Below are 72,089 nucleotides of genomic sequence, written 5' to 3'. Positions count from 1 at the left end.
CAGGTCGCCCCATTGGGCATATCTTCCTCTTCCGAGACCTCCTCTGGTCATTCAGAGGAGCCCCCTCAGAAGAGAAAATGTAAGAGGAAACATGTTGACTCCCCCGAGTCAGTCACGTCTGATACTGACTTGGAGGATTCGGAAGGATCCCCAAGGTCCCCCTCTGAGGATGTCTCTTTTTCAGACATCCTTGAGATCCTTAGGCAGAGGGGGAACTGGACTGCCCTTAACCCTTCCGAAGACGAGTCGGTGTACCTGGACGCATTTGGTTATCGCCCTTCCACCTCCTGGGTGTCTCCACCTTTCTACCCGCTCATGTCATTGGTGGCTCGGAAGGCGTGGACAGCCCCGGCCACAGTGGAACCAACTCCCCGCAGGCCCACTAAATTCATTACAGCCCCATCTGACAAGCAATTTCTGACAAAAGGTGTCCCTGTTGATGCCATGGTGGTGGCAGCAGCCACTAAGAAGGAATTAGCTGACCCTTTGTTGCCTGTCCATCCACCTAATAAAAAATCTAGGACAATGGACAGATACGGGAAGCAGATGATGTTCTTCGTCTTCCATTGCTGCAGTCCTTACTATTGGGTATAGTCCGCATCCAGTCGGCCCGAATACCAGAGTATAAGGCTGACGTCGGTCAGGGCGCATTAGACTGACGTCAGTACGTCAGGGTACTAATGCGCATGACCGGCGTCATATCCTCAGTCTTTTTTGCCGCGAGATCCGATGCAGAAGCAGTTTTGCGAGTGCAGGTTGGCGTTCTGAAATATTTCCGAAACCGGAGTTTCAGACCGAATCAGAGTTGGCTAAGTACCCCGTTGGGGAACATTTTGGTTTTTTCTTGCCTCAGTATTTAACCGGATGTCTGAAAAAGTGAATAACTGTATTTCTTGTGGGAAACAAATTCCTCATAGGGATTACCATACATTGTGTATACCTTGTTTAGGGCCTGAGCACGACGTTGTTGGTTGCCGCTCTTGTGCTACGTTTAACAAACGCACTATTAAGAGGAGGTTAGACTGTGCCAGATTAGTGTTTGGGAAGCGTTGCAATTATAAAATGCCGTCGGATGCTCCGACGCCCGCTTCATCCAAGAAGCGCAAGGACAAAACAGTGAAGCCTAGGGTTGATGAACCGGCAGTCCCGGACGTCGGTTCTTTAGATGGCTCAGTGAAGCCAGAGGTTTTGCCGGGAGTTTCTATAGAGTCTCAGGCAGAACCTTTACTGTTACAGGATGTACCCTCTCAGGAGGCAGGCCAGGCTGAGGGGGCTTCTCAGGTAACTATTCTCCAAAGTAGTTAGAGCCTCTCCTTCTGTTGCCAAAACTTCTTTTAGAGGTAGGCCAACTTCAGCTTCAGTAGGGGCTTCTCCTAGCCTTTCGGGTTCTGTACCTAAGAAACATATGCTTAAAATGGCAGAAGATTTGATTACTATGATTAGAGGTTCTATGGGCCCTCCTGATAAGAGGCCTAGAGTGGAACCAGAGTTTGACAGTTTTGAACAGGGTTCAGGGGCTTCTGAATCTTCTGCGGAAGATTTGCAGGAGTATCCTCATTATTCTGATTCTGATGTGGATGATGCCACTCCTTCGGCTTCTCCTCCTGAGGATTTTTCATTTTCAGAGACTCTGCATTCCATGAGGGAGCACTTTAAATGGGAAGGCCAGGATTACTCTGATTCCAGGAAGAGGCTTAGGGACTTCTTGTTTTTACCCCAGCATAGGCCCTTAGCTATACCTCCTGTGTTGAATGTGGTGGAAGATGTTTTTGCAGAGGCTTCCCTGAACCCTGATTCTTTGCCTCCTGCTCCTGTTAAACCTGATAGGTACTATAGGGTGCCCGAAGCTCATAAGTATTTGTTTAAGAGTCCTAGGGCGGACCCAGAAACTGTTTCTCAAGGGCCTAAAGGTGTTAAGGCCTCTGTGGTTAAAAATCCTGTTCCCACTGACAAAGCGGCAAGGGCGTTAGATAGGTGGGGTAAGAAAGTGTATACTTCTTCAACTCTAGCCATGAGAGCGTTGAATTGTCAGTTTCACATGCTGAAATATCAAAATTATCTCCTTTCACAATTGAAATCTAAGGTGGATGCTTTGGCGGAAGGTATTGATTGTAAAGACTTGCTGGATTTAGTTTATGTGTCTGAACAAGTGGGCAAGCATTCTTTGCAATGTGGTTTTGATGCTGTGCAGGCCTCCTCGAGGGTGGCTGCCACTAGTTCTGTTCTTCGCAGGCATGCCTGGTTGAGGGATCAAAATTTGGCTGAGCATGTTAAGACAAGGATTTTGGATGCTCCTTTACAGTCTGATGTGTTGTTTGGTTCACCTGTGGAAGCAGTTTTAAAGAAAATGGAGGACAAAGCTAAGTCTATGCAAACTGTTAAAGATTTTTTGCAGGTACAGCCACCGAAGTTTAGTAGAAATTGGCCTGCTAAGGGGTGGACATATCCTGCTTATGATTCCCAGTCTAGGGGTAGGTCTAGACGTGGTAGGGGCAGGGCTCAAGGTTCTTTTAGGCCTAGAACAGGGAGTTCACCTGCTCAGACTTCTGGTGAGGGCAGGGGTCAGTCCTTTCGTAAACAGACCCAATGACCCGCCTTTTCAACTGCCAGTAGATTCTCGTCTGGCAGCTCCTTTGGAGGAACAACTGTCTCTTTTCATAGAAAATTGGGATTTAATTACTCAAGACAGTTGAGTGTTGGACATCATTCAACCAGTCCCTGCATCAGAAAGGGGCCTAGGATTTTATTCTCGCATGTTCCTAGTACCAGAGAAGGGGAACACGTGGAGACTGCTTTTGGATTTATCTCTCCTCAACACTTATCTGGACATTCCCAAGTTCAAGATGTTGACGTTACAACAGCTTTTACCCCTGCTGGGCAAAGATCACTGGATGGTAACTTTAGATCTCAAGGAAGCTTACCTTCATGTGCATATCAGGCTAAGTTACAGGAAGTATCTGCGGTTTCAAGCTGGAGATTCTCATTATCAGTTCTCTGCATTGCCCTTTGGCTTATCTACTGCGCCCAGAGTATTCACAAAGGTTCTGGCTCCAGTGATAGCTTACTTCAGGCTACAAGGACTTCAAATCTATCCTTATTTAGACGACTGCCTGATTTTGGCTCAAGAAATGGAAGACCTTCTACAGCATCTGGAATATCTTATAGCAGTGCTAAGATGCCTAGGGTATTCTGTGAACGAAATAAAGTCCAGTCTAGTACCCTCTCAAGACATGTGCTTTCTGGGTGTGAGACTGAATACAGCAGCCCAGATGGCCTTTTTAACCCCGGACAAACAAAAGAGTCTGTCACTTTACTTCCATCAACTATCTCATCAGTCCGTGCTGACTGCAGAGACAGTCCTTCAAGCATTAGGGTTCATGGCATCTTGTATTCTGGTGCTTCCCAATGCCAAACTGCATATGAGGAAGTTACAATGGTATCTCAAAATGTATGGACACAGCACTGCCAGGATTTAGACACTGTCATTCAAATAATACCTTGCCTTCAAAGAGAATTTTTGTGGTGGGCTCAGGAATGTCACCTAAACAAGGGACTCTCTGTGACCCGGCCAGAGGCGAGTCAGATTTTACCGACAGATGCCTCAGACATTGCTTGGGGAGCTCATCTAAATGGAAAGTGGATACAAGACAAGTGGCCTGCCAGACTACAGCATCTACATATCAACATGAAGGAGATGTTAGCAGTCCGGTTCGCATTGCTGGCTTTCAAGGAATTACTTCTTCCAGGGCAGGTGTTGATTCTAACAGACAACACAACTGTCATGTGGTACTTCAACAAACAAGGGGGAGCACATTCTTATCCTCTATGCAGGCATGCAATGATTTTATGGGAGACTGCGCTACGCTTGCACCTAACTCTTCAGGCAAGGTTTCTGCCAGGAGCACAGAACTCCTTAGCAGATGTGTTAAGCAGACAAATCATGGATCCCCACAAGTGGAAACTGGATCTTCATGTATTTCAGAAATTGACAGTGTCATGGGGAACTCCAGACATAGATCTGTTCGCTTCTCCACTAAACCACCAGCTGCCACAGTTTTGCACAAAGGGGTTTCATCACACAGCTTGGAAAGTGGATGCTCTGTCTTTCAGTTGGACAAACCTTCATCTGTATGCCTTTCCACCTCTGCCTCTTCTTCCGAAGGTACTGTTAAAGGTCAGACAGGACAGGCCAAGGATGATTTTGATAGCTCCAGATTGGCCTCGGCAACACTGGTACCCTCTACTACGGAGTCTGGTAAAGAAGCCTCCATGGCCTTAACCTTTGATTCCTCATCTGTTATCCCAGCAGGACGGTCATCTGCTCAATGTCAAGCTTCACTCTCTTCATCTGACAGCCTGGCATATTCTGTGTTGAAACACAGCAGGTCTCAACTTCCTCAACAAGTTTTAAATGTGATTAGGGAAGCTAGAAGACCTAGTACAAGGAAAGTGTACGCAGCAAAATGGAAGAGATTTTTATTTTGGAGTAAAGCAAAGAATTTGGAGATTTCTGAGCCTAATTTGAGTATGGCTCTTCAATATCTTACTGAGTTACTGGACAAGGGTCTGTCCTTCTCTTCCATCAAGATTCATGCTGCAGCAATCTCAGCTCACTATGATTGTGACCCACCATTGTTTTCGCATCCTTTGTTCAAGCAGTTTCTTAGAGGGGCTAAGAATATAAGGCCCCACGTAGAGCTCCTCCTCCTGCTTGGGATCTCAATTTTGTGTTGGAAAAACTTACTCTACAACCTTTTGAGCCTGCGGCTACTGCTGAATTGAAATATTTGTCATGGAAGACTGCTTTTTTGTTGGCTATTACTTCTGCAAGAAGGGTGTCTGAGTTGCAGGCCCTTATGGCAGTCGAGCCCTTTTTGATTTTCCATAAGGATAGGGTATCATTACGTACTAATCCTTCCTTTATGCCTAAAGTGGTTTCTAGTGTGGCTTTAAACCAAACTATTCATTTGCCTACCTTTTATGCAGACCCCCAAAATAAAGGGGAAAAGATTTTGCATACTTTAGATGTACACAGGCTATTGCGTTATTACTTAAGCAGGACTAAGGATTTTAGGCAGTCTCAGCAGTTGTTTGTTTCTTTTGCTTTGAGTTCAGGGCAAGCCTGTGTCGAAACAAACTATTTCTAGGTGGATTGGCTTTTGCATTGCATTTTGTTATTCCCATCATGGCAAGGAGGTTCCAGCTGGGATTAGGCCTCATTCCACTAGGGCTACTGCCACTTCAACAGCATTCCTACGGGGGGTGGCAACTAAGGATATTTTGGAAGCAGCTACTTGGAGTTCAGTGCATACTTTCTCTAAGCATTATCACCTTCCTATCTATTCTAAGTCTAGGGCTGGTTTTGCCACAGCTGTTTTGCAAGGCATGTTGTCAGCTCCTGCTTCTTTATGATTTGCCAGCCTCCCTTACCTCTGCTTTGGGATTCTACCCAATAGTAAGGACTGCAGCAATGGAAGACGAAGAACATAGTACAGTTTTGTACCTACCATAAATGTAGATGTTCGAGGATTCCATTGCTGCAGTCCAATTTACCCTCCCTCCTTCCCCTCTGTGTTTAGGGGTGGTTGTGTAGGTGATTTACCTGCTTATATTTTTGTATATATTGGTCATGTTTTGGTGCAGGTATTTTGGGCCTTGTCTTTTTAGGGTCTTCTGACATCTGGGGCAAGAAAAGACTGAGGATATGACGCCGGTCATGCGCATTAGTACCCTGACGTACTGACGTCAGTCTAATGCGCCCTGACCGACGTCAGCCTTATACTCTGGTATTCGGGCCGACTGGATGCGGACTATACCCAATAGTAAGGACTGCAGCAATGGAATCCTCGAACATCTACATTTATGGTAGGTACAAAACTGTACTTTTTCTTCAGCGACCTTTTCCATGTGGTCACTGAATTATCTGTGCCATTTCACCCGCCTTCAAAGGGATCTTCTCAAGGAACTGGGCGATACCCTTCAGGATCCATCAGCTGCAGGGTCTCAGGATAAGATTAACTCCCAGCTGGCGACCCTTAACTCTATAGTCAACTCCTCCATGCGGCTCATTTCTTATGCAGCTGATGGGGCGAGTAGGGCTGCAGGTACAGGCGTGGCTTTGAGAAGACATGCCTGGATGCGGTTATGTAACTTTGCTGACCCCTTTAAGGCATCCTTCACCAATACCCCCTTTGACGGTTTGGCTTTGTTTGGACCACAGGTGAAGGATACCCTTACCAGGTGTGAGTAGGAAGGCAAGACTCTCTCTGCCGTGGTAGTCCGTTTTTCTACTCCCTCTAGACCATACCCCAAAGATCAGAAGAGTGGAAAAATGTGGTTTCGGAAACCCCAGGGAGTTGTGCCTGACACACGTGGCGAGTTTCCCTCCAGGGGCAGAGGAGGAAACAATAATAGATGCCACCTGAGGGGCAGAGGGGGTCCACAAAATGAGGGTAGCAGAGAATCTTTCTCTGACAAACCCTTTCAGCACCCCTGAGGGGCTGCCCGACTGTCCACCTTCGGAGGCAGTCGGGGGAAGATTGTCACTGTACCCAGAAGCCTGGCAACTCCTCACACAAGACAAATGGGTACGGTCTATCATATCAGAGGGTTACAAAATCCCCTTTGTCCACACCCCCGTACAAACAAACAAGTCCCTTCCAGATGTTCCACCCAGTCTAAGGGAACAAGCAGTACTAGAAATTTCAAAACTGCTAGAAAAAAGGGCCATCCAGCCAGTCCCAGCAGACCAGCAAGGATCCGGGATTTACTCCAAGTTCTTTTTGGTACCAAAAAAGACAAGGGACTGGAGACCCATTTTGGATCTCAGCAGGTTAAACAAATCTGTTCAAAGAACGAAGTTCCGGATGGTCACGCTTCAGTCCGTTCTACCCTTTTTGAGTCAGGCCAATTGGATGTGCTCCATAGACCTTCAGGATGTGTACTACCATATCAAAATGGACAGACGCTCCAGAAGGTTTCTCCGCTTCCAGCTGGGAGCCAGTCACTATCAATTCAGAGCCCTGCCCTTTGGTCTCACCACAGCCCCCAGGGTGTTCACCAAATGCATGGCAGTGGTTATGGCTCACCTGAGACGGTGAGGATTCCAGGTGTTTCCATATCTAGACGACTGGCTCCTAACTGCTTTCACCAGGCATCAGCTACTGCGAGCCAGGGATTATACCATCCAAACTTGCTCCGAGCTAGGTATCTCTATAAACTTCGAAAAGTCTGCATTGTTGCCTTGTCAATCTATAACCTTTATAGGCGCAAGATTAAATACAAGAGAGCTGTTGGCAAAACTTCCCTTAGAAAAAGTATCAGACATTCGCCGACATGTCCAGACCTTACTACAGTGCAAGAGAATTCAGGCCAGATTTGTACTGAAAACCTTGGGTCTCATGGCAGCAGCAATCACATTACTTCCCCTGGCTCGTTTTCATATGCGGATTCTTCAATGGATGCTTTTTACCCAATGGTCGTTTCAACAGCTTCCGATGTCTCACAACATAATAATCACCCAATCATGCAAAGACCACCTTTCTTGGTGGATGGTCTCCTCTCAAGTACTTCAAGGCAGACCGTTTGTTCTTCCTCCTCCTGTTGCCACGGTGACAATGGATGTCTCCCTCATCGGGTGGGGGGGGGGGCATTTTCAGGGCAGGACTGTCCAGGGCACTTGGCAACCTCTAGAGTACCACCTGCACATAAATGTCTTGGAGATGAGAGCGGTACTTTTAGCTTTGCAAGCTTTTCAGGACTCTCTACCCACCGGGGCTATTGCAATTCAGACAGACAATATGTCTGTAGTGTGGTACATCAACAAGCAGGGCGGAACCAGGTCCTATCCCTTATGTCGAGAAGCACTCAGACTCTGGCAGTGGGCGATCTCCTCTCAACGGTTTCTGATAGCAACGTACATCCCCGGGAAGTCCAACGTCATAGCAGACAGGCTGAGCAGAGCTATTCTCATGCCTCACGAGTGGTCTCTCAGTCAGTTAGTAGCGGACAAAATTTTCCGCAGATGGGGTCAACCTTGCTGCGACCTTTTTGCAACCCCTCTAAACAGCAAGTACGATGACTTCTTCACTCTCTTCCCCCTCCCCGGCCACTCCCCCAGAGACGCTGTAGTTCACGATTGGCCCCAGGGTCTTCTGTATGCATTCCCACCTTTTCCCTTAATTCCCAAACTGATTCAGAAAGTGACCGCATTGGGATCCAGGATGATCCTCATTGTCCCTTACTGGCCTCGACAAATTTGGTACCCATTCCTGCATCGTCACCTACTGGAGCAGCCCTGGAGTCTAGACCCAGTGCCAGACCTGTTGGTCCATCAGTCGGGCAGGCTGCACCAATCCCTTCAGTCTCTCAACCTCACAGCTTGGTTGCTCCACTTCCAACCTTAGCCAGGCTTCCACATATTTCTCAGCCAGTGCGTGAAATCATCCTTTCTTCGCACAAATGTACTACCAGGAAGACTTATGCTAGTAAGTGGAAACGTTTCTCTTTCTGGGTGGAGGTTAGAAATATAGACCCTTTTACAGCCCCTGTCTATCACGTTCTAGATTTTTTCGCAGAACTTTTTCGAGCAGGTTCCTCATCTGCCACCATTAGAGTCCAGTTGGCTGCTATCGTTAATTTCCACATCGGCCTGTCAGAAACCAGCATCATGTCCCACAAACTTTGTAAAGCCTTTAGGGACTATTTTACTTAGGCCCCCGATTAAAGATCCCCCGCCTTTGTGGGATTTAAACCTAATATTAACTTCCTTGATTCTCCCTCCTTTTGAACCTGCGGTCTCCTGTTCCTTAAAATTACTCTCCTGGAAGACTCTCTTCTTAGTAGCCATCACCTCAGCTAGAAGAGTGTCGGAACTTCAAGCCCTCTGTATTCGTCCTCCTTATCTTGTATTTCACAAGGATAGAGTTTCACTCAGGACTAATCCTTCCTTTTTACCCAAAATACCTTCCGAGACAAACCTGAATCAGGCTATTGATCTTCCTGTCTTTTTTCCTAACTTTTCGAACAGAGCTGAACAAAAGTTGCACCAATTGGACGTTCACAGGCAATTACGTTTTTATTTGGATAGGACTAAACAAACAAGAAAATCGGACCAACTCTTCCTGTCCTATGCTGAGGGCAAGCAGGGCCTGCCATTTTCTAAAGTAACCTTATACAGGTGGTTGGCCTCTATTATTACTTGATTTATCAACTGAGACATAAAGAACTCCCTACAAAACCAAAAGCTCATTCCACCAGAGCATTAGCTACATCAGTAGCTTTTCAGGCAAGACTACCAATGGAATCTATTTGTGCTGCAGCCACATGGGCCACTACTCATACTTTCATTTCACATTACAAGTTGGATATGGCCTCCAGGAGTCAAGCTTATTTTGGTTCCACTGTGCTCAAGAGTCTGTTCCGATGAGCCACCCAGGGCTAAGGTGCTAGGGACACTGTCCCATCCAGCAAGAATGAAGGCGAGATAGACAGCTTAACATTAAGAAGTTATGTACCTACCATAACGTTCCATGTTAGTTGTCTTCTTCTCGCCTTCTTTCTTGCGTCCCACCCTCCGTCCCCCTAGCCTGGACAGACCGAGAAGAATCCCTTTTGAGGCCTTCTTCCTCTGGTTGACTCTTTTCTAGGTTATGTCCTCCTCTAGGTTATATCCTCCTCTGTTTTTAGCACTGTAGGTAAACCTTATAGTTTGGACAGGTGTCTCCAAAAATTAGTTTTTTCCATGGTGTTAGCTCTGCCAAACGAGATCTGGTTATCTGATGCCTAGCATTGTGGGATATGGGGAGGCCTCTAGCCTGTAAATAGCTCTCGAGCTTTAGTAGAAGGCTGAGTCGGAGCCGAGGATCGGCTCCAAACCCAACCAGCAAGAAAGAAGGCGAGAAGAAGACAACTAACATGGAACGTTATGGTAGGTACATAACTTCTTATTCCTCTCCCTGTTCTTTTTTCCTGACCTTGGAATTTTTACTGTAATTATAACTAGGGAAAAAGTGGTTTAAATTTTACCAAATGTTCTGTTACAGCTATTATACTGGCAGTGTGACAGGTTGGAAACGCATCTAGTTGTTCTGTATTGAAGCTACCAGCATTCATCAGACAAAACTTTCACAAGGTTGCTATTCTGGGGAAGGTGGCCAGGCTTGGGGTGAGTACTGTTGCTTAGTAGTAACAGGAGTAAAATTGTTATAGGTTTATTTACTGAATTTAGACATCTTAATTTGTGCTTTTTGGTGGTTGATGGGAGTGATTTGGGGGAAGTGGTATTGTAGTATTCAAGCATTTGAGGAGTTGTTGTGTCTTTTGGCTTGTCCCAGTTAGGGGTCGCCACAGCGGAACTCCGGTCTGCTAATAATTGGTAGTTGATTTTTATGTGCCGAGTTACCAACCCTGACGCACAACCTTCAACGAAGGTATGCCCATTCACGCATGTCTCCATGCAGAAGACGCTCTAGCTAGGAATCGAACCGGACAGCGTCTTACTGTGAGGCAACAACGCTACCGCAGCACCACCACCGCGGGTTGAGTCGTGAGCGAGTGATCTAATTAATTTTAGAAAGATCTGGGTAAGGTATGTAGGGGAAGCAGGAAATAATCGAATACTGGAGATGATAAGTTTATTTTTACAGAGAGGGAGTGCTGTCACTGGGTTGTTGGCCTGTTGAGTAATACAGGGAAGCATAAGAAAAAAATGTGCTGCGAAGGATTGTTTTTGTATTTGGAAGAATGGTATATGGTATGTTTTTGTTTGCAGGTAACTATTAATTTTTTAGATTTGAGTATGGAAGGGAGGAATTGTGCAGTGAGTATAAAGGAAAGACCTGGGGGTGGAAAAGGGTGTAGGGCAGAACTAAGGCAGAGAGGACCAGGTTAGACTTTACTCAGTCTCTCCAAGTGCCCAGAAAATACTCACTTACTGCAGCTTGTGAGCAGTTAAATAGCAAAGCTGCAAAAAGTAATTAGTGCACAGCATGATATCAGCCAATGTACTGAACTGAGATGTTATGTAGTCCAATCTCGCCTTCATTCTTACCCGTGGTTCAGAGCCGAACCTCTGCTCCGACTCGGCCATGCTCTAGCTCGAAGTCTTCAATTGGCTCGTGGCTAAGAGGTTTCCCATCGTGCAACAGGTCTATTCCCAGATCTCATTTGCCACTCGTTACACTCAGACATGGTCTCGCTTTTGGCCGTGGCTAAGTATACTGTTTATAAAATTTTTATAAACTGTTGATTTGTTGTTACTCAAAAATAGCTATTTTCATAGCTCTGTGTGTGTGGTAGTGGTGTTTTACTGCCTTTGTTTTGTTTCTCTTGCTATTTTTTGGGGCCTTGTCTTTGGCCGTTTTGGTATCCCGTTTGTTTCTTTTCCCACGGGCTAGGCTCGTTTAAGTTAGAGGACCTAGTTCTCCCTATTGTTATTGTGTGGTCTTTGGTTTGGTGCTCGATTCTGTTACCATTAGTGTTGTTGTGTCTGGCTAGTGGTGCTATCCTGCCTTTGTTTCCCCAGGCTAGGCCTGTTTAAGTTAGAAGACCTAGTCCTCCCTGTTGTCTATCCTGCCGGTTTCTAGGCTGTTTTAGTCAGAGGCTCTGTTTCTCATGCGGGGTTAGTTGGATCTAGTGTGTGTACATATTACTTTGTTCCTTTCAGCATGTCCAACGATTCTAAGGAACACAGGCTTTCGGGCTTTAAAAAGTGTGGTGAATGCAACAATAAAATATCTTTAACTGATGGACACTCTGTGTGCGTGTACTGCTTGGGGGCTATTCATCTCCAAGAGTCCTGCTTGTTTTGTCATTCTTTCAGTCCCCGTGTGCTACAGGAGAGGAAGAACAAGCTCATTTTGAAAGGACAGCTTAAACACTCCTTCAAGGAAGACTTGGCTAAGTCTTCCGGTGCATTATCCTCTCCAGCTAAAAAGGACAAAAAGACTTCTAAGAAGTGCTTTCCGGCTCCGTCTGTTTCTTCGGAGCTCCCAGAGAAAGTTGCTAGAACAGCTCCTCCTTCTTCAGTTCCATTGCCCTTGGTGCCAACAAAGGGTAGTCTCTTGACTAAGTCTGTATCTGCTCTCAGCCTTTCGGAGCCGGTCACGGATATGTTGGTTCGGAGCCGGTCTCCAGTTATTCGACTGGTTTCTCCTTCATGCAAGTCCCCTTCTGTAGGGAGATCCAGATCTCCTACATTATCCTCCAGGTCTTCCAGGACCCTTTCCGATGAGGAAGTTGATAGGGTGGTGAAGAAACTGCTTCAGTCATCAGTGTTGGCCAAATTGATTTTGGCTCTGACCCAGTCGACTCCGGAGCCTATGGCCTCTTCATCCTTTGTTGTTCCTCCTCCAAGCATTTCTCGGCCTTCAGAGCCAGAGTTGTCGGTTCCGTTAGGTGCCGTTAGGTCGATTCCAGTAGTTTTTCCTGGCCTCTTGGTTCCGATTTCCACTCCGACCCCATCGGCTCCGTCCATGGGGTTGAGGGTCCATGGTTCCCTGGTCGGACCTGAGGGGAGGAATAGGATCAATCTTCATCTGTTCCGAGCCTTCCTGTCGGTGCTTCAGCTCGAGTGAGCTTGGACCCAACATCTGCTTCGGACCTCATCTCCTCGGCACCGAGGGCTACTACTGTTTCCTCAACAGTTAGTCGGCCTTTGGAGCCAGGGGATCAGCCTTCGAGGGTATGAGGAGCATGCTGGCCAGGTCATCAGCTGCATCATACGGCACCGATACTCTGCCCCCTCCAGCTCCAGTGTCAGTTTCGGATCACGCTCTGTCCATGGGCAGTGGAGACCCTAAGCTCAGGATACCTCCATGAGTGGTCCCCAACTTTCTGACATCTCCCCAGAGTTTTTGCCTGAGGAGCCCACCAGAAAGAGATTGTGTAAGAGGAAACACCTTGACTCCCTGAATGAGTCTGTCACATTGGACACCGACCTCGTGGAGTCAGAGGGGTCCCCCAAGTCGTCTTCTGAAGATATCTCTTTTTTCAGGTATCCTGGAGATCTTGAAGCAGAGAGGCGACTGGCCCTCCAAATCCCCTTCTGATGAGGAGTCGGTGTTTCTGAAGGCTTTTGGGTCTCAACCATCCGCCTCTAGGGTCTCTACCCCTTTTGATGAGCTACTAGATTTTGTCTGTCGAAAGGTGTGGGAAACTCCTGACACTGTGGAATTGGTCCCTAGGAGACGCAATAAGTTTTTGTCCGGCCCTCTGACAAGGAATATCTAACTAAAGGCATTCCAGTAGATGCCATGGTGGTGGCAGCGGCCACCAAGAAGGAACTTGCTGAAACTTCGTCTACTGTCCATCCGCCTAACAAGGAGTCCCGGGCTATGGACAGGTATGGGAAGCATGTGTTTGCCTCAACAGCCTTTTCTCTGCGGTCGCTGAACAACTTGACATATTTTACAAGGCTCCAGAGAGATCTCCTAAAAGAGCTAGGAGATTCTATACAGGGTAACATTTCTGATGCCGTGCCACACAAGGTCAATGCACAGATGTCTACCCTAAATTTCCTTACCAACTCCTTCATGAGGCTGATCTCATACGCAGCCTATGGAGCGAATAGGGCAGCAGGTTCCGGAGTCTCTCTTAGGAGACATTCCTGGATGCGCCTGTGCAAATTCGTGGATGCCTTCAAGTCTACCTTCACCAGTGCCCCCTTTGATGGTTCATCATTGTTTGGAACCAAGGTGAAGGACACCCTCACTAGGTGCGAACAGGAAGGAAAAACCCTGTCTGTCATGGGAGTCCGTTTTTCCATGCCTTTTAGACCTTACCCCAAGGGCCAGAAGGGTGGGAAAATGTGGTTCAGAAAGTTGCAGAGATTTTTTCAGGGTGCAAAAAGTGATTCCTCCTCCAGAGGCAGGGGAGGGGGTGGAAATTCAGTTAGACTCTGCTCTAGAGGCAGAGGATGCCCGCATAACCAGGGGGACAGTGATTCCTTTCGTGGTTCTCCCTACCAACGCTCCTGAAGTAAGGCCAGACTTTGCCTCTCTGGAGCCGGTCGGGGGTCGCATTTCTTTATACCCAGAAGCCTCGCAAGACGTCACCCAAGACGAGTGGATATTAAAGATAATTTCCAGAAGTTATCATATTCCCTTCTCTTCTCCTCCCCTGCCAACCAAGAGAAACCCAGACATTCCACTCAGTCACAGGGATTCTGCAACTTTAGAAATAAAAAAGTTGCTTTTAAAGGGAGCCATCCAGCCTGTCCCCACAGACCAAGTAGCATTAGGGACTTACTCCAGATTCTTTTTGGTGCCGAAAAGAACAGGGGACCTGAGACCCATCTTGGATCTCAGCCGATTGAACCTTCATGTACAAAAGTCCAAGTTCTGCATGGTCACCTTACAGTCAATATTCCCTCTGTTAGGGAAAGATATGTGGATGTGCTCCATCAACCTCAAAGATGCTTACTACCATATCAAGATGGACAGGGCCTCAAGAAGTCATCTACGCTTCCGGCTGGGAGCCAGTCATTTTCAGTTTCAGTGGTAACGGCTCACTTGAGACGTCAGGGATTCCAAGAGTTTCTGTACCTGAATGACTGGCTCCTTTCTGCCACCACCAGGCATCTACTGTTATAGATCAGGGATGCTACCATTACACTGTGCCAAAGGTTAGGAATTACTCTAAATTGGAAAAAATCTGCCTTGTTGCCTTCGCAGAGTGTCATTTTTATCGGCGCCAAGTTAGATACGGTGCTCATGAGGGCCTTCTTCCCAGAACAGAGAATTCAGGCTTTACAACAGCAGGTCTACGCCTTACTACCATTGAGGAAGATCTAAGCAAAAGTGGTTCTCAAGTTATTAGGGACCATGGCTGCCACGATCATGCCTAGTTCCCCTTGCCAGACTACACATGAGGGTTCTTCAGTGGCTGCTTTTCGCCCAATGGTCACTACAGCATCTTCCACTCTCCCATTCTATTCTGATTATGGACACGTGCAAGCGGGATCTATGCTGGTGGCTTCAGGCCAGCAATCTCAACGTGGGCAAGCCTTTTGTCCCATCTTCTCCAGTTGCCACTGTGACCACGGATGCCTCCCAGATCAGGTTGGGGGGCATTATCTTGGCAGGACTGTCCAAGGCATGTGGCAGGATCACTTGACCCATTTACATATCAGTGTCCTTGAGATGAGAGCAGTGCTATTAGTGTTGCAAGCACTTCAGAGCTTTCTCCCTCTAGGGACAATTGCAATCCACTCAGACAACATGTCAGTGGTATGGTACCTGTGCAAACAGGGAGAAACCAGATAATACTTCCTTTGCAGAGAGGCACTTCGAGTTTGGCAGTGGGTGGTGTCTTCCCAATGCTTTCTAGTTGCAACGCACATACTGGGGAAGTCCAACGCGATTGCCGACAGGCTGAGCAGAGCTATCCTACTGCCTCATGAGTGGTCCCTGAACAATTATGTTGCGGAAGAGATATTCCACAGATGGGGTCAGTCTTGTTGTGATCTATTTGCCAGCCCCCTCAGTGCCAAATGCAGCAGCTACTTCACCCTTATCCCCCTGGAGGGGGAGACACCCAGGGATGCTCTGGCTCACGATTGTCCATCCGGTCTTCTCTACACCTTTCCACCGTTACCTCTCATATCAAAGGCCATTCAGAAAGCACAGTCTTTGGGAAGCAAAATGATCCTCATTGCCCCACACTAGCCTCGTCAGATTTAGTTTCCCTTCCTTCAACCCTATCTAATGGACAAGCCCTGGATTCTGGACCCAGCTCCAGATCTGCTGACTCATATGTCAGGACAGTCCCATCCCTCCATCCAGACCCTCAACTTGACAGTTTGGCTGCTCCAGTTCCGTCCTTAGTCAGGCTTCATGATTTTTCCCCAGAAGTGGTCCATATTCTATAATCTTCCTACAAGCCTTCTACCAGGAAAATTTATTCCAGTAAGTGGAAGAGATTTTCTATTTGGGCCCATGAGAGACATATTGATCCTTATACAGCGCCTATTTCGGCAATATTGGAATTTCTTTCTCAACTATTCAGTCAGGGTTCAGTTGCAGCAACCATTAAAGTACAATTGGCAGCAATTTCTACCTTTCTTGTTGCTAATGAGCCCAACATTATGGCTCATAGGCTTTGTAGGGCTTTTCTGAGAGGGACATTGTTACTCCAACCTCCAGTCTTTGATCCGGTGATGCCATGGGACCTCAGTTTTGTACTACAGAAGCTCACTTCAACTCCCTTTGAGCCCGCAGCTACATGTAACATTAAATTCTTGTCATGGAAGACAGTATTCTTGGTAGCCATAACTTCAGCTAGGCGGGTCTCTGAACTCCAAGCATTATCGATTAGGTCGTGTTTCACAAAGATAGGGTTTCCTTAAGAACCAACCCTTCTTTTGTTCTAAAAGTTGCCTCTATTGTCAATATCAACCAGTCCATTGAGTTGCCTGTGTTTTTTCCTGAATTCTCCAACAAGGCAGAATTTAAGTTTCATCAGCTAGATGTTCATAGACAATTGCATTTCTGTTTACATAGGACAAAAGATTTCAGGAAATCAGATCAAATGTTTGTCTCGTTTTCAGACACTAGACTTGGGTTCCAGTTCTAAGTTAACCTTGTCTTGCTGGATCTCTGATTGCATCTCATTTATTTATGCTTCCAATGGCAAAGAATTACCCTTTAAAGTGAAGGCTCATTCTACACGATCTGTGGCTACCTCAACTGCGTTTCAGGCTAGGATGTCTATGGATGATATTTGCACTGCAGCAACATGGGCTTCGCCTCATACCTTTATTAGTCACTACAAATTAGATCTGGTCTCTAGAGGCAGATCTTCCTTTGGTTTCACGGTGCTCAAGAGTATTTGTCACTGAGCCACCCAAGATCAAGGTGCTAGGGGCGCTGTCCCACGGGTAAGAATAAAGGTGAGCTTGGACTACATAACATCAAGAAGTTATGTACTCACCATAACATTCGATGTATGTAGTCCATCTCACCTTACATTCTTACTAACCCTCCCTCCTTCCCCCTCCTGGAGGACCTGGGGTATTGTCTGTAGGTGTCAGTAGTCCTTTCTGTTGGGGTTGTTGTTGTTCTCAGTGTGTACGTGTGTGAGCTTGCAGCAAACAAGATCTGGGGAATAGACCTGTTGCATGATGGGATGCCTTTTAGCCACGAGCCAGTTGAAGACCTCGAGCTAAATTATGGCCGAGTTGGAGTCAAGGTTCGACTCCGAACCACGAGTAAGAATGTAAGGCGAGATGGACTACATACATCGAACGTTATGGTGAGTACATAACTTCTTGTTTTATTCCTGTCCTGCTCCTGGATCCAAAAACCTGCAAGTGAACGGGTGTATGTTTTTCTGTTTGCCCAGATATACAACCTAAATGGTTTTACAAAATGAGATTCAGCAGAGGAAGTTATTTGCTACAGATTTTCAGTATCAGAATACATCTGGCTTGTTGCAGATTTGTTTTGCTGATTGGATCTCTTCTTAGTTTCATATGAATTACTATGTATAGCATAGCCTAGTGTTTTCTTTTGTCCTTTGTGGCTAGTTTTAAATTAGCATTCATAGTGCTGCTGTGGATGCATTTTAAACCTGAAAGTGAAAATATCTTTCTGAGTGTCTCTGTATCAGAAAAGTAAAAAATATATATGTATATATTTTGCACTTGTTTTGTTCTAATATTTTTTTTGCTAGAACTGTTTTAAAGCATTACTGTAAGTGGATTATTTTGTTCTTTAACCAGCTGTGGCTGAACATTTTTGCCATCTACCCACCCAGGATTTGTGACTTTAAAGCCATTATCACTGTTGTTGTCCGCCCTTGTATTAATATTACCACCAAATGTATTCCCTCTCCTCCTTCACTGCTGTTGTCAGTGAGCACTAAATGAGTAAGCTGTTTAAATACATTTACCTTCCATTGCATCCCATAGATCCTGAATACTGAGTGCCCAGACAGCCAGCCATTTTTGGCCTTGAGTTGACTGCCCTTAGTATAAATTAGTCTTTGGAAACTTTTCCAAGTCTCATGTCATCTGCTTATATAGTGAGCTCTAAAAGATCAAACTGGGATGTTCTTTTCCATAGCCTGCTAAAGCTCTTGCAGCCCTTCTTTCTTATCTTCCTGCCGGTTTAATGCGCAGTGTGCTACCTTGAAGGTTTAACCCCTTTTTTCATCTTCTTTTTAAAATCTGAAGCATCTACTGTCTGCATTGCCTGCTACTATTTTTTGCATTTTATTTTCTGTTATGAGGAAATCTGTTTGGTCAGGTGTTAAGGCCATCTTGGTTTAAGCAATTGTTAATATACCTGAGACTTGAAACTAATTACTGCAGGTCCAAAGTAGCTTAGAACAACTGGGAATCAGGTTTCACCTGTTTTTCATTTTTTTTCAATTTTAGTATTTATTATGCATACCTGTGCAGGATGCCGTGGTGGTGCAGCTGTAGCATTGTTGCCTCACAGCAAGAGGTTCTCCCGTTCGATTCTCGGCTGGAAGGTGGGGAGTGCCTTCTGTGTGGAGTCTGCATGTCCTCCCCACGGTTGGGTGGCATTCGAAAGACATGCGTAAATGGGCGTGCCTTCATTGAAGCTTGGACGTCGAGCTGGCACCTCGGCGTTCGTGAAAATCTACTGCCAATCATTAGCGGACTGGAGTTCCACTGTGGCGACCCCTAACCGGGAAAAGCCAAAAGACAAACAACAACAACATTATACATACCTGTGCAGAGCGTATCACGACTGTAGTAGTAGCTCTATAGCAGTTGGTGAGATCAAGAATTCAAGATTGCAATCAAAATTTCTTTTCTGTACTACAGGAAGAGTACCTACCTTTTCTATTTCTTGTTACTTACCTATGCAATCTGTTTAAATTGCATGTACATAGTTGAGCAAGCTTTCTCTTGGCTGCGGTGCTGTGCAAAGCCTGGGTATCAGCTGTGCCAAACTTTGTGCATTTATACTGAACTTATCACACGACCAACGAACTTCCGTACTGACTTTTATAGCACCTTAGATACCTTTATCATTTCGCAGCAGTTGTTATCATGGCAGGACAATAGACTAAAGACGCCCCATTCCTTTACCAGCCTTATAGCTCAATGTGTTGTAAGGCAGTATATTAATTATCTCATACCCACTGAAAACAAACTTTTACTTAACCAAGGACTCTCTTTGTCTGTGAGAGGTGTAAATACTTAAAGGTAGCCCCTTCTCAGCCAGTTATGTACAATAATCTCAACATTGTCTTAACCCCACCCACACCCATGCAAGATCTACATACTGCAAACACAAGGCCATCTTATACAGATGCTGTTAGATAAACTCTACCCAACCTCACAGAACCAAACCTACTTCCTGTACATTGTCCAACATCAACAGCTCTTAACCAACATGCAACTCACTCTAACTCTACAAAAAATATAGCCACAAAAAAGGATCACACAATTAGCATGAAGAAGCCCTTAGAGCTGTAAGATCAAGCTAGTTCACCTGGCAACTTCCTGTTTTTAGGTGACTCCATAGTTAGACAAACAGACGCCCCACTCACCAGGATGAACAAAGACAGAGTGGTAGCTGCCTCTTAGCTGATGAGATCCACAGTGTCACCAGGGCCCTCAAGTCTCTTCACCCCCGGTACACAGATGCCCTGGTCATTTCTCACCTGGTAGTGAATGACATGAGACATACCTCCTTGGACCATATGAAGAGGGGCATGATAGATCTCTCAGAATATGCATCTGAACTGGGAACATTAAGCAGTATCCTTATATTGCCAACAATGATACCTCAATGCAAACATAAGGTAATCAGTGTTCGTTATTGCCTTAGCTGCAGGAGCCATTCTTGGGGCATCGAATATGTATTAGCCTGGGAAGAGATGTTGGACAGCTCAGGCTGCTTTGTTAGGGATCATCTGCATCTCTCACTGTATGGCTTCTGTATATTGGCTAAGACTTTTTTATTCCCCATAGTGCCTTTTTAGGAAAGGTTAGTCTCATACATATATACTCAACCACAATTAAAAACCTATCCATCTGTCCTGTATCTTTAGTGAACAGTGAAAACATCCTTGCAGTTCATGGCTTTAATGCCCTCCACTCCTTCGGACCCAAGGCCAAAATGGACAGTGTAGCTGCAGGGGGTGGTGTCAGTGTCCCTAAGAAACCATTTCACCTCCAGACTCATAATGCAGGACAATGACCTTGATTTCCCATACATCTTTCTCATGATAAACAAAACCCAGCACCATACTGCAGACAGGTACCATACCCCCTTTATGACACAACGAGACCATGAGGCATAACTATGCAAATTGATATCCCTCCCTATAGAACCTAACACTATCCCCTTGGGTGACCAGCTATCCCTTCATTGACTGGGGAACCTGTACCACCACAATTAGCATGCACAGAAACTCCTGTACTTTGTTAATGCCAACTCCTTGAACCAACTAGTCCAAATCCCAAAGAGGGACTCAAAAATAATGGACCAAATCCTCACCAATATAGCACCTCTGTGCTCAGCATCCATAGTTACCAAATCACTGGTCAAATCTGAACACTGTGCTGTAACACAGTTTATAGGTTCATAAATAGTTACTAGAATAATGATCCCAAGGTGCCTTTTTAAGCCTAGCCATTCTTCCCAAATGTATCTGACAAGTTTTGATACCCTTGGGTTATTTTAAGAGGTATAGTTAGGCTTGGCCATGGATGGTCAAACATTTATAGGCTGCTTCTGTCTACTAAAGGCATAGGTGCCAGGGGTCCCTATCAGTTCAGTGAAAAATCAGGTCAGCAAACAGCATTTTCAGTGCACTTACATCAAACATGCCATTCATCAAACTGTTCCTATTGAGATAGCCGTACAGTGAGGATTAGGAAATTTGCCTTTGCTTGCTGTAGTGTGATCTTGGAGTTGGTATATATAATTAGCAGGGGGTGTGGGGGGTACAGCCCCCCACATGAGTGGAATTTGATGAACGGCATTTCCAATGAAATGCTATTCATTGAAGTGTCACTTCGATGAAGTGATATAGACCCAGGTGCTAAACTAGGGGTAAATTTTTTGTTTCCCCATCCACTGGTCCAAGTTGCACTTGAATTGGGTTATGGAAGAACTCTGCTTCACTTGGATGGAAAGCCTGTTCCAGACAGGGGGCCCATGACTAATCCGGGCAACTATAGACCCATAAGTCTCACCAGCCTTATCAGTAAGGCAATGGATTGCATCATTATGGAACTTATTCACAATGACACAGACAGTCTTCAAACCCTGGATCCAAACAATTTTGGTTTTGTTAAGGGCAAATCCGGCCTCGAAAACTTGATGAACTTTTTTGAACAGGTCACTGAGTTAGATTAGTTCATACTACATAACTGGACTTTGCCAAGGCTTTTGGTACCATTCCACATTATGGCATCTTTGATAAGCTAATCCAGTTAAAGGTAAATCCCTGTGTTACTCTCTGGATAGCAAACTGGCTCACAGATAGAACTCAGTCCATTCATGTTGGAGGCATGCTCTCATTTAAAAGAATAGTTACCAGTGGTGCCCTCCAAGGATCAGCCCAGGAACAACTTCTCTTTGGCATGCACTTATCTGATGTTAAGGCTTGTAGCTGATGAAGTTTGCTGATGATTGCAAACTCAGGGCTGTCAAAAATATCCTCCTGATCTCTGGATTCTCAAAGAGGACCTAAGACACAATAACAAGTGGTGCATAGACCATAGCCTCAAATTAATGCCAAGCAATGCACCATTCTGTCCTTTGGCACATCTGGGCACCCCTGCTTTTAGCACATAAGTGACACCTCCACTCTTAAAACTGACTGTCATAAAGGACTTGGACACTTTCATAGACAGTGAACTATCCTGTTGTCACCACTGTGACCACTATTGTTATGAAATCCTTTTATATAGCTAATGACCAATGGTATATCTTCTAGATTCAATGAAATCATTATCCTCCTTTACTCTTCTCTTATTAGGTAAATAATTGAGTATAATGCCCCTTTGGTATGTACTTATCTAGACATATGACGGAGCATGAGAGACTGCAACATTTCCTTACTAAAACAACCAAGGATGTGTCCTCCTTGAGTTTCCCTGACCACCTTACTCTCACTCTTTTCCATTTCCTGTCAACTCTTGTGAGAGGACTTCTGACTTGCCTCCAGAGCTTTGATAACTTGTTCTGTGCTACCAATAAACATCTGCAAAGCTAATAACACTCTAAGTATCCACTAAATGGTTCTAAATGTCCACCATAACATAAGTAGGACCTGCTGGACTGATAGATATCTATCTTGGATAATGCCTCTCATATGGAATAGACTCCTCTTGGATGTAAAGCATGGTAACTTCCTGATCCTTTTCAAGAGTAACCAAGATGACTGGATGGGCATTTGTAAATGCACCCCTGGAATGGCCTCTGAAGTCATTATGGAAAGGAGTCAAAATTAGGTAGAAGTTCTTCATTTCATTGGGTATGGTAATATTCCATGTCTTGGTAATTTCAGTGTGGGATCATGTGACTAGGCCACAGATGGTCTGCTGGATTGACAGCCTTGTGTTATAGCTTCATAGATAAGTACTAGGCTAGCTGCTCTGCAGGCCATTTTAAGCTTGGCCAATGTTCCCTTTTTGTACTCAAATTAACCTGGCCCATTTGGTTAGAGATTGGCCTTCCCCATTTCATTCTTGGTTAATAGTTATATATTACCCCTAATGAGAATAATTGGGATTATACCATAGTAATTGGGGGGGCGAGGGCATGCATGGGATAAAGTATTTAGGAGCTGCCTCTGTCCATTAGTAGTAGAGGGGGCAGTCCTGCAGTAAGTTTTCTGTTTCCCATCCATTGATCTAAGTTGTTCTTGAATATGGACAGGGATGAACTTTGTTTCTTGTGGATGGGGAGTCTGTTCCACAGCTACAGTATCCTCTGATAGATATACCTGCCCCTTTTTAATTTCTCCAAGTCTTTTGGGTTTCTAATACCATGACAGGAATGGACCCCATTCCTAAGTCAAAGTACGATTAAAGATCAACAAATCAGTATTGTTTCACTCTTTAATATCAGCCAAAAGTGCTCTTACCAGCACCAGCAGTGTGCCCAGTAATGACTCCTTCTGCAGTTCGTATGGAGTTGCATGCATTGGTAGCGTATCTAAATAAGATTTTAGTCTCTTTTTTATAAGACCCTTTGCTCCTTGTACTATTGGAACTATTTGGGTATCTTTCTTCCACATTGCTCTCGTTTCTGCTTGCAGATCCTGATATTTTATAACTTTGTCTTTCTGTGTGCAGGACAATGTAGTCACTGGGTGTGGCAATTTTAATGATCATTGCTATGCTTGCCTTTTCATGGACCACTGTATCCGGTTTTCCAGCATCTGTCTTTTGCATTGTTGGTAATGGATGATTCCAAGTGATGTAGACTTCATCATTTTCAATGATGCTTTGTGGCTCATGTTTCCAGTGATTTTCATCCGCTTCAAAACCATAATGTTTGCACAGTCCCCAATGAAACAGTCTCGCCATGTTGTTGTCCCTTTCAGTATACAGTCCTTCTGCCGTTAGTATGTCACAACCAGCAACAAGGTGTATGGCTGTTTCCAGTTCGGTTTTACAAAAGCTACATTTGTCTGTTTCTCCCACATATTCAATGGACTTTGTAAATCAGCATGTACGTAGCCCACTATCTTGAGCCGCCAATATTAACCTTTCATCTCTTGGTTTGAATTCACCTGTCCTTAACCATTCCTGCATTCGTTCATGATCAACATGAGGTTCTTCCAGAAGTTTTCTATACTTGCAACTATATTTATGCATTTTCCACATTTCTTGCCTTTTCATCTGATCCTTCACTTTATATTCTTTCTTTTGTTTTTTTGGCACATTCAGTTGCTGCCTGATTTCTATCCACTTCCAGTCCAACTTCCATTCCTGCCTGATGCCGATATGCTTCTGCTAAATTAAGCAAGGAAGTCATCTTAGATTTATTCTCCTCATGTTTCAAAACTTTCACTACGTTTAGGTCTTGTGAAGTCAGCAGATGTGTGTACTCCCACAATTGCAGGTCTGTACATGTAATCAGTTTCAAGGAGGCCTATCCCTCCTTCAGAATGGGGAATATATAATCTTGGTATGCACTGATTTTTATAGATCATTTGTTGAGCATGAAGCATCCTTCTTGATTTAATATCTAATCTACCCAACATATTTTGGAGCCAATAAATCACTCCAAAACTGTTAAGTTAGGACAGGAAGAGGAAATTGGTTTGATTTTGGATTGCTTGGATTTTGTTCCTAGATGTCAGTGCTGTTTTCAGGAGTAATTTAAGTCTTCTAAAATATTCCTTACTATGTTTTACTCGCATTTGTTCATAGGTTCATAGGTTCATACTAGGCTATCTGCCCTAGGGCATTTATAAGCCTAGTCAGAGTGTGTTTGGCTTTCGCCACCCATTTTAAATTAATTTTGCTATGCCCTTTTTCAAGGTTAGTATACTGTGCCTCTGTCTAACAGTGACACAGAAGTGATATCCGGGGTAAACCTACGATCTCCCATTCACTCATCAAGATTCCTCTTGAAGAGAGTCAATGAGGGACTCTGCCTAACCTGGACTGGGATTTTATTCCAGAGTGAAGGGAGCCTCTGGGTTATGAATCTGTCCCTCCAGCATGTCCTGTTTATTTCAGTGCTGAGGTTCAAGTCTCTCGAGCGCGTAGCTCGATGGGATTTGGATTTTCTGAGATGCAGCATGTCCATTAATTCCGGGTTGGACATGGCTTTATACGTCAGGCACAGATCACCTCTGAGCAGGCGGTATGCCACTGAGTAGAGCTGGAGTTTCTTTAACCGGGCAGCATATGGCATCTGTTTGAGCCCTTTGATCCTCTTGGTGAGGTACTTTTGGGGTCTTTCCAGTTGCTGCAGGTGTCTGGTAAGGTACATCCCAAAAGGGGCATTGTACTCAATTATGGGCCTGATGAGGGATGAGTAAAGAGGCACGATGACCTCCCGTGATCTAGATGTGAATCCCATCATGATTAGGTGGGCTATATAAAATGTTTTTCGAACCACTTTGGCCACGTGGTTGTCAAATGAGAGATTGCTGTTAACTTGGGTCCCTAATTACTTCTTCTGTACTTAATGGATTACCACCTATGTAGTAATTTGTGGGCACTTTGTTTTTGCCAAGGGGGATGACTATACACTTTTTGGCATTTAGCTTGAGGCCATGGCTCTGGCACCAGTTGCCTGTTTCTATGAGGCCCTTTTGGAGGATGCTTGTGTCGGCTAGAGAGTCGATTATGGCGCCCAGTTTGCAGTCATCTGCGAACTTGGTCAGCCACAGTCCTTCCGTGTTGGCCTGTACCTCCGAGAAATATATACCAAACAAGAGAGATCCCAGGACTGAGCCTTGTGGGACGCCACTTGTAATTGGTTTGGAGCCTGACATGGCTCGAGCAATTCTAACCATGTGGGTTCTGTCCTTGAGCCAGTTTCCAACCCATCTAGTGACATAGGGGTTTATATTTAAGCTGGTGAGCTTATCTATAATGCCCGAGGGGGTATTGTATCAAAGGCTTTTGCGAGGTCCAGGTAGGCTGTGTGGACCACCTTCCCCTCGTCAATGGCCTTGGTGACTGTTTCAAAGAAATCGACCAGGTTTAAGAGGCAGGATCTGTCCTTAGCAAAGCCAAACTGGTAGGATCCAGTGTCTGTAGGTCCTCAATATCTTTATTTATGAGGTCCATGATGATCCTTTCCATAGCTTTGCAGACCAAGCTAGTCAGGCTTATGGGGCAATAGTTTCCAGGATCCGTTGAGGCACCACCCTTGTGGAGAGGGACCACTGTTGCTGTACGCCACTCTTTGGGTACATATCCTGTAGTAAGGCTGAGATTGAACAGTAGTTTTATGTTTGGGTTTAGCTCTTCTTGGAGTTCATGTAGGACGCAGCCCAGGACACCGTCTGGTCCCATTGATGCTGTGTTTTTTGCTTTGGAGAGGGCGGCTCTTACCTGAGCATCTGAGATGTCAGGGGGCAGCACTCTGCTGGGATAGATATTTGCCCTTTTGGTGGGGAGGGGGGTGAGACGTTTGCGCTGAACCTGTCAGATAGGATGTTGGCAATGTCTGTGGGTTTGGTGTATTTTTTGTCATTTTGGACTAATTCTGAGCATATCTGGGAATTCCCACCCAGGTTCCTAACATAACTAAAGAAAGCCTTGTGATTATCCTTAGTGTCCTGTGCAATTTTTCTATCGAAGCTGGCCTTAGATGATTTTATGAGTGCCCGTAGTTTTTTGCTAATACTGATCAGAGATGCCTTCCCTTTTTGGGATTTTGCTCTATCATGTAGTAGCTTCCTCCTTCTATTATATAGTTTGTTTATGGCTGGGGTCCACTAGACAGGACGTCTGCCTTTGGAGGATTGGGTCTTGGTTTTATTTGGGATTGCATGATCCATGCATTCCTGAAGGTGTTCATAGAATGCGTTTATAAAGGATTCTGCAGTCTGGGCCATATTTTCCACAGGCCCGGGGGCTTTGAAGGATTTCACCTGGGTTTTGAGGAATGTGAAATTTGCTTTAGAGAAGTTTTTCACTGTGGTTTTCTGGGCAGGGGGTGGGGTCGGGATGTGAATATCCAGTGAGATTAGTTTATGGTCTGATCTTACCAGTGAGGGATACACTTTTGGTCTGGAGCATAGAGTCCCCATGTTGGTGATGATCAGGTTCAGTATGTTTTCCCCTCTTGTGGGAGTGGTAACAAGTTGTTCCATAGCATTTGAGTTTATAAATTCTAGGAACCTTTGGGCTAGGGTGTTGGAGCTAGAATAATGCTCCCAGTCTATGTTTGTGTAGTTGAAGTTGCCCAATATAATGGTGTTTGGAGAGGCCTTCATATTTTCCAGTGTTCTCAGGAAGGCCGAGTGAGGTTCCTGGGTTTGGGAGGGTGGTCTGTAGCAGGCTATAAACTGGAAGGCAGTTTTACCCACTGTTAGTTGCACATGGATAGTCTCTGATGCTTTGTGCTGTGCCACCAACATGGAGGTGTGGGAATCTTTGACGAATATTGATACTCCCCCTTCTTTTGTGGTTCGGTCCAAGTTTTGGGGCTGAAAAGCATGGTATGAAGTATAACCTGGTAGTGCTGGGGTGCTCTCGGGAGCCTTGAACCAGGTTTCTGTTACTGCACAGATATCGATGTTCTCCATGCTAAGGAGAGTTTCGAGTGTGTGCATCTTGAGGTTTAGACTTCTGGCGTTGAGCAGCATTACTCTTAGTTTCTTATCCCTTGTGATACCTATGGAGGTGGGTTTGTCTTTTGAGCCTTGCCTAAAAAAGGCACTATGGGGTTAGCAAGAGCCTTTGCCAATGTCCGAAAGCCCAGGGGTGACAGGTGCAAGCCGTCCCTAGCGAAGTATCGTGGCTTGTCGAGCATGTCATCCCAGGCTGACAGGCATTGGATCCCCTTTGAATGACACCAATACTTAAGCCAGTTGTTGAAATTGATCATCTTGTCTTCATATTGTGGCATAATTCTTGGTGAGGGTAAGATGCTACTCAAGGTTGGGGTCATACCGGCCTGGGCTACATGCTCAGAGAGCTCCTCTATGTCTCTTTTCATGTAGTCCAGGGAGGTATGTCTCAGGTCATTCACACCAGCATGGACAATGACTGAGTCATATTTGTACTTGCCTTGGAGTGACCTGAGTGCTTGTGTTATGTGGCGGATCCTAGCGCCCGACAGGCAGCTCACCGTGACCTTCTCCTTGTTCAGCCTGGTGAGCGGGACGTCAGTGTGCCTGACAATAGAGTCACCTATTACAAGTGTATCAGGTGTGTTGTTTAGCCTTAAGGGCTGTGATTGTTTGGCACACTGGCTTTGTGAGCTATGTGTTGCACGTGTTTTGTTTTGGGGTAGCGGTTGCTTGGGTGTCTGCTTTGGAGGTCTCTGCTGCTTAGGCAGATTTTTATTTAGAGCCTCCGAGTATATTTTTGTGTGTTTATGTGTTTGGTTTGCTGTTGTGGTAGATCTATGTGAGACTGGAATTGTAGTGAGTGTGGTTTCCTTCTCCTCCTGACTGGTTACGCCAGTACTGAGTTGAGAGAGCTTAGCCTCCATCTTGGCTATATGGTTGCATCTCTCACATGTGTTGGAATTTGTTGGGAGGAGGAGAGGGTTGTCTGTGTACATGAGGCAGTTGTAACATTGCCTCAAGATTCCCAGATTCACCAGCTGGACCGGAGAGGAGATTGACAACTGACCTTTGGACATGCTAGAATAGTATTGGGAATTCCTTTATAATTGAAAAAAGGGCCAATGGGGAACAAGGTACTCAAGGGGAGTTTGTGAGGGTGTAGTGCTTTTAATTTTTTTAGTGCTGACTTATATAATTGCTTTAGTGAGCAAGTGCCAGGTAACTTAAATGCAATGTGTTCCAGGTAACTTAAATGCAAAAACGACAAACAGTAACTTTCTTTCAAGTGAAACAAGGAAATAAGTACAGTAAGCAATGCAGATATCACTAGGGATCCACAGAAGCGCTGAAAAGCTGCGTTTTAGGTGGAATTAGCGTTTCAGGAAAATAAGCATACAAACAAAGTTAGATTCAGCAGGCCTGGATCTAGTCTATGCTACAGCAAACAAGGTGTACCAATTTCAGTAAGAAACAGTTCAAATATGCAGGCACTATAAGCCTTTAACCAGAAATTCCCAGCTCAGAAGGGCAGAGTCCAGCCTCTCCTCCCACAAGAGTGCAGACCACGAACCTTCTTAATGTAAAATAACTGGCCTGAAGCCCAAGTGCTTAAACCAGAACTAATACACTTTTAGAATAACAGACACTGAGCCCTCAATCAGCAGTTCCCAACTTAGAAGGATGTAAGCTACCTGTTATTGCTGATCCTTCATCATTTCCCAAGCATTTATACACTCCCTCTTGCTCAAGTTCTTTTATATCACAGTCTTGTCCCAAACTGATGTTTTTGTGGTGCTGCCGTTTTCCTGTGTAAATGCTTTTGGACATTTATCAAGGCCAAATGACATTATATCATCTGAAAAAGTTTTGAAAACCTGCAGCTGTGCTTTCAGTTCCTCATCTGATGAGCTATACAGTTTTAAGTCATCGACAAATAGAATATGAGACGTCTTTAGACTTTGTTTTCTAGGAGCCAAGTTGTAGCCACGGCCTAAGCCATTAAGTAAACAGCTTAATGGGTTAAGGGCAAGGCAGAGCAGCAACGGTGACAGAGTCACCCTGGAATATCCCCCTTTGAATTTTTATCCCTGGGATAATAATTTGTCCTTTATCATGGTTTAATTGCAAAGTGGTCTGCCATTGTTTCATGGTCACTGTAACATAGTCGATCAGTGCAGGATGTATCCTATACATTTTTAAGCAATCTTTTATCCATGAATGTGGGATACTATCAAATCTTTTTTGTAGTCAATCCATGCCATACTTAGATTCTTCCCCTTTTTACAGTTCTCCGCTATGACCTTATTTAACAACAAATGATCCTTTGTTCCGTATGACTTTCTTTTATTGCCCTTTTGTTCCACTGCCTTGAGTTTTCTTCTAAATGACTATAAACTCTGTCAGCATCAATTCCCGTGTATAGTTTATACGTCGTCGGAAGACAAGTTATTGGTCTATAATTTGTGGGGTAGCTTGCAGGTTCACTCTAAAGTAGGAGCATTGTTTTACCAGTTGTTAGCTGGATTGGTGTCTGATCGAGGTGCGCATATAAATAGTTCTTACTCATGGCTAGGTCTTCATGCAAAGATGTTAATACTTTTAACCAAAAGTTGGGCACTGCATCTGGTCCTGGGGTTTTCCAACTAGAGGCTTTTCTTAATTTTGTTTCAGTCTCTCTGGCTGTTACTTCATCCCATTTTATATCCTGTACCTTTAAACTTTTTATTCTTTCTTTTACTTCTTTTATCCATTTAGCATCTTTGTTGTGTTCCACAGGATCCTCATAGATACTTCTCCAAAATGCATCCATTTCTTCAGAACTGTTCTGCTGATGTTATAGAAAAGGTTTAGATCAATAGACTGAGTATTTCTGATGCCATTTAACTTGCTGATGTACAGTAAATCCACCAGTATTGGGCCAGAGGAACCCTGTATGCCAAACACAGGGTCACCCCTTAGCAGTCTGTAGGATACCAAATATTGTCAGAGGCTTTGAGTTAGTTCATGTAGGACATGTTGTTAAGGTATTGTATCATTTTAGTAAAGTTTGCCTGTGGGCATTCCACATGTACACGTATCTTTGCAGTTAAATGCCAAAGAGGCATACATCTCAACTGTCCAGATTTTCACACAATGTCCAGATTTTTATCTCTTATTTTTGGTATTTTCCTCATAAAATTTGTAGTTTTTTGACAAATCATTGAGGATTGAAGTCACTAAATAATACTAAATAATGACAGACATTTGACTTTCAGACTTTATATCCTTCAGAAAATATATAGTAATGTAAAATTTTTCATTCTAGTACCTATCTAAGTTTATAGGAGCAATATTTAAAATCTCTCACTACTTTTGGGCCTTTGAACCCCATTTGTTCTGGCTTTGTCCAGATTTATATTGCTGAGAGGTTGAGAGGTATGCAAAGGGGAAGTTATACTCAATGACTGGCCTATTGAGGGCTGAGTAAAAGTGGGGACAATGACATCCCTAGATGTAGATACAATCCCTTTGTTTATAAGCTGTGCCATATAGAAGGACTTTCTTACAACAATGGACACATGTTGGTCAAAAGTCAGGTCATTGTCCATGTTAAGTTCCCAAATCCAGAACAACTAGGTCTACTGTTAGGGTTGTATTATCAGTGCGGTAGTTCCCTGGGGTATGTGACTTCCCAAAGGATACAATAAGCATTTTTGGCATTTAGTTTCAGTCATGATTTTGGCACAAGTTATTTATTTGGGACAAACCTTCCTGCAGGATGTCTAAGTTATTTGGGAATTCAGTGAGTGCTCGTAACTTGCAATAATCTGCAAACTTAGTCAGCCAGAGCCCTTTGGAATTGGCTTTTAATTCAGAAAAGTAGATGCCAAACAGAAGAGGTTCCAGCATAGAATCCTGTGGAATTCCACTGGTGGCTGGTCTCTGTTGAGATAACTTTCCCTATTCTGATTTCCTGTTTCCAGTCTGTGGCAATCCATCTATTGATGTATGAGTTTATACCCAGTTTATTTAGCTTTTCTAGTATACCTGCGTGGTGAATTTTGTCAAAATTTTTGGCCAGGTCACGGTATACAGTCCATACCGTTTTGTTTTCATCCATTGTTTTGGTGACCTTTTCAAAAAAGTCCACCAGGCAGAATAAGCATGACTTGCCCTTGACAAATCCGAACTGAGAAGGGTCCAGTGTTTGGAGGTGCCCTGTCCTAATAGTATAGTTCATGATAAGTTTTTCCATGGCTTTGCACACGAGGGTGGTCAGACTTATGGGTTTGTAATTGCTTGGGTCTATGGAAGGTCCTCCATTATGCAGGGGAATGACAGTAGTTATTTACTTGGTGCAAAATATGTACAGTGGCTGAGATTGAACAGTGTTGTTAGGGTTGTAACTAAATCATGCTTCATGTTATTTAAGATGCTTTCAGGGATATTGTCAGGACGCATCAGTGCAGTATTGTTAGCTTTTAATAGCATTTTTAGGAATGTGTCTTGTGTGATAGCTGGAGGTGAGCCAGTTTCAGGTATATCTTGAGGAACAGATGGAGGGATAAAGTTAGAGCTAAATTTATCAGCCAACAGGTTCGCTATATTTTCAGCTTCAGTGTAGGTAACATTGTTTGCAATCATCTCAGTGCATTGTTGCGCTGTGCTTTTGAGATTATGAATGTAATTAAAAACCTTGTGATTGTCTTTTGCTTGCGTGGCTATTTTACTCTCAAACTTCACTTTGATTACTTTTGTATAAATGTAAATGTGCCTATGTCACAAGTGATTATTCAATAAAGGTGTTTAAAAAAATCACTTTGGTGGATTTTATAAGCTTCTGAGTTGGTTTATCTCAATGACAAGGGCTCTAATATTCTGGGAATTACTCCTCTTACTTTTGATCAAAATTATTTTCCTTTTATTGTAAAGCTTGTTAATACTATGGTTTGACCATGTAGGTTTGTTTCTGGCGTATGTCCTATACTTGTTCCTATGGGGTACAGCCGCATCTGTGCACCTGTTTACATGCTGATATAGTGGGGTGGTGTATGTTTCCACATATTCAGTGAAGTTGACTGTGCTTGTTGACTATTTGAAGCTTGCCAATGTGTCACTTAGGAGTAAGTAGTCTGTCTTAAATACATTTCTAAAGGTACCTTGGGTAGAAGGGATGTATGGTTTCAGTTTTACTTTGAAGGAGACTGCTTTATGGTAAGACCTAATAAGTGATGAAGATACACAAGAGATTGTGCAAAACACTCGCATATTTACCCCAGTGGGTACTCTAATTATTCCAGGGCATTTGTATTGGCAAAGTCCTAGAATCTCTATGCTTGTGCACTTTTCCTAGTCTGGTAGATAATTTAGATCACCTAGGAAAATGGTATTGAGTTTAATACTGAGTGATTCTAGATCCAGTAGATAGGCATTGTTGCTTTCTTGTCTCATAGAAGGAGATTTATAGCTAGCTAATACGTGCTGCGAGATCTTTCTGATGGTTATTTGGATATGAAGACGCTCTAGTGCATCATGCTGGTTTACCAGCCTTCATGTGAGTTTCTTCTGGGTGAAGATTGAGACACCTACACCTTTCTTCCCCTCCTGCACAGTAGCTGGGCTAGGCATTATAGCCCTGCACAACCAGAGTGCTCTCTACTATTTTAAACCATGTCTCGGTTACTACACAGATGTTAGTGTCCTCCAGGGTGAGAAAGGTTTTCTAGGGAGTGCAGTTTCTTGTTTAGGCTCCTAGCATTGATCAATAATATCTTCATATTTTCCTTTGCTTGAAAGGCACTAAGGGGGATGGACAATAACTAAAACCCGAGAGGGGACAGATGTAGGCCATCCCTGGTGAAGCAGTGTGGACTTTAATCATATCCTCCCAGGCTGACAAATATTGGATCCCATTTGAACAGTACTAAAAATTAAGCCAATTATTGAAGGTATTTATATTTTGCTCATATCACAGCATCATCCTTGGAGAAGGTTATTCAGTGCTGAGCTCATACCTGCCTTGGACACATAGTCTGAGAACTCCAACACATCTCTCTGCATTTAGTCCAGGGGGAGGTATAGCTCAAGTCGTTGACTCCGGCATGAGTTATGACAATCATATTGGCACTTGTGGTTCAAGGACTTGAGTGTAGGCATGATCTCATGGATCCTGGCACCAGACAAGCAACTAGCCATCACTTTTTCTGTGTTCAGTCTGGTAAGTGACACGTGTATGTCTTACAATGGAGTCACCAATAACAAGAATGTTTGGTTGGGTCGATGCCTGCCTTACAGGCTTAGCATGTGTGACTTTGTGACTTCTTGTGCTATGTGAGGAAGTAGGCTTAACTTGCTGAGTGTGCTTTATGCCTGTGTTGTGTTTTGAAGGTCTTGGAGGTTTAAGCAAGTTAATCTTTAGAACCTCAGCATATGATGGATTGTATGTGTTGTGATGGCCTTGGAGAGGTGTGATGTGTGGTGTACTGCTGACGATTTTGTTTTCTGAATTTACTGTGTGTGAGATTTTTGTCTCCAAGGATATTATTTATGTATATTTCATCTCTCCCACACTGTTATGCTGTTTGAGTTATAGATGATCATCAGACAGCATGAGACAATTCTTATACTGTTTCAAGATACCCATCTCAATCATGCTGGCTACAGAAGTTATGGGGAAGAGCTAGTCTGTGACTATGATACTGACAGAAATGACTCCAAGGGAATCATATTGGCACTTGTGGTTCAAGGACTTGAGTGTAGGCATGATCTCATGGATCCTGGCACCAGACAAGCAACTAGCCATCACTTTTTCTGTGTTCAGTCTGGTAAGTGACACATGTGTATGTCTTACAATGGAGTCACCAATAACAAGAATGTTTGGTTGGGTCGATGCCTGCCTTACAGGCTTAGCATGTGTGACTTTGTGACTTCTTGTGCTATGTGAGGAAGTAGGCTTAACTTGCTGAGTGTGCTTTATGCCTGTGTTGTGTTTTGAAGGTCTTGGAGGTTTAAGCAAGTTAATCTTTAGAACCTCAGCATATGATGGATTGTATGTGTTGTGATGGCCTTGGAGAGGTGTGATGTGTGGTGTACTGCTGACGATTTTGTTTTCTGAATTTACTGTGTGTGAGATTTTTGTCTCCAAGGATATTATTTATGTATATTTCATCTCTCCCACACTGTTATGCTGTTTGAGTTATAGATGATCATCAGACAGCATGAGACAATTCTTATACTGTTTCAAGATACCCATCTCAATCATGCTGGCTACAGAAGTTATGGGGAAGAGCTAGTCTGTGACTATGATACTGACAGAAATGACTCCAAGGGAATGGGTAACTGTAACTGCTTGAAGTTCTGTTTATTTAGGATAACGTTTGGGTGGACTTGCTGAGTATTTATAGAGCAATATAAAACTACCCTGGAAACCTTCTTCTGCCACCAGCAAGAACCAGTAAAATAATTATAGTAAAAAACTCACTAATTTAATACCAAAATCTGTGTAAGCAGTGTCAGTACACTCAATATTAAGTACTTTTGAAAAGGTATTTTGGCCTGGTGAGTAGTTTTAAGAGACTTTGCAAAATAATACTTATGTTCTTATTGCCACCAGCCAATGAATGAGAATAGGGAGGGACTTATGTTGTCAAATTATCATAAGGGGCAGTCAACAGCAGATGGGTGTAAAAAAACAACTGCAAAATGATGTGAGAGTATCCCTCAGTAGTTTTATATATGACAGAAAATTATCCCAGAAAAGTGGGAGTAATAAATCTGTCCCTTTTGCATGTTTTGTTTATTTGTTGATGGAGATTCAAATCTTTAGTTTGAGTCTTTGCAAAACCTTTTGTTTTGAGGTGGTATAAGAGATCAATGAGGGTTAGATCCTTAACAGCATGGTATGTTTGATAAAAATCACTTTGCAGGTGTCTATAAAAGATAGAGTACAGGGACACAGTTTCAGGCCTATCCTAGCAGCTACAGGTCTTTAGTTCAGTGCTCTTTTTAGTTAGGAACTTCTGGAGTATTTCTAGCTGCCTGATTTGTTTGGATAGATACATATTAAAGGGGGCCTTATATTCTATAACTGATCTGATCAAGGCAGAAATAAGATAGAAGGATTTATTGACTACTTTTGCTACATAGTGGTCAAAGGAATGAGAGCTGTGTATGAAGGTGCTGAGATTGCTGATGGCTGTAACAGTCAGGAGTGTGAGTCTGTGTAAACTGTAAGCTGCTGTCAAGATTTGTTAATGAAAAGTTAATGCCACATGGTGTAGAGGGATAAAGTCCTGACTGCTCCCCAGACTATCAGTGTTTGACCAGTGGCACAGGTGCTGTAGGGACTAGCTGTGGAGGATGGGAGTTAGCAGCTGATGAAATAACATCTAACAGTGTGGAGAGTACCTTACAAAGGCTGCCTTTACATTGAAAAACAAAACAGTCTGTCAGAGTCACACTTGCAGGTAAAAACACATATATTATACTACAGCTTTCCTGTGCCATTAATATATATAATGGTAACAGAAGAAATATTTAATCCTAGAATGTATGTGGATTTCCAGCTCAGTTAATACAATGCCAGTCAGTAACTGGAAAATGTCATTCAATTTCAATGTAAATATGAATCCTTACTTTCAACTGCAGATATAACCATACCAAAGAGTATTTTGTTGGAATTATTACAACTCATACAGGAGAGGAGTCTCTGATCTTCATATACACGTCTGAAAGCAAGGAAACCAAAGAACAAGGCAGAAGCCCTCACAGTCCTAAACGCAATTTATTAAAACAGAGAATCACAGCGTTTTCGCCACACACATATGGTGGCTTCTTCAGAGGATACAAAGGCAACCAAACACAAGCAGTTAAATACTGAAAGTTAATTGAAGTCAACTGCTATCAATTAACCACAAATTATGCAACAAGATGCCTGCATTAAACTGAAGAAGTAAAATGCAAAAAGCCTCAAGCATAGTTTAAATACATGCTAAACTGTTGATGTAATTAAAAGACTGTGACAATACAAAAAACAATATTTTGACACAGTCAAACCCAGATAAAATTCAGTATATTTCCTAAGAAATAAAAATACACAAAAAAAAAAGTGTCACAAAATCATATGTACATTTAAAAAGCAAAATGTTAAATAGTCATTACCAAGTATACATTATTTTAGAAGGGGGAACGACATAATAAAACAAATGAATAACTTTTTACTAAAAATTGATATAAATTCCAAAGATGTAGACAACCCACAACTAAAGTGTGACCTTGAAAATTAAGTAAAAGTACTAAATGTGAATATAACAACCTAAGCCAAACCTTGCTAGGTCAAATACCAACAAGAAGGTAGGAAACAGTGCCACCAAGTGGCTTGACACTGTACCCACACATAGTGGGCTAATGCAAAAAGGACTAAATTAAAAGTGTCAAGGCAAGTATGATTCTTAAAATAAAAAGGGAACAACTATCTCATATACGATTTTAATTTGAGATAAGGTGCAATATTACAGCTTTCATTCAACCCGGAGGGTAGAAAGCGTTAAGCTTAAGTTGCCAAAGCAATTCATTTGTCTCAAGTATAAGAGCACTAGGTCCACCACGAGGATGAACAGGAGGTGGTCAATCCCCATGAAGAGAAAGCATGCCCAGGAAAAGAACAGATATGCTTGGCAAGGGCATTATCAAGTCTCTTATTCCTGATGGCATATAAGTGCTGATACAATCTGTCTTTAAGCCTTCTGTCCGTCTTTCCGACGTAGAATGCTGGACAGCATGTGCAAAAAGCAATATAAACCACTGTTTTCGTATCACAGGAAATACGATGATGTATAAAATATTTCCTTCTTTCAATACAAAAACTACTACCTGTTTTAATATGTGAGCAGAAGTTACAGAAGCCGCAGGCAAAAGAACCATTAATTCTAGCACTACAGGTGCCATAAGGAGTCTGTAACAATTCTTTGATGTTTCTACCTCTTCTAAACACTACAACAGGTCTTTCACCTAACTTCTCACCTACAGATGCATTACTGGTGATAAAAAACCAGTTTTTAAACAAAATGTTCTGTATTGCATACGAGTTCACCCCAAATGTGGAAATGAAACTACAAGTAGAGGCCCTATGGGAGGCAGCTTCAATAGGAGACGTGGCATCGGAAAAGTTGCCAGAGGCACTAGATCTACGGGCCGCCACAGTGCAAGGCAACTCTTCTTGAAGCAAGAGAGGTCTGTAAAACCCACTATTTCTTTTATTCAAGACCTCTTCTATTAGTTCAGACACAAGAGTAGCTGGATAGCCACGGTTGACAAAGAGATTTGTCAAAAATTGACATTCAACGTTAAAGTCTGACAATTGACTACAAATTCTCACGGCCCTCACAAGCTGCCCTTTGACTATTGCTTTTCTAAGTTTAAAGGGGTGAGAACTGGTATAATGAAGGAAGGAATTCACGTATGTATCTTTCCTGTAAATTGTGGAAATTAACCTTCCTGTAATACCGTCCCTGGTCAGTTTTACATCAAGGTAATTCATACTAACACCATCAAACTGAAAAGTGAATTTAAGAAACGGTGTTGTACTATTGATGTAATCGACAAAACTCTGTGCTGTTAAATGATCACCCCTAAAAAGAATAAAAATGTCATCAAGGTAACGAGTATAGTAGAAAAGTTTACCATTCCACTCTGAGTTGTTTAAAACAAAGTTTCTTTCCCAATAGGACATAAAAAGGTTGGCTACGGCTGCCCCACATGGGGAGCCCATAGCAACCCCTCTTTTTTGAATGTAAATGTCTTTTTCAAACAGGAAGTAATTTGATGACAAAATGATGTTAAGCAACTCAGTAACATTATTAATGACATTAATAGGAGCCTGAAGCTCACGCAAAAGCAAGTCAATCCACTCAATGGCCTCCTGGTGTGGCATGGATGTATAAAGATCGACCACATCTATGGTCAAAAAGTTAACATCCATATCCAACTCAAGCCCATTTAGGTCAGAAAGAAAAGACCATGAGTCTTTACAAATAGTAGGTACACTGTCAACATACTGGTTCAGTAAAGTATCCACGAATTTTGAACAAGGGTAGGTGAGGGAAAGCCTACCATCTATCAGTGCCCTCATAGGTGGATCCCCAAGATTTTTGTGAATCTTGGGGATTCCAAACATGACAGGGGTCTTGGCGTAGAAAATATCTATATATTTGTAAGTCTCCTCATCTATTCTGCCGTTGGTGAAAAAATCCCTCAGGTAACCCCTAATCCTACTGGCACTGATATTCATCTCGTTGACAGATGAGATTTCATATGAGTCAGAATCAAGGACCCTGTGCATTCTTTCTACATAGTCAGCCTGCTCGAAGATGGCCAAACCGCCACCTTTATCAGGCTTGACGATGCCACGTCTCCTATTGAAGCTGCCTCCCATAGGGCCTCTACTTGTAGTTTCATTTCCACATTTGGGGTGAACTCGTATGCAATACAGAACATTTTGTTTAAAAACTGTTTTTTTATCACCAGTAATGCATCTGTAGGTGAGAAGTTAGGTGAAAGACCTGTTGTAGTGTTTAGAAGAGGTAGAAACATCAAAGAATTGTTACAGACTCCTTATGGCACCTGTAGTGCTAGAATTAATGGTTCTTTTGCCTGCGGCTTCTGTAACTTCTGCTCACATATTAAAACAGGTAGTAGTTTTTGTATTGAAGGAAGGAAATATTTTATACATCATCGTATTTCCTGTGATACGAAAACAGTGGTTTATATTGCTTTTTGCACATGCTGTCCAGCATTCTACGTCGGAAAGACGGACAGAAGGCTTAAAGACAGATTGTATCAGCACTTATATGCCATCAGGAATAAGAGACTTGATAATGCCCTTGCCAAGCATATCTGTTCTTTTCCTGGGCATGCTTTCTCTTTCATGGGGATTGACCACCTCCCTGTTCATCCTCGTGGTGGACCTAGTGCTCTTATACTTGAGACAAATGAATTGCTTTGGCAACTTAAGCTTAACGCTTTCTACCCTCCGGGGTTGAATGAAAGCTGTAATATTGCACCTTATCTCAAATTAAAATCGTATATGAGATAGTTGTTCCCTTTTTATTTTAAGAATCATACTTGCCTTGACACTTTTAATTTAGTCCTTTTTGCATTAGCCCACTATGTGTGGGTACAGTGTCAAGCCACTTGGTGGCACTGTTTCCTACCTTCTTGTTGGTATTTGACCTAGCAAGGTTTGGCTTAGGTTGTTATATTCACATTTAGTACTTTTACTTAATTTTCAAGGTCACACTTTAGTTGTGGGTTGTCTACATCTTTGGAATTTATATCAATTTTTAGTAAAAAGTTATTCATTTGTTTTATTATGTCGTTCCCCCTTTTAAAATAATGTATACTTGGTAATGACTATTTAACATTTTGCTTTTTAAATGTACATATGATTTTGTGACACTTTTTTTTTTTGTGTATTTTTATTTCTTAGGAAATATACTGAATTTTATCTGGGTTTGACTGTGTCAAAATATTGTTTTTTGTTTATTGTTTTTTGTATTGTCACAGTCTTTTAATTACATCAACAGTTTAGCATGTATTTAAACTATGCTTGAGGCTTTTTGCATTTTACTTCTTCAGTTTAATGCAGGCATCTTGTTGCATAATTTGTGGTTAATTGATAGCAGTTGACTTCAATTAACTTTCAGTATTTAACTGCTTGTGTTTGGTTGCCTTTGTATCCTCTGAAGAAGCCACCATATGTGTGTGGCGAAAACGCTGTGATTCTCTGTTTTAATAAATTGCGTTTAGGACTGTGAGGGCTTCTGCCTTGTTCTTTGGTTTCCTTGCTTTCAGACGTTTGTGGATTTTTTCAAGTGTTTACCATCTTCATATACACAGTTGAGGAGAAAGGAAACCAGTTGATATTCTGAAAAACAACAGAAGCAGAATTACTTGGGTAGGCTATATTAGGCATGCCAGTATTCCCTATTCCAAGGCCACCTGGAACAGAGCATTATAAGAGCAAATGTAATTTATCAACAGTTGAGGCAAAATCACACACGGGGCATGTGACGTCCCTCCTCTGGGCCAGTAATCAAGGAGCCTCAATCCTCACCACTGACACTGGGGTGGAACGTTCACTTAGAACAAAAATGGATACACACAGTATTTTGAGATGGAACTCTGGCTATTTTTTAAGTTAGGATGAGCTAATCTTAACCCCTTCTCTTCCAGCATCCTCTGTTAACATATATACATTTCCACAGTTGCAGCACTACAGTCTGATATAAATGTACCTTTCTTTTCTGTCCAGCAGGACCCTCTGTTGGTACATTTTTAACACAAGCAGATTTACAAATACATTTTTAACACAAGCATCTGTACGAGTCAGTTTGATATACAAATGACATAAAATTCTTTACAAAACTCCAGCTAGCTATGTTGGCATATGTTACACATGCAGTGCCCTACTCTCTCTGGCATAACTGGCACTAACTCACACTGTCACAGGGCAGTTGAATAAGCAAGCAGTAATGCCGTAAAACTCCAACGAACAGTGAATATGAGCAGAGAAAACAGGCAAAGTATGTTTTATTGACAAAATAGTCAGCTCTTTTGTCTTGTACAATTCCAAAACTTCGTCAGACAGTACCATTACTAACTATCCTTTTTAAATAACATCATCAGACATATGATCAATGACATCAGCCTCATAAATATTCATAAATTACATCATAAACAAACACCCCCTCTAAAGTACTTACAGAATGCAATAACCATGATTTTAAAACGCATCACAATTTAGTATACAATCTTTAGGAACGTAACACTTAAACTAAAACCTTTTGTAAAACATATACAACTATAAATAAGATTCAAACTTGTACTTATATAAATTTTGAATGCATAAATTTTGCATAATAAAAAACTTGAATATTGAATGCTGGCATATCCAAGCACTACTTACCAAGCTCGATATATCAATATAAAGCCAAACAAACCCAATCTATACTTATATATTTATTATATACTAACAAAACTCATATGCCAAATAAATAAAAACTAAAAAATACATTTGTTAAAAATAATTGGTTTAATAAATAATTTTGTAGAAAATGTCCAGCTGGAAGCATATGAAACAGCCTATAAATATGCAAATGTTATTCCTGTTATATATTAGAGGATTTCTTAGAGAATTACCTTTTTAAAGTATTTATTTTAAGAAGACAGTTTACTGAAGTGCACTCATTTAAACCTGGCCAAGAATAAGCATTCAATAATATTTGCCATATTAATTTTTTTTTTCTAACTGTAACCTCCATGGGCCACCTCTTGGGCTTACAGCAAACTGCTCAATTATTAAATGCTTAAAATTGTGGCCTTCATAGGGCATGGCATGCTTGGCCAGTGCACTAGTGGTTTTCTGCTTGCTAATAGCATATTCATATTCACAAATTCTATCCCTAACAGACCTTTCAGTTTTACCAAAATAATATGACGTACATAACTGACATAATTAATTGAATTACAGTTATATGTACTTTTCAAATTATATTCGATACCCCGAATATCAAACATGTGGCAAACTAAAATTAGTTTACAAATCCTGCTTGCCCCATATTGTCTCATTCCCATTACTTTGCTGTGTGCATATGCTGTTCTTTATATTGTAAAATCGTTTTTAAATTACTAGCTCTCCTTGCTGCTTTTGTTTTTTGCTGCACTACTTGTCTGAGGGTGACATCCTCCTCAATAATACTCCAGTTTTTATATATGATGCTTCTTATAAGTGCATACTCATCACTAAAAGTAGTAACAAAACTAGAAATAAAATTGGACTGCTCATCATTATATAAAGAGTTAGTTTCAATAGTAGTTACAGTTTTTCTTTCCAATATACGGGTAAAAAATCCATAATTTCTCTTTCTAGTTACCTCATCTATAAGATCATATATAAAGCTATATGGATACTCTCTAACAATGAACATGTCCTTCAGTTTGTCACATTCACTCTGAAAGTCTTCATCCAACGTAACCATTCTAGCAGCACAAACTAGTTGCCATTTTACAACTGATCTTTTTTGATAATTAGGGTGAGAGCTTTTAAAATGCAAAAAGGAATTAGAATAGGTGCTTTTTCTATGAATGGTAGCCAAAAATGTACCTTGCAAAGCATCATTTCTTAAACTACCATCCAGATAGCTAATACTGTGCATCTGTGATTCATATGTAAACTTTAAAAAAGTGGTGGTTGTGCCAAGATATGCAACAAAGTTATAAAGCATATTCAGTTTTCCTGTTCATAAGATAAAAATATCATCCAAATAACACAGATCAACCCTCAAATACTATTTGAAAACATCATTATTCATAATACACTTTCTTTCCCATTGCACCATTACCAGATTCGCAAACACGGTGCCACAGGGTGACCTCATGGCTACCCCTACTTTTTGCAGGAAATATCTTCCATCAAAAATATATAATTATTATGCAGCACTATTTCAAAAAGGTATGTATACAAGTTGATATCATCTTGTGGCACCCCTTTAGTAACTAAAAATTCACTAATCATGGCTGTCCCTTCCTCTTGGGGAATAACTGAAAACAAGTCTTTAATATCATTGGTGAGAAAGTATGCTTGCTCATCATATTCAGCCATATTCATTAAATCTAAAAAAAAGGCCAGGAGTCCTTACAAATCTGAATTTTTTGCTGCATAAACACCTTTAACTTATTATCTAGATATTTGGTGCATGCAAAAGTAATGGAATTACGGCCATAAACACTAGGCCTCATAGGTGGATTTTTTACGTCCTTATGAATTTTGGGGACACCAAGACTGGTTGGGGTAGTAGGAGAATTCATTATTAAATAATTATAAATATCCAAAATAATTCAATTCGCCAAAAACATGTCATGAAGTAATAAACAAACCTTCTGATAAGCAATGTTTACTTGATTAATGGAGACTTCCTCATAAGTATCCATCTCCACAGTGTCATTCATTCTAGCATTATAGTCATACACATCCATTACCATCATCCCACCTCCTTTATCAGTTTTCAAGAACCTTATATTCTGTTGCTTTAAAAATGCTAAAACAGCCCTTTCAGCACTGGTTAAGTTACCCTTTAAAGATCTCTTGTTATTGGCTGATAGCCTATACCTGAAGTCAAGCTCATATAACTTCTCAAATAGCAACAATGTGGGGTGTGGTGGTGAATTAAATGTGCCTGATATATGTAAATTATTACTATCAACCACCATACTATTCATAAAAATCTGCTTAAAATTTAGCTTCTGTAAAAACAATTTCAAGTCAACAATGGTGGTTGCAATATTGGCTCTTTTCACAGGTACACAATTAAATCCTTTGGCCAAAAAGTCTGCTCTTTCAACATCAATAACAGTCTGTGAAAAATTATAAATATTAAAATCACCAGTGCTACTAGTAACTATAATTGTCTGTAAATTGTCAAGCTGCTGCTGTTGTGCCTGAATCATGGGCATATTGTCTGTGTTATAATATTAAATAATTCCTCCATCGGTGATTGTTTCTCCCCGACACCCTATACTTTGTAGGATCACCCTTCTTTGGTTCCGTCTGGATGGTGCATAAAACTCCTGTTGGTTATTATTATTTGCACCAGCTGACCCTTGATTATTTTGCTGCTGTCTAATACGCTCAGATCTTCGCAGCTCAGGAGACTGCTGATGGTCATGTACATTAAAGGAGCCAGCATCATCTTCATTAATCTCAACATTAACTTAATCAGTACCATAACCAACATTATTCTGTTCAAGGATATTATCAGCATCAGCTCTTGGTAACTGCCAATGTGTCTGTTGTTGTCCCTTAGCTGGTTTAGGGTAGGCAGAGTACCTCTTTTATAATCCTGCTTGTCCCTACTAAGCTTTCTTATTTTATTATCTTTCAGGCCAAGAAGATTGTGCAAGCAGTAATGCCCAGCAGTATGGACGTTACAGGGAAATAATGGACCACTCAGTGGTGTTGTGCTTCAAAAATGGAAGAGGCCATAGCTAACCCTTTATAATGAAGAAGACATTGTAGTTTTCAAAACCAGTCTATTGCAAGATAATATTCTGAAAAAAAATGTCATTCACTTACTGGCTGCCTCCTATGCTGAAGTTTGTTGGTCTGTAATATAAAATACACTCCAGCAAATGGGGACATAGACAAGTACTATGCATACCACAGCCTGCATTATTTAAAAGTAATTAATTTATTTCCAAATGGAGCACTGACTTGTGAAGGTCTTAACTGTAAGAAACTATTTGGACAAGTAAAGCATCCTTTTGCTTCACTTGTTCAATTTAAATTATTTTTTCACATTTAAGTTGCTTAATCATAGCACTGAGTACCCCAGCATCATCACTTTGATTAGGCTGCATCAAAGTACCATTGATGTACAGTCTGCTGTGGCTGTGCTTTGGGTGGATGGGAGGTTACATTCTGGAAGTTGTCATTCAGTTAGATAAAGCCTGTCTACACCCCTGCAAATAAGGCAATTATTGTTTTGTCAGTTTGCAATGAAATTGTATAGAGTTTGGAAATGACCTTGGCACCACTATTGAAGTATATATCCTTTTTCTTGCTCCCAAATTTGCTGAACATTGAGCCAATGCACTGTTCATTCTCTTCTCATCACTGATGTGAAAGCAATAAAAGGACAGGCATTATACAGGCAGACAATGAGGGGTGTTTCTCTTTGGCCCTAACCCCAACCCTAGTGGCTGATGTGGGCACTGCAGGGCACCATATGCCCTCTGGCTGGTGTGTGTATGCTCCCATATAAACACCCCATGAGAGCTAACATCATTATTTTGAGATCTCCAAGCCCATCTCTGTGATCTTATGGCCACTAATCATGAACTTTAATTGTACTTTGACTTAGGAATGGGGTCCATTCCCAAACCCCAAAGACTTGGGGAAATTAAAAAAAAAACATGAAACCACTAATTGCATGCAAGCCTGTACCTGCAGGGGAGCAGGTTGGTTGACTTGGAGCACCAACACCCAAGGAAGGGCAAAATGGAGTAAATCACTCATGCACCTGATCTTCTGTTTGAACTTGGGTCATATGAGCCATAGTATTCAGGGGTGTAGCCCTCAATGCCACAGATCTGGACTTTCCACTAGTGAGAGTAAACTGAACTTTAATGAATGTATACAGTCTTAACAGCCAAGTAAGTTAAAAAAATGTGCAACTCTGTAGATTAACACCGTATTTCTTTTTTTTTTGTTTTTTGTTGACCAACAGAAGTATTGACAAAGCTATTGCATGGGTTTCTGAAAGGAAAATTAACAGTAGCTTGGTTAATAAAGTCTCAGCTACTTAAAACAGAATAGCAACTTTTGCGTCTGCTCAACTTTCCTATATTATGCTGTTTTACAAGGACAGAAGATGATGAATATATATTCCAAATTAAATGATACTCGTCTAACTTTCATTCACAAAATAATTTATAAAAATCCATGCCTTTATCTAGAGTGTTTATTAATCCATTATAATCTTAGTAGGAACCTATGATCATCAGATCAAAACAATTTTGCCCTGAGATTGGAGGTAGGTTCCCTGGTGTTTTCCTCCCACTTAAATGGAATAACTTCCCACCTGATATTCAAGCTATTGCATTTCATATCAAATTTAAAGCTTCTTACACTGGACTGTTGTTGTGGTATAAAGAGATAAAGCCTCTGACTGTGACCCAGAAGACTCAACTTCATGTAGTAGCTTAGACCCTGGAGGAGCTTGGTGGGGGGATTATTATCTGACGGTGGGTCTCCCGTCCTGTCCAGTCAATGCACTACCAGCATGTAGCTAATACATGTGATTGCCTTTGTAGCAGTGGACAGGGAACATGCACTTGGTCATGCTAACCCTGTGATAGTAGCCTCCAGTGGCCAGGCAGAAGCAATGAGGTGGGGCAAGGCATAATGTCAGTGTTTGCCTGTACAATGGCTATCTCTTCTTGTATCTCACCCTGGTGAGATTAGGAATTCCATCTCCCCAATGAAAAAGCAGGTTCAGTCCTCATTGAATGGATGCTAATGATCAGCAGGCAGGGAAGTAAAACAAATGCAAAAAAAAAATGCTAAGAGTTGCCCACAGATCTTATCTAAGAAATAATATTTCCTTGCTTTTCTCAATTGCCCACTCAGTTACCTATTCATTATCAGTTGCAGAGCTGATTAGCTGGCTGTGAGGGATTCTTTAATCATCTGGATATACCAAGTTGATACAAGTATACTTTTTTGCACTTGATCTGTTTCAGTGATAGTTAACAAAACTGTACTGCATTTTTTTATTTACTTCATTGAATTTTGCTGGTCTCTGTCTGCAGTTTAACAAAACTGTACTGCATTGTGGACAAACCCTTATCAAAACCCTCTCTCCATATGTCTGCCCAAGTATTCAGAATACTATGTCTGGACAATTCCCATCAGTTTCTCTTACCAGCCTGGTTGACATGGGCATACTGAGACAGTGTAGCAACTGCCTCATGTTCACTGAGGGCCCTCTTCTCCTAGCACATAATTCTTCTACTTGCGAGAAATGCATCTACATTAGTAACTTGGAATCCATGCTCTCTCGGGCCACAGTCAGTACTGCTGATGAAGAGGAGATTGCCAGCACTAACACCACACCACTCACACCACAAAGCCAAGCACAACACACACCCACCTATGCAGAGGCCCTCAATAAAAACTTACCTAAACAGCAGAGACCTCCAAAACACACTCTCAAACATTCCACACACAACACCAAACACATCACACATGGCAGACAACACACCAGTGTCTCACAAACACAGCCCATAAGGCGTACCAATAAACCAACACAGCCCATAAGGCACAACAATAAACCAAACATACTAGTCATTGGCGACTCAATTGTGAGACACACTAGTGTCCCCCCTCACCAGGCTCGACAAGGAGAAGGTCACAGTCAGTTGTCTATCAGGTGCCCGAATCTGCCACCTCATGCACGCACTCAAGTCTCTTCACAACAGGAACAAATATGACTCTGTCATTGTCCATGTTGGTGTGAATGACTTGAGATGTACCTCCCTGGATTATATGAAGAGAGACATGATTGAGCTCTTAGTATGTGTCCCAGGCAGGTATGACCCTAGCCCTAAGCAGCATCCTACCTTTACCGAGAATGATACCACAATACCAACAAAAAAATAATTGACTTCAACAATTGTCTTAGTTTCTGGTGTCATTCCACAGGAATCCAGTATCTGTCTGCCTGAGATGACATGGTTGACAGGCCTCGATGCTTTGCCAGAGATGGCCTCCACCTTGCCACCCCTGTGATTCTGGACCCTGGCCAAGGCTCCTGCCTCCCCCATTGTGCCTTTTTAAGCACTGTCCCAAAGACAAATCTTCCAGCATAAAAGATCTGTCAAAAAGCAAATTGAAGGTCATTCTGCTTAATGCTAGGAGCCTTAACCTGAAAATGCACTCAGTGAAGGCTATCCTCGTACTGAAAGATGCCGACGTCTATGCAGTCACAGAAACTTGGTTCAGGACTGCAGAGAGCACCCCTGCCTTACCAGGCTATACCTCATTCCACACATTCTGACCCCAAAATGAGTTTGGGAAGACTATGGGTGGTAGAGTCTCTATCATCATTAAGAGCAGGCACACTTCCAGACTGGTTTGCCAACATGATGCACTGGAACTACTCCAGGTGCAACTGACAGTTGGCAAGACACCCATCCAAGTTATAGCCAGCTATAGACCCCCCCTCCATGACTCAGGACATGCACTCCTCCTACCTGGACCTACTTGACTCCATCAGGGTACCCCCAACACCCTGATCCTTAGTGACTTCACCCAGTCTGTGGTGGGGTAGTTGAAATATTCCTGCATAATGCGCACACCAAATGATTCCTTGACTTCATCAGTTCTAATGCACTAGACCAGTTCGTCTCATCCCCACAAGGGGAGATAACATTCTGGACTTGGTTCTCACCAGCATGGGTGATTGCTGCACCACTCCCATAGTATATTCTTCCCTGGTGAGATCAGATCATTGGTCTGATTCATTCGAAGTTTCTATCCCACCCAACCATTCCCAGCTGTAACCAGGCTAAAAAACTGACTACAACCTCCTAAGGGAGGTTATCCGTAGCTTCACACGCCACCCCCCTCAGAGGATGCAGCCAGCTATGCTGAATAGTATACCAATGCAGTGTACAAGCACCTGTACATCTGTATGGACTTAGCAATATCCAACAGAACTAAAACCTACCCCCCAAGGAAACACAAACCTGTCTGGTGGACATTCTCTGTCAACAGGCTTTACAGCAAAAGGAAGAAACTGTTGTCCAAGGGTAAAAAAGAACAAATTCCAGATTGGAAAAACTCCCTCCTTAGCCTCAACAAGCAAATTAGATCACTAGTGAAAACCTCCAAAGCCAATTATGAATCAAAACTAGCATCCGAAACAAAGGGAAACCACAAAGCCTTCTTCAGTTATGTCAGATGTTTGGAATTAGTACTTAACGGTATAAACTTACACTGATCCTGTTGAATTAGCCAACCTGCTAGCAGATAGTTTCAGAGCAAACTTCACTTCCCCAAAGGCCCATTCAACATCCTCGATACTTGTCCCGCACTTCACATCTCCATAGACCAAGTGTTAAAGGCCCTACCCAAGGCAAGAACACAGCTTCCATAGGATCTGATAGTATCCTAGGCTGTATTCTGTACCATCTCCAGCAAGAACTAACTTCGCCATTGAGCACCATATTCAACCACATCCTAAATACAGGCTTCATCTCAGCAGAGTGGGGAACTGCCATTGTCATCCCATTGCACAAAGATGGTGCCAGTACTGATCTTGGAAACTATCTCCCCATTAGCTTGACAAGTCTGATCTGTAAAGCCGTGGAGTGTATTATTATGGATCTCCTAAACAAGGACATAGGCAATCTCTTACCACTTGACCCTACCCGGTTCGGATTCATCAAGGGGTGATCTTGCCTGTTGAACCTGGTTGACTTCTTTAAGACTGTCGTCAAGGCTATGGATAAGGGAAAGTCAGTACATGCAGCTTACCTTGACTTGGTCAAGGCCTTTGACACAATCAACCACTTGGGCATCATCAAAAAGCTACAACTTGACGTCGGTCCCTATCTCATCAGGTGGGTGCCACCTGGCTTACTGATAAGACCCATAAGATCAAAATAGGTGTCTCCACCTCTGACTGAAGACCTGTCACTAGTGATGTTCCCCAGGGATCTGTCCTGAGACCCCTACTGTTTGGCATCTACTTCTCAGAGGTCAAGGCAAAGTCAAAAGACCTGTGGCTAACCAAGTTTGCGGATGATTGTAAGTTGGGTGCCGTCATTGACTCCCCAAATGATGTTAACATACTGCAAGAGAGTCTCACAGCAACAAATGACTGGTGCCAAAGTCATGGCCTTAAGTTAAATGCAAAAAAGTGTATTATCATACCATTCAGCAAAAACATGGCCCCTACTGATTATTACATCAACGGCAACACTCTAAGCACACAACCTGTGGTGAGAGACCTGGGTACTCAAGTTGACAACAATCTCACATTCGACCATCATGTAGCGGCAGTGATCAGAAAAGCCTTTTACTTGGTTCATCTCATAAGTAAAGGGATTGCATCCAGTAAAAAGGAGGTTATTACCTCTGTGTACTCCCCCTTCATTAGACCAATAATTGAGTATAACGTCCTGTTTGGTATGCACCTCTCCAAACACCTGCACCAACTGGAAAGGCCACAGAAATACCTCACAAAGAGAATCCATGGCCTCCAACACCTGCCGTATACGGGCAGGCTCAAATCATTATCCCTCTACTTGGTATCGTACAGATTGCTCAGAGGTGATCTGTGTATCGTCTACAAGGCAGTTTCGTACCCTGTCCTACTAGAGATGCTCCATATCCGTAAGTCTAACTGCTCTCGCATTACCCACTCGAAAGGCCTAAATCTAATATATGACATCAACAAAACCTGCTGGAGAGACAGGTTTGTCTCTCAGAGGCTGCCCTGTCTCTGGAATAGACTTCTCATACATGTCAAATAGAGTACCTCGCTGACCGTCTTCAGACACAACCTTGATGAGTGGATGGGAAACCACAAATTTGTCCCAGGGGTTCCACCTATGTCCCTCACTGACAGGGGCAACAGGTGCTGACTGAGGTTTCTTTTTTGGGGATAAACTCTTGGCTAGGCTTGTAAGAGCCTCAGGGCCATTAGTCTAGTAACCTTCTATGATCCTGTTGATTATTGTAACATCATCTAAGAAATAGTGCTTCCTTGCTTCTTCCCAATGATTTCTAAGATTCATAAACTTCTGCATTAACTGACTGTAGTTATAAATATATCTTATGATCATTTCTGTTTTTATTTATTTGCAGTATTGTGATGACCCCCAGCACATGACAGTATCAATACATGTTTTATTTGACTTATTTGGTGCAACCTACTTATTGTCATTACATTTCATATGTTTTTATAGCTGTTAATGTTTACGTTCCAGGTTAGATAATGTTTTTACTATTATTTTACCACTTCATGGCATACAGGGGGTAAAGCCCTGACTATGACCTAGATGACCTGGATTTGATTAATGACCAGTGTGTTGGAGGAGCCAACTGTAGGGGGGCTGGAAGGGTGAGATGGAGTCTGGAAAGGTGAAATGGAGCTTGCTCTCCTCTCCCAGGAAAGATGGTTATGTTGAGTATCCCAGGATGATACCTCTCCTCCTATTTTTCCTCACTTCTTACATCTATACTGCCCTCCAGCTGTTTCTTACTATGGTATTTATCTTCCCCCTCCTACTTACTCAAACACCAAATGTGAAGTTGTTAAATCTCGCCATTTATTCGGAGCCAATCCTCGACTCCGACACGGCCGATAGCAAAGCTCAAGGTTTGCCAGTAGCTCGAGACCAAGCCCCTTATCCCACAATGCAGTACTGGAATTACCTCAGATCTAGTTTGCTGCGGAAAGAGAGATCTCGGTGATCCAGTTAGCACAGACCATTTTGATAAATCGCAAGTTTTAAAAAAACTTTTTTTCTTCTCTTTTTGAGAGATTATTCATATTTAGTTTGTGTGTGTGTGTGTGTGTGTGTGTGTGTGTGTGTGTGTTTCTTGTAAAAAATAATAATAGTTTAAAGTAGGTTAGATTGTAGTGATAGTGCCCTGTGTTGGCTTGTTTTTCTTAGTGTTGGGCCCTTTCTTAGCCCTATTTAGTTTAACAATTTTTACTTATTCTTACTATATTGTTTAGTGTGGGTGTAGTTAGCCCTGTATTTAACCTTTACAGGTTAATTTTGTGGTGTGTCTCTTATAAAATGTCAGATGAGAGAGAAAAGTCTCACCCCAAATCGGGGTTTAAGAAGTGTCCAGATTGTGGACAGAAAATATCCGTCACGGACGGACATGTCCAATGTGTTTACTGTCTGGGGGCTAAACACCTCCAAGACTCCTGCAGTATTTACCATTCTTTTTCATCTAGGGTTCTCTTAGAGAGAAGGATAAAACTCCTAGATAGGGGGTTGCTGCTGCATACTTTTTCTGAGGCATTGGGTAGCCATGAAGATGTCAGCACTTCTTCTAAATCTTCAAAATTTTCTGATTCTAAACAATCCAAGAAGGCAAAGAGATCAGAGGGTATAGGGTCATCAGTTCCACAGTCCTCGGAACTGAGTGTCCCTTTGGTTCGGAGCCAACTCCCAGTCTTGGAGCCGGTCCATGAGGTTCCCTCATCTCTTCTGCTCCAGTCAGCACCTTCGGTACATTCCTCGAAGTCTTTGGTCAGCCTCTCTGATATGGACATGGATCGGCTAGTGCAGAAGCTTCTAAGGGAACCAGGACTTGCTAAATTGTTGTCGGCCCCGACCACTTCATCGGAGCCGAAGACCATTGAACCGGGTTTGACTACTCCTCCTCCGAGCCATACTGGACTCTCGGAGCAGAAGAAGCCCAAACCGATGCTTGTCGAAACTTTGGAACCGAGACCCACACTGGTGTTATCGGTTCCATCTACTCGGACATCCTCGGCGCCGGCTTAGGATGCTAGGAGCCAACACTCTCCTCTCGGGTCTGGGGAGGATTGTCAGACAGATTTGTCGGTGCCGACTCTTTCTCTTGGGGCTTCGGCTCGGATGAGCGCAGCTCCTACCTCAGGCTCGGAGCCCATGGTTTCGGTGCGGGAAGATCGGACGGTCCCTCCGGATCTGTCTACCCCTTCTCGTCAGAGCCATGGTGCTTTCGATGCCACGAGGAGAGTCCTGTCTCCTAAGACATTGTCTGCACCAGTTCAGGCTTGCTTCTCTCCTCAAGCTCCTGTGTCCGCTTCTAAGTCTACCGGTCCCCCTAAGCGTAGAGACCCCGAGCCTCAAGTGGTCCCACAGGGTGTCCCCTGCTCTTCCAAGACCTCCCCAGATCTCCCCACTGAGGAGGTACCCAGGAAGAGAGTGTGCAAGAGGAGGCACTTAGACTCCCCACAGGAGTCTTTGACATCCAACACGGACTTGGATGAGTCAGAAGGGTCCCCTCGATCCCCCTCTGAGGATATCTCCTTTGCAGAGATATTAGAGATCCTTAGTCAGAGAGGCGATTGGCAGTCCAAAACCCCTACTGAGGATGAGTCAGTGCTCTTGAAGGCTTTTGGGTCTCAACCTTCCACTTCTTGGGTGTCTCCGCCTTACAATGAGCTCATGGAGCTGATCTCTCGTAAGGAGTGGGAGTCACCGGAGGCCATGGAACCTGTCCCTCGGAAGCCGAATAAGTTCATCTCTGCCCCGGTGGACAAAGCTTTTTTGACCAAAGGAGTGCCTGTTGATGCTATGGTGGTAGCTGCAGCCACCAAAAAGGAAGTGTCTGAAACATCCGCATCTGTCCATCCTCCTAACAGAAATTCTAGGATCATGGATAGATATGGGAAACGCATGTTAAGTTCAACGACTTTTTCTCTGCAATCACCGAACTATTTAACCCATTTTACGAGACTGCAAAGAGATCTCCTGAAAGAGCTAGGAGATACTCTGCGAATCCTTCAATGGCTCCTCTTCGCTCAGTGGTCCTACCAAAAGTTACCGTTGCACTACATGATTCTCATCACAGATTCTTGTAAGAGAGACCTTCAGTGGTGGCTGACGTCTCTTCATGTTACAATCGGAAGACCCTTTGCCCCCCCCCCCCCAGTAGCCACTGTGACCACGGATGCTTCCCTGATAGGGTGGGTGGGGGGCATTTTCAGGGAAAGACTGCCCAAGGCACATGGACGGATCAAGAGTCACATCTGCATATCAATGTTCTGGAGTTGAGAGCGGTACTTCTGGCTTTGCAGTACTTTCAGGACTCTCTTCCTCTAGGGACAATTGCAGTTCAGACGGACAACATGTCAGTGGTCTGGTACTTGAACAAACAAGGCGGAACCAAGTCTTACCCCCTTTGTCGAGAAGCATTCATGGTATGGCAATGGGCTGTGTCTTCCCACCGTTTTCTAATAGCAATGCACATCCTGGGGAAATCCAGTGTGATAGCGGACAAGCTAAGCAGGGCAATACTGCTGCCTCAGGAGTGGTCTCTCAACCAATGAGTTGTGGATTTGATTTTCCGCAAATGGGGCCAGCCTTGCTGCGACCTCTTTGCCAGTCACATCAATACCAAATGCAGAAGCTACTTTGCCCTAATACCACCTCTGGGATATTCTCAGAGAGACGCACTCGTACACGATTGGCCTCCGGGTCTCCGGTATGCATTCCCACCTATTCCAGTGATACCCAAGGTTTTACAGAAAGCAAAGTCGCTGGGAAGGACAGTTATCCTCATAGCTCCCTACTGGCCTCAACAGATTTGTTTCCCCTTCCTTCACCATCATCTACTGGAGGATCCATGGATCCTGGACCCAGTTCCGGACCTTCTGACACACACCCGTCAGGGGACCTCCATACTTCACTGTAGTCCCTAAAACTGACTGCTTGGCTAATCCACTTCCCTTAATTGCCAGGCTTCATTCTCTCTCAGATGATACAAGACAAATCATTTTGTCTTCTCACAAGCCTTCCACCAGGAAACTGTACCGCAGTAAATGGAACAGGTTCTCAATTTGGGCTAATATACAGAAAATCGACCCTTTCCGAGCTCCTCTATCGTCCATTTTAGAATTTTTGACAAAAATATTTAAAGAAAGAGCAGCAGCTGCCACATTTCGAGTCCAGTTAGCCGCCATATCAAATTTCCACCTTGGATTCGATGGGTTGAATGTTATGAGCCGTTAAGTTATCTAAGGCTTTTCTTAAAGGTGCCTTTCACATGAGACCTCCTGTTAAAATTCCTTATTCTCCCTGGAATTTGAATTTTATGCTGTCTCAAATTATTCTCCCCCCTTTCGAACCAGCATCTTCTTGTGATCTCAAATATTTGTCCTGGAAGACTATATTGTTGGTAGCCATTACTTCTGCCCGCAGAGTGTCAGAACTTCAAGCATTATCTGTTAGGCCTTGTTACATGATTTTCCATGCTGATAGAGTATCTCTCAGAACAAAACCCTCCTTTTTGCCTAAAGTCTGTTCTGAATCCAGTATCAATAAGGTCATTGAGCTGCCAGTCTTTTTTCCCAACCATTCTAGCAAATTGGAATACATGCTGCACAAACTTGATGTACACAGCCAGCTCAGATTTTATCTTGACAGAACAAAGGATATTAGAAAATCAGATCAACTTTTTGTATTCTTTTTGGAAGCCAGAAAAGGTAATCCAATGGCTAAAACATAGTTTCATAGTTTAGTACTAGGCTATCTGCCCAGGGGCATTTGCAAGCCTAGCCTTAGAGATGTGGTTTTCGCCACCCCATGTAGTGGTACTAAGGTGTATAGAATAAATTTAGAATACTGTGCCTTTGTCTAGTAGTGACACATTGAAGACCCCCTTACTTATTAAAATTAGTTTACTGTGCCTCTGTTAAGTAGCAACACAGGGGTGACCCCCGGGGTAAACCTACGATCTCCCATCCACTCGTCAAGATTTCTCTTGAAGAGAGTCAGTGAGGGGCTCTGCCTAACATGGACTGGGATTTTGTTCCAGAGTATGGGAAGCCTCTGAGTTATGAATCTGTCCCTCCAGCATGTTCTATTCATGTTTGTACTGAGGTTTAAATCTTTGGCTCTCGTGGTTCTTATGGATTTTGATTTTTTGAGGTGGAGCATGTCCATCAATTCCTGGTTGGACATGGCCTTGTACGTCAGGCACAGATCACCTCTGAGCAGGCGGTATGCTACTGAATAGAGCTGGAGTTTCTTTAGCCTGGCAGCATATGGCATATGTTGGAGACCCTTGATCCTCTTGGTGAGGTACTTCTGGGTCTCTCCAGCTGTTATAAGTGCCGGGTGAGGTACAGACCAAATGGGGCATTGTACTCAATCATGGGCCTGATAAGGGAGGAGTACAGGGGCACGATGACCTCCTTTGATCTGGATGTGAACCCCTTCATGATAAGCTGGGCAAGGTAGAAAGTCTTTCTAACCACTTTGGCAACGTGGGTGTCAAATGAGAGGTCACTATCAACTTGGGTCCCCAGGTCTCTGATTACTTTTTCGGTACTCAGTGGGTTACTGTCTATGTGATAATTTGTGGGTACTTTGTTTTTCCCAAAGGTGATGACTATACATTTCTTGGCATTCAGTTTAAGGCCATGATTCCGGCACCAGTTGTCCATTTCGGTGAGGCCTTTCTGTAGGATGTATGTGTCAGCTGGTGTATCGACTATGGCTCCTAGTTTGCAGTCATCTGCGAACTTTGTCAGCCACAACCCTCCCATGTTTGCTTTCACATCTGAGAAGTAAATGCCGAACAAGAGGGGTCCCAGGACACAGCCCTGTGGGACACCACTTGTGACTGGCTTTGAGTCTGACATGGCTCCTGCAATCTTGACTTAATAGGTTCTGTTCTTTAGCCAGTTTGCAACCCATCTTGTGACATATGGATTTACATTTAAGCTGTTTAGCTTATTTATGATCCCCGAGTGGGGTATTGTGCCAAAGGCTTTAGCCAAGACCAGGTAGGCTGTATGGACTGCCTTGCCCTCATCAATGGCTCTAGTGACTGTTTCAAAAAAGTCAACCAGGTTCAAAAGGCAGGATCTGCCCTTTACAAAGCCGAACTGGGTGGGATCAAGTGTCTGTAGGTCCCCAATGTCGTTGTTTATGAGTTCCATAATAATTCTTTCCATAGCTTTGCAAACCAGGCTGGTCAAGCTTATGGGGCGGTAGTTCCCACGGTCCATAGTGGAGCCTCCCTTGTGGAGTGGGACCACTGTTGCTGTACGCCAGTGTTCAGGTACATATCCTGTAGTAAGGCTAAGGTTAAATAACATTTTTATATGCGGGTTTAGCTCCTCTTGGAGTTCACGTATCATGCAGCCGTGGATACCATCAGGTCCCATAGATGCTGTGTTTTTTGCTTTGCTGAGGGCGGTTCTCACCTGGACATCAGAGATGACAGGGAGGTTACATTCAGCTGGGATGAGTATTTCTTCTTTTGGAGGTGAGGGAGGGGAGAAATTTGCACTGAACCTGTCTGCCAGAATGTTGGCAATATCTGTGGATTCGGTAAATTTTTTGTCGTTGTGTACTAACTCTGAGCATATCTGAGTGTTTCCCCCCAGGTTTCTAACATAACTGAAGAATGCCTTGTGGTTATCTTTAGTGTCCTTGGCGATTTTTCTCTCAAAGTTGGCCTTGGATATTTTTATGAGAGAACGTAGCTTTCTACTAGTGCTGATCAGAGATGCCTTCCCTTTATGGGATTTTGCTCTGTCTTGCAGTAGCTTCCTTCTTTTGCTATACAGTTTGTTTATGGCTGGGGTCCACCAGACAGGACGCTTCCTTTGGTGGAGAGGGTCTTGGTTTTATTTGGGATTGCACGATCCATGCATTCTTGGACAACTTTATCTAAATGGTTATCAGATTGTATATCCTTTGTTTATGCGAATGCTAGCATGCCATTGACACACAAACCTAAGGCTCATTCTACCAGAGCTGTTTCTATGTTTTCTGCCTTTCAAGCTAAATTGCCCCTTGACGATATTTGTGCTGCAGCCACTTGGTCTAAGCCTCATACCTTTATCACACATTTTTTTATATTTTATCACACATTACAAAGTAGATAAGGCTTCCAGGTACGGGTCTTCCTTTGGTTCCACGGTACTGAAAAAAAGTACCTCCATGAGCCACCCGAGATTGAGGGTGCTAGGGACACTACCCATTAACAACTTCACATAAAGAAGTTATGTACTTACCATAACGTTCCATGTGAGTTGTTTATCTCACCTTTATTCTCATGTCCCTCCCTCCTTCCCCCTCCTGGCTGACAGTTGACTTAGAGGCTAGTACCATCCTGGTTATTCAATACTTCTTCCCCTTCGGGAAGTGCTTCCTTGTAGAAATAAATAAAAGGGTATATATACTTGCAGCAAACAAGATCTGAGGTAATTCCAGCAGTGCATTGTGGGATAAGGGGCTTGGTCTCGAGCTACTGGCAAACCTTGAGCTTTGCTATTGGCCGTGTCGGAGCCGAGGATTCACTCCAAACCCATCAGTGAGAATAAAGGTGAGATAAACAACTCACATGGAACGTTATGGTAAGTACATAACTTCTTTTTCTTTATACTCCTATTTTAAACTCTGCATCTTCTTATTTGTATTTCCTATTCTCATTGCAAACCTGTAAATACTTATCCATTACTTCATATTTTTTTCTAGAACACTGCACTTAATCTGGGTCTATATCAGTTCAGAAAGGAATGGATGGTAGAGGGCGTTGAGATGGCTTTATAGTCAGCAGAATGAGAGGAGAAAATAAAAAAAAATATTTTAGTAACATTTTAGTGCATATAATTTCTTAAATATTATAGTTTTACATTCATGTATTATCATTTGTATTTGCAGTTCTGTAAATGGGCTCTGACAAGTAGGTCCAACATACTTTTTAGAAAAAAAGATTATGGTAATTTGTCTTCTTTAATAAGTACATATATTTAGATAATGTTAAAACACCTGTAAGTAATATTAATCTTGTTTTTTTATTGCAGCACTGTAATGAGTTATTTTTTTTTATTTGGAGGAAGAAATAATATTTGTATTTGGACTGAAATTTTTGACAGAGGTTTTGTAAAAAGACAACTGTTACTATTTTGCAAAGTTTAGCTGTTTAGAAATGTTTAATTAGAAATAAATAGTTGTTGTTGTGTCTTTCGGCTTTAGTATTTTGCCTAAATTATCTTGCATAATTTGGAAATGAGGGAGTGCAGTATTATTCACAGATGGAGTAGATAATTAATAATATCTATAATACCATGGTACCATGCTAAATAGCACAGTTGTTTCAGGGCTGTACAGCCTGATGAAACTTAGCTATGTAGTATGTGTAACATAATGTTGGGATGCCTTGGAAAAGGCAGTGTATTAAAATATCAAAGCCACAGTAACAGCAGTAATCACACTTCTGAAGTGATTAGGTTAGGTGTGGTCACATGACTGACTTCAGAAGCAGAATGAGGTGCCATTCTCTGCATCAAAATCTACAACGATGCATCTCATACCTGTAACAGATGCACTGTCAGCAAGCAGGCCACAGAGGGACAGCAGCACAGTTAAGTGCCAAGTCAGTGCTTCAGAAAAACAGGAGGAAATGGGAGAAGGGAAAGCCAGAAAGAACAGTCAGGGCAATGCACACATGGGAAGATAGTGGGTATTTTTTCTGAGACGTGCCTATTTTCCATTTTTTACGAAGAATGGTAGAGGGGGTGGTTGCAAGAAGCAAGTTTAGAGAGAAAGAGGAAAGACAGCGGGGCAGACAAACATAAAATAGTACAGGGACAGACTTGTAGGTATGATGCAAAAAGGAGAATAGTGGAGCGACACACAAATGAAGAGTGGACAAGTGGTGATGTGGAAGATTGTGGTACAAACAAGGTATGGGGAGTAACACACAAAGAAGAGAAGTACCATGATGGGGTAATGACTTGTCCAGAAGAGAAACAGTCTAAAAGTCACTCACCTCCATGGCTGACATCATAGGGAAGCCCCATATCCTGGGGTATCAACGGATGAAGCTTTCCAGCAGTGCTACTCATCACTTCACAAGGAAATCTTTCAAATTCCCAATACATGTGTCAAGCTGCCGGACCACCTTGGTCATGACAAGCACATGCCACTTGGTGATCGGGTGATCTAGGGTGAACCTCACTGGGCAGCTGTCAGAAGAGTAATCTCTGTCCCCTCCTTATTGGTGACCATGGAGGCCACCAGCAACCCCTCCAGTTCATCCTGCTGTAGCGAGACAGGCCTGGCAACAGCTGGTGACTCATATACCACATCCTGCACTAATGCTGACCTTGTAGAAAGAAGGAAATAAAAACAAAATAGAAAAAAATATACCATATTATCACAGTTGTGTGGCTTCTTGATTATAATTTTAATAATAATAATAATAATTATAATAATAATATAGGTTCATACACACACACACACACACACATATATTTATTACACTTACCCCCACTTGGAGAGCCTGTCATCTTTCCTTAGGTTGGCCTTTATATTTAAGACCATCTCCTCTGGTGCGGTAAGGTATAAATGAGACAGTAATCAATACAAGTTGCCATTACCAACAGAAGGCAAATACAACAAAAGACTATAGTCAGAACACATCAGTGCAAAACCATAAATACACAGTGATTCTTATAGAATGATGTCACTCTTTCCCTAACCTCTGCTTCCAACTGCTGGAGAAGATCAGGGTGGTGTCTCCACAGGTCACTATGCCTATATCAGTGCTGCTCATTAGGATGAGTAATGCCAGTGGCTTCACTCACTACCCCAGCAAGCTGGTGCCAGGCATTCATTTTATGCATGTGTCCTTCATATTGCCGCAGCAAATGCTTCATATAATCCTTGTGCAACCAAAAGAGAAAGATCTGGCAGCACCAGATTAAATCCCTGCTGAAACTAGAACATGTAGAGACCATTTCCACTCTGCTGGCCAAAATGAGAAGAAAAATTGTAGCCTCATATGCACAGCTGCACTTTATAGACATAATGTAATGTGTATCATCAGGTTACAGTGGTACTCAGTGGAAAAATCACTAGTGTGGACAGGCGATGCTATGACCATCATAGAAATGGGCAGGTACAAGCATGGTAGTACTGACTGTGGCTGTTGATGCATCACATTGTATTAGTGATTCAGAGTTTAATTCACTAAATTAACTCATTGGCATAATTGTTGGACTGTGAGGCCCATTTTATCACAATAAAAGCACGGTCACCATATTGTGAGAGATAGTGCTACAGCAGGCAATTCAGAACTATGAACACAGTGAATAATAGCTTGTACTTCTATACAGGCAATACTGCCTGCAGACAAGGCAACTAATAATGGAAAGCAGGACTGCAGAGTGAACACAAGGATACATGGACAGAGGACCTCGGCAGTGAAGGTTGCAAACAAAGATGCATGAAAGCAGCATGAACAAATACTGAGCACTAGAGTGTGTGGGATAACATAGCACAAGGGTATGTCAAGTAACTGTCCAGGTATGTCAAGTAACTGTCCAGCTATAGGAGAACTCATCTTGACTGCAAACAAAGCATAAAGACAGGAGAGGGTACTCTCCAACTGTAAGAAAGGGGCACAATATACCATATGTTCCACATATTGCAACACAATGTATAGAGGAAATAAGGCCAACAGGTCATAGGTCAGATCACTTACTGCCATCAGGATGCTGCAAGATTTGTGCTGGGCAGTCATGACATAGCTATCACTGCTGTTGGTATGGCACAGGTTGAGAACAGTGCCCTCAAATTATCAGACAGGTATGTGCCCAGCTCATGGAGGTAGGGGGACATTGCTGACACAGACGATTTTGCCAAGGACACTTAATGTGTATGTGTATATATATATATATATATATATATATATATATATATATATATATATATATATATATATATATATATATATATATATATATATATATATATATATATATAGATATGTACACATATAAACACACATGCAACATCCAGATGTGTAATTCACAGATGTACATAATTTGTTATGTGGCCAGGAGAATGGCAGTGTCTTGAAAAGTTCACCACGATGTAGGCAAAGATGTTGCTGCAGGACCTGCACACACACAGCATGCATATCTTTGACAAGGGTAATGCAGATAGGGCTTTCCAGGACCAGGTGGTGCAGTGTGTGATCCAGAATGTCAGTGCTGTGGGTGGTCACAATAGGGATATATTATAAATGTGTCACAGGGTCACTGATGTGATATTGTATGCCATGTTCAAGGCACAGGATACTGCCGGTGACAAGTTCACCATGGGAGCTGGACTACTAACACAGAAGTGTCTTACAGAGATGATGGAGTTCCTAGTGACAGTGGAGACTCAGCCCTTATACGTAGTGAGGAAATTGGTCTGATGACATCTGCCTAAGTGTCTGTATGGCATTCTAGCATGATCTGTTACAGTTATACACTGGTCCAGTATATGCCCATTTGCTGTACAAAAATGGGTATGTACCAGTATATGTGCCTTATGTTTGGAGGAGTGACACATACATTCCGGTATTGCCAAATGCTGTCACAGATACCAGTAGTGGGGGATCCAGCAAAAAAAGGTCAGCACATACCTGATATCAAAAGTGGTACAGTCTGATGACACAGTAGCATTATCAACACATGGGGGCACACACACACACATATATACATCCTCCATATATGAGATACCAGTGGAGGGGCAAGCTGTATTACCAGCATTATCTTTGTTTAGCACTGGATGCCCTGTTCATATTAATTCCACCCAAGCTACACAGGAATCATGGCCACAAACAGCATCTGTGAGCCACACTGCTACAGATTTGCACACATCCACTCTAGGGGATAGTTGTGTAGGTGGTGGGAGCCATTGCTACCATGACTCAAGGTTGTTAAGGTTGTTGTAGATGTGTAGATCAGTGATCCAGGCATTGACTTCTGCTACATGTATCATGGTAGAGATGGACAACATACTGCTTGGCATGAGTAAGGACATGCAATAGTTGCAAGGAGTGTGGAATGACCTACAGTACATGCAGAGTGGCATGGCATATAGGAAGTTGAAGCAAATATGCTTGTTCAATGCAGTAGTAGCTGATGTGGCATCCATTGCTGCATCGATGGGGCATGTAGTAAGTGTCCTTTGTTGTTCCTTTGTAGGCCATAAGGGCATGGCTGTTCAAGGGACTGAATTTGTAGTGGACAGTCACAGGCCAGGTTTACACAGATTTCATACTGTTCCATATAATGTATCACTGCCACTCCTTGCCACAGCTGCTTGCACTCCTGTTTGTGGTCTCTCCCATGGATGGGGTTGATGCTCATCAAGCACCACCACAGGGAAACCTCACCAAGCTTGCCCTTCTGAGTTCCACAGTTCCACATCATCCTTACTCATGTTGACCTACTGAGTTCAACACCCAACTGTGGTTATTTGCAGGGTTTGTGGACGTCATACATCTATTGTCTCCTCACACAGGTGCCACAGTGGGGTTCTTATACATGTTCCCAAAAATTCAACAACACTTATTAGACAGGATGCCTGTACTCCTGATATGCAGGGCCACACTGTTCACCCAGTGGTTCACAGCATAAAAGCTCCACCCTAACACTGGAAGACATGTTCCATAACTTCAGCCAGCCACCAACCCTTATATGTAGCTACCATATCCCCCCACCATAACTCTTACATGTCCCTATCACTGTGCCCCATCCCAGATGTGCAAATAATGATGATTGTGCCTTACCCATCCCTGTAGCTTCTGTTATTAATGTATTGTCTGATGCAGTATAATACATAGTCTAGGTGCGTTAATGCATGCATCATTTTTTATTCTGTGTTGTCCTTGTCATGGCTTATAATTGTGGACCAGATGCCTTCTTTTTGCCTAGTGTCACTAAATATTGCACCTACCTCTGCCTAATGTAGGATACCTCTGCAGCTGGTTCTTCTGATGACTCCTTGCCAGTGCCTCCTCCACTTCTGACAGAGGAATGTCACATAGTACTGTGTTGTCCCCACACTGCATCTGCTTTTGTACCACTGTATTGTATAACAGTGGGCAGACTATGACTATCTTATTGCATGTCTCCACTTGCACATTTATCCAAGCATCAGAAGTGAGCCTTCTTGAGTCCAAATATATGTTCAGTGATGTTCCGTGTCTGGGACAGCATGGTGTGGTATACCATATCTAACATGATCTGGGTTGCTAAGGATGGGGGTCATCGGCCACAGTTCTAAGGTATATCCTGTATCCTCTACAACACACAACATTGCTCATCATTATAAACAGCCTGCTACCTGTGTCCATAGGAACAGCGTATTCAGGACTCTGTGGCTGGTAATCTGTACACCTACTTACTAGATGACCCTGTAAAAAGTCACTCTAGGTGAAACACTGGTAGAGGTTGCACATGTGACAGAAGTGGGAATCACGGGAATCACCTGTATGGCACATAGATTCATTACTTACAACATGGCAAATGATGGAGTGAAAGTCCTTCTGACATACTGGTTGCCATGTGGAGCAAATGGGGATTTAATAGCAATGAGGGTGAAGTCAGTGGCCTCCAGGACTTTGAAGTAACGGTCTATATCATAGAATGCCTGCATAATGGTGGTTCTGTCTTAATGATGTACATGGAAACTATACATGCTCTGCCACATGCAGCAGTATTGAGTTGAGGAACTATAGGATTTGGGAAGCTGACATCTGCTAAACTCGTAACAAGTTCCCTGCTGGATATTGAATGCTGGACGAAACCTTGTATCTACTAGGACAGTCATTCAGTGCAACCCCCTTGATTCCAAGTGTGGGTGATATACCTCAACATGTGTGGGTGATACACCTCAACTAACTAGTATATGGTGCTGCACTGTAGTGTTTGACAATGCCTTGATCATGGACGTGATGATATTTCAGCCATTGGCAGATCCATCTCCTGTGAGGAGGGTGATGCTTGCAACACTGTGGACACTGCTTCAAAAGCAGCTAGTGACATGTTCCTCTTTTACCCAGTGCCATAATATAAATAATGCTATTGTACACTAAAAAATCCTGATGTCTAGAGTACATGATCTTCACATCTCATCAGACTAACTTTATATGTTTCTGAATCCCTCCATCGTGCCTGACTTCATTTGCATATGTTATACCCTCATTTGCATTCCATTATACGTTCATTTGCATGTCATGCATACAGTGCTATTTTGCTGGGTAGCTCAGTTGCTCCACTTGTGTGTCAGAATCATCCCCTTACCTGTGCATCACCACTCTGCACAGCATTTCATGTAATGATGTGTACTGGTTGTTAATGAATAACCCATAATTGTCTTTTCTTTGTCAGTAGATTATGTTTTAAATAGTCAGCATACAACATAGTAGAGCACTATAGATGTAGGCTTTGTTTGTAGTTTGTTTATCTTATTTTATTGGTTGTGATCTCCCCAGAAGAATAGGAAATATTTTAGATCAGGCCTGTGGAACTTGGGGGCGAGGATCATGCTGTTTTATTGTTGCATTCATGTGTTGGTCTTTTTTATTGTATTTTTTTAAACTTTCATTACATATCCTGAAAAGAGTTTATTACCTAGTCAAAATCATTTATTGCATGTATGTTTTAAATAATTGTTTAATGCAGTATGAAATATTATTTTGAATTCCTTCTTAACAAACTTGACTTTTGATGTTTTACTATGTTTTAATACCTGAATAAAAAGATACTTTATTTATTTTGTTTTCAGAAAGAAAAGTGGCTGTATGTGTAGCAAACAGCTGATACATCAGCTGGCACTCATGATGCTAGTAGACTCTGGGTAGGAATAAGGTGGGTTACCAAGACGTAGGTTAGAAGGAAAGAAATGCATCCTTAGAAAGGCTCCTCCAGTCCCAACAAAAGTACTTTGCTTCCATCTGCAGGTAGGCATGTGGAAGAACACAACTGACACAGCATTACACACAGCTGCAGAAGGGAATATACCTGAAACAGTCCTGGATGGTAAGCTAATTGGTAACCTTCTGTTGACATTAATGCAGTCACCTTGCCACTTTTGAAAATCAGGATCCGGTAATGGTAGCAACAAAATGACACCCTTCCACATAAAGCAAGTTGTGTAGATCAAAGGTGAGAGCTTGAATGGGGGGTTGATAAGAGAAGAAAAACTAGAGAGTATAACAGATTCCTTTTCTTCTTAATGTATCTGTAAATTATGGCCTTATTTTATTCTGTCTGTATTTTCAATGTAATTGATAGTTGATTGTAATCTGTTTTTGTTGTTAACATCTTGTTTTTGCCTCCCCTGCCCAGGTTGTGGCTGAAAAGGGTTCTTGCACCAGTCCAGTTACCTGGTTAACACAAGTTAAATAAATAAGTAAATAAAAATAACACAAATATGTTCTTTGTGACTTATTTTGCACATAGTGAGCTGTATACTTGTGTGGGTCTGATACCCATTTTTTCCAGTTTTCACGTTGGGGGAGAAAGCCTATCCTCGCAAGCAGTAGGTGTAAAGCAAAGAACTGTTACAGAACACACATGTACACCTACAATTAGTTTATTGTATCACTGCTGCTCTCTCTCAGTTTTCTGCTATTTCCTTGGAACTTACTGCATATTTGTAGTGTTGACTCTTTGTGATAAACTTTAAACAGATCTCATGGATACCTATCTGTTCTATAATATTTGTAATATACATATTTCTGTGTAATGTTTTGTAATGTATGCCATTTAAAGACAATAGGGGAATACAGTGCTGTTTTACAGTACATTCATGACAAATGCCATAATGAACTCGTGCAAGTTCTCAAACCCCATGCATAAGTAGAGTTAGAAACTCTCATCTCTGTGAACTGACTGTCAGGTGAATTCCATGCAGGGAAGCCAGTGGTATCATTTATAAGTTCAAAACTGAAGCACCATTTTAAAATATCTCATGTAAACAGCTGTCACATCACAGAAAGCTTGGTGTCTCATATGACTGATGGCTGATTTTGGGCTTGGTGATGCATTATTGCTGTGATTTGACACCTAAACCTTGCATATATGTTATGAGTGGCTGTAAGGGATTTTGTTGGCTCCTTTTATCGTCTACCCCACTACTTATTAAATGCTTTTAGAGTAATGGATGACACAAGATAGGAAAAGTCTGGCAGCTAGCACGCAAAATTAAGGATATGGACTATAAATAAACTTCTTTCTGCAGTCCGGAGTTTTGTTCTCTTAACCTTCATTTGCCTATTGTGTGACTCTAAAGAAGTCAGTTAGCCAAACAATGCTCTGGAGCAACAAGGAAATTGGACAAGGCTTCTCGGTGGTCTCTTGAACTTCATGTCTAGTAACTATTTATGAACCTAAAAGATCATATACCAGAAAAGTAGCACAAAATCTAAAGGGATATGGGCATAGAGTGAGCAAATTGGAGCTGATGTTGCCAGAGTTTTGCACTTTTACTGCTCACCTCCTACTTTCAGAAGGGTACTTTAACAAAACATTACCTTTTTGAGTAACTGAGACATTTGATCTACTCAAATTCTGAGATATACAAAAAACTCAATTATAGGAAGAGGGCACATCCATTCTCATAGTAGCAATATGAGCCTTTTTTGTAATTGTTACATTACTCGTAATAGACTTTTATGGGAGATGGGAAGGTATGTCATTGTCTCCTTGAAGATGGAAACTGACTTTACTGAAGACTGTGGAGTGTGATATAATTACTTTTTAATGGAACAGCATGTGGTCACAAGGTGTAAATTGCTGACTGGGATCTTACTGAACTTCATAGTGGGAATAAAATTGAAGAAACCATAAAAAAATTCAAAATAGAGTTGTCTTATGTAGTTCCAGTCCACCAGTTAGGGTAAAAGAGGTTTCAGTTGTGACCACAGTGTGTGTAGCTACTATTCCCTTGTTGCAAATGTTCTGTAGTTTTTTATGTTAGCTTCATTTACTGACTATAATATTGTGCGTCTTCTTTTTCTTGCCTCATTCTTTTGTCACTGTTTCAGTACAGGGTCTGTTTCCAGTGATTGGGATTCACAGGGACACTGCACTTCTCCACTAGGCTTGCATATCTAAACAACACTACACTGAGACATGGCAAGAAAGTGAATACCCAAATAAACACATGAAAGGGTTTATGGGTAGCAACCAGCATCATAGTGTATGCAACGTTACAAAACAATTATGCAAATGGATCTAAATGTAGAATGAAATGGTGGTGCAAGTAGTCACAGCCATCCAGTGGAAAAAACTGTGTGTGTATGTGTATATATATATATATATATATATATATATATATATATATATATATATATATATATATATATATATATATATACACACACACACACACACACGGAGAAGCAAAAAACACAATCTGTAGATAGGCCACATTCTACATATCATGATCTCATGAGAAAAGAAATCTTGAACTCTGAATGATGTATCTCAGTTTGAAGCGGTAGTTGTAGCAGCTAGGTTTTACATGTCTTCATCAATCCTGACTTCAGTCACTGTTGTGTGTTGAATTTGCTCAATTTTCACGTCTTCTTGAGTTTTATTCAGGCACTGCATTTCCTTCCACATCTCCAAAAACATTATAATCGATAGTTTGTCTAAATATATCGCCTTTACCTTTTTTCTGTTAAGTACCAGGTTATAGGTGACGAGGATTGGAGATGGACCATTTTATTTATCTGATTAACAAATTACTACATCAAATGGCCATCACAACCAAATTACCATTTGAATGTGTAATGTATTAGGGGTAGTGTCATAGTGTGGCTGTAATACAGATTTACCAAATAACAAGAAATGCAGCTCTGATATGTTAGAGCTCCAGCTGCAGAACCTGATGCAACATCATACCTCTCAACTGTCCAGATTTTTGCCTCATATTTTTGGTCTGTTCCTTGTAAATGTTGTGGTTTTCTGGCAAATAGAGGATTAATATCACTAAATAATGACATTCATTTGAGCTTCGAACTTCATATATTTTAGAAAATGTATTCTAACAAAAATCATAGTATTCTAGCAACTTTCTAAGTCCATAAGAGCAGTATTTAACATTTGTCCCTTTTTTGGCGTTTGTCCCCCCAGTTATTTAAGATTTTATCCAGATTTCCTTTGCTAAGAGGTTGAGTGCTATGTACAGCACATTGCTTATGAATTAGGGCCATACAGCAGTCAGCATACAAAAACTGTTCCAAGGCTGTTGACTCTTTCCCATAGTCTACTGCTCCCTCTACCTGTGTAGTTTATTTCCAGAATGTACGTTAGTCAGACATTGTAAATGGCACTAGGATGCTTCTAGTGATTTGCCAAAGTTTTCTAAGGAAAAAATATTCTTATTCAGTCACAGAGAATATGGTGCTGCTTTTCATCAGATGTGAAGATTAATGCAAGGCAGTGGTGCTTGTTTTTCAGAGGTCATCTCCTTTCCTAGAGAAAGCTCTAGAATGCTTGCAGGGCAGCAGAACAGTCTCTGTGGGTGATACCTCAATTTTTGGACTCCCATCAGGATGCCACATCTCTTGCATATGAACAGCTGGAAACCATGGCCCTGGTTCCAAACAAGGCTGATCAAATTTTCTGTCCTCCTAAGGGAGTGTACCCTGTGTGCAGAAATTTCTAAACTTGTGTCTGCAGGTATCTACTTAGCAAATTTGCGAGGCCATCCCTCTGATAAAGAATCCAGAATTATGGGCTACTTCAGGAAAAGAGATTTCACATTCTCCATTCTGCCCTCTATGGCCATAAATTACTTTATGTAAATGTTATATATTCAGTAGAACTTAGAAATACGACATAAGTAGGCATTTCCATTAAGGACATTTAAAGATGCTTTCAAGGGATACACACCCACAACTAATTCAGTAGACATTCTGACACTTCACTAGCATATAATGCCATGGCTAGGGCTGCTAGGACCACAAGATCTGGTATATTGATGTGCTGGCATTCCTTTTGTTGAGGACATTGATATGACCTTTCTAGATTTTCCTTTTAAAGGTCCACTTTTTGGATGTAAAACTGATGGTCATTTAAAAGGCATTAGAGAGAAAGAGCAGATAGTTAAGGCTGTGGGAGTCAAAATTCATCTTCCACATTACTCATTTGCTACAGCAAAGGAGAATCTATGAAGGCTTTGATTGCACTTGAAAAATTCTCCTCAGCAAATTTGAAAGCACTCACCAGTAACAACACCTAACATTGTACACAAAGCCAAACTCAGTGGAGCCTCATCTACCAACTCCATAAGGCATGACAATACACTACCTGGGACTCTTGTCGTAGTGGACTTCATTGTTTGACATATTGCTGTCTCACTCACCAGGCTGAATATGGAGAAAATAATGGTCAGTTGCCTATAAGGTCAAGAATCAACCAAGTTATGTATGCACTCAGGTCATTGCACCACAAGTACCAGTATGATTCAGTCATAGTTGATGTAGGTGTAAATGACTTGAGATGTACCTCCCTAAACAATATGAAGAGATACATTATGGAGCTCTCAGACTATGTGTTAAAGGCTGGTATGTCTAGCACTGAGCAGCATTCTATTCTCACCAAGGAAGATGCCACAATATGAACAGAAGATGATTGATTTTAGTGATTCATAGGTTCATAGGTTCATAGGTTCATACTAGGCTATCTGCCCAAGGGCATTTATAAGCCTAGCCCATAGTTATGTGGCTTTCGCCACCCCTTTAGTTTGAATAAAAACTATGCCTATCATTTTTCTGTGCCTCTGTCAAGCAGTGACACTGAAGTAATCCCTGGGGTATATCTGCGATCTCCCATCCATTGGTCAAGATTCCTCTTGAACAAGACCAGCGAGGTGCTCTGCCTCACATGTACCGGGATTTTGTTCCACAGCATAGGGAGTCTCTGGGTGATGAATCTGTCCCTCCAGCACGTTCTATTTATAACCGTGTCAAGGTTTAAGTCTCCGCCCTTGTGGTTCTGAGGGATCTAGATTTTTGAGGTGAAGCATATTCATCAAATCTGGGTTTGACATGGCCTTATATGTCAGGCACAGGTCACCTCTGAGCAAGCGGTATGAGACTGAATAAAGCTGGAGTTCTTTCAGTCGGGCAGCATAAGACATATTTTTGAGACCCTTTATCCTTTTGGTGAGGAACTTTTGGGGCCTTTCAAGCTGCATCAGGTGTCTGGTCAGATACATTCGAGCGGGCATTGTACTCAATCATAGGTCTAATGAGTGATGAGTACAGGGGCGATGACCTCCCTTGATCTAGATGTGAATCCCTTCATGATCAGGTGGGCGATATAGAAGGTTTTCCTAACTACTTTAGCAACATGAGTGTCAAGCGAAGACTACTGTCAACTTGGGTCCCCAGATCCCTGATGACTTTTCTGTGCTCAGTGGATTGTCACCTATATGGTAGCTAGGGGTAACCTTGTTTTTCCCGAAGGGTATGACTATGCATTTTTGGCGTTTAACTTCAGGCCATGGCTCTGGCACCAGTTATCCGTTTCTGTGAGGCCCTTCTGGAGGATATCTGTGTCAGATGTGTTTTCGACTATGGCCCAGTTTGCAGTCATCTGCAAACTTTGTCAGCCATAACCCTCCTGTGTTTGCTTGTACTTCAGAAAAGTAGATGCCGAACAAGAGTGGACCCAGGACTGAGCCCTGTGGGACACCACTTGTGACAGGCTTTGAGTCTGACATGGCTCCAGCAACTCTGACCCTGTGGGTTCTGTCGCTTAGCCAGTTTGCAACCCATCTTGTGATGTATGGGTTTACATTCAAGCTGATGAGTTTTTCGATGATACCTGAGTGGGGTATTGTGTCGAAGGCCTTTGCCAGGTCGAGGTAGGCTGTATGGACTGCCTTTCCTTCATCAATGGCCTTGGTGACTGTCTCGAAAAAGTCAACCAAGTTTAAGAGGCAGGATCTGCCTTTGACAAAGCCAAACTGGGTTGGATCCAAAGTCTGCAAGTTCCCTATGCCTTTATTTATGAGTTCCATTATGATCCTCTCCATGGCTTTGCAGATAAGGCTTGTCAAGCTAATGGGGCGGTAATTTCCAGGGTCTGTGGAGGCACCGCCCTTATGAAGTGGGACCACAGTCGCCGTGCGCGATTGTCTTAATTTCTGATGTAATTCTAGGGACAATACAATATTTGCCAATGTGGAAGGACAGGGTTAACAAACCATGGTGCTTTGCCAAGGATGATCTACACCTGCCCCTCTAGGTTTTCCAATACTGGTTAAACATTGTCCTCCCCACAGAGCCTTATTTAGGCAGTGCTAAATTGACAAGACTTCCAACATAGCAAAATGCGCCCAAGGAAATCTAAAGGGTGTTACAGCTCAGTGCCAGGAGTCTAACCAAAAAGCACCACTCCCTCCAAGCTGTCCTCATCCTGGAGAATGCAGACATCTGTGCAGTTACTAAGACAAGGTTTAAAGTTGCAGAGAGTACCCTGGCAATGCAAGGCTTCAGTGCCTTCCATACATTTAGACCAGTAACTGCACAGCCAGTGTCTCAAACTACATCAATTAGATGCGTACCTTGAGATTGGTTAAGCAAGATGATGAGGTGTAGTTCTTCCATGTCCAAATTACCATGGACAATGTCCCATGCAGTAACCTAGCAAGTCACAGATCATCCTCTCTGTTCCATGAAACCCATAGCTCATACTTAGACCTATTGATGCCAGTCATCATTCAACCAAACACCAAACTCTTGGAGGACTTTAATTATCTCTCTATAAACTCAGAATCATACATGACCTCAAATTTCCATG

Source organism: Protopterus annectens, chromosome 12.part0 (assembly GCF_019279795.1).
Source record: "Protopterus annectens isolate FY-2018-M chromosome 12.part0, PAN1.0, whole genome shotgun sequence".
In the NCBI taxonomy this organism is placed as follows: domain Eukaryota; kingdom Metazoa; phylum Chordata; order Ceratodontiformes; family Protopteridae; genus Protopterus; species Protopterus annectens.
Note: the sequence above shows the minus strand (reverse complement) of the source record.